Source organism: Lampris incognitus, chromosome 16, assembly GCF_029633865.1.
Source record: "Lampris incognitus isolate fLamInc1 chromosome 16, fLamInc1.hap2, whole genome shotgun sequence".
Taxonomy (NCBI): domain Eukaryota; kingdom Metazoa; phylum Chordata; class Actinopteri; order Lampriformes; family Lampridae; genus Lampris; species Lampris incognitus.
In genome coordinates, this window is record NC_079226.1 from 2,310,187 (window position 1) to 2,382,275 (window position 72,089).

Consider the following 72,089-nt stretch of genomic DNA (forward strand, 5'->3'; position numbering starts at 1 on the left):
CTCCATATTGTGTTTCCGGTCCCGTATCGTGTTTCAGCTGATAACGGCCTCCATATCATGTTTCAGGTCCCGTATCATGTTTCAGCTGATAACGACACCTGTACCGTGTTTCAGCTGATAACGGCCTCCGTATCGTGTTTCCGGTCCCGTATCGTGTTTCAGCTGATAACGACTCCCGTACCGTGTTTCAGCTGATAACGGCCTCCGTATCGTGTTTCCGGTCCCGTATCGTGTTTCAGCTGATAACGGCCTCCGTATCGTGTTTCAGCTGATAACGGCCTCTGTATCGTGTTTCCGGTCCCGTACCATGTTTCAGCTGATAACGACTCCCGTACCGTGTTTCAGCTCCCGTACCGTGTTTCAGCTGATAACGGCCTCCGTATCGTGTTTCCGGTCCCGTATCGTGTTTCAGCTGATAACGACACCTGTACCGTGTTTCAGCTGATAACGGCCTCCATATCGTGTTTCAGGTCCCGTATCATGTTTCAGCTGATAACGACACCTGTACCGTGTTTCAGCTGATAACGGCCTCCGTATCGTGTTTCCGGTCCCGTATCATGTTTCAGCTGATAACGGCCTCCATATCGTGTTTCCGGTCCCGTATCGTGTTTCAGCTGATAACGACACCTGTACCGTGTTTCAGCTGATAACGGCCTCCGTATCGTGTTTCAGGTCCCGTATCGTGTTTCAGCTGATAACGACACCTGTACCGTGTTTCAGCTGATAACGGCCTCCGTATCGTGTTTTCGGTCCCGTATCGTGATTCAGCTGATAACGGCCTCCGTATCGTGTTTCCGGTCCCGTACCGTGTTTCAGCTGATAACGGCCTCCGTATCATGTTTCCGGTCCCGTACCGTGTTTCAGCTGATAACGACACCTGTACCGTGTTTCAGCTGATAATGGCCTCCGTATCATGTTTCAGGTCCTGTACCGTGTTTCAGCTGATAACGACCCCCGTATCGTGTTTCAGCTGATAACGGCCTCCGTATTGTGTTTCCGGTCCCGTACCGTGTTTCAGCTGATAACGGCCTCCGTATTGTGTTTCCGGTCCCGTATCGTGTTTCAGCTGATAACGACACCTGTACCGTGTTTCAGCTGATAACGACTCTTGTACCGTGTTTCAGCTGATAACGGCCTCCGTATTGTGTTTCCGGTCCCGTACCGTGTTTCAGCTGATAACGGCCTCCGTATCGTGTTTCCGGTCCCGTACCGTGTTTCAGCTGATAACGGCCTCCGTATCGTGTTTCCGGTCCCGTACCGTGTTTCAGCTGATAACGGCCTCCGTATCATGTTTCCGGTCCCGTATCGTGATTCAGCTGATAACGACTCTTGTATCGTGTTTCAGCTGATAACGGCCTCCGTATTGTGTTTCCGGTCCCGTACCGTGTTTCAGCTGATAACGGCCTCCGTATCGTGTTTCAGCTGATAACGGCCTCCGTATCGTGTTTCCGGTCCCGTACCGTGTTTCAGCTGATAACGGCCTCCGTATCGTGTTTCCGGTCCCGTACCGTGTTTCAGCTGATAACGGCCTCCGTATCGTGTTTCCGGTCCCGTACCGTGTTTCAGCTGATAACGGCCTCCGTATCGTGTTTCCGGTCCCGTACCGTGTTTCAGCTGATAACGGCCTCCGTATCATGTTTCCGGTCCCGTATCGTGTTTCAGCTGATAACGACACCTGTACCGTGTTTCAGCTGATAACGGCCTCCGTATCGTGTTTCCGGTCCCGTATTGTGTTTCAGCTGATAACGACTCTTGTACTGTGTTTCAGCTGATAACGGCCTCCGTATCGTGTTTCCGGTCCCGTACCGTGTTTCAGCTGATAACGGCCTCCGTATCGTGTTTCAGCTGATAACGGCCTCCGTATCGTGTTTCCGGTCCCGTACCGTGTTTCAGCTGATAACGGCCTCCGTATCGTGTTTCCGGTCCCGTACCGTGTTTCAGCTGATAACGGCCTCCGTATCGTGTTTCCGGTCCCGTACCGTGTTTCAGCTGATAACGGCCTCCGTATCATGTTTCCGGTCCCGTATCGTGTTTCAGCTGATAACGACACCTGTACCGTGTTTCAGCTGATAACGGCCTCCGTATTGTGTTTCCGGTCCCGTACCGTGTTTCAGCTGATAACGGCCTCCGTATTGTGTTTCTGGTCCCTCACCGTGTTTCAGCTGATAACGACACCTGTACCGTGTTTCAGCTGATAACGGCCTCCGTATCATGTTTCAGGTCCTGTACCGTGTTTCAGCTGATAACGACTCCCGTATCGTGTTTCAGCTGATAACGGCCTCCGTATTGTGTTTCCGGTCCCGTACCGTGTTTCAGCTGATAACGGCCTCCGTATTGTGTTTCCGGTCCCGTATCGTGTTTCAGCTGATAACGACTCTTGTACCGTGTTTCAGCTGATAACGGCCTCCGTATTGTGTTTCCGGTCCCGTACCGTGTTTCAGCTGATAACGGCCTCCGTACCGTGTTTCAGCTGATAACGGCTCCTGTACCGTGTTTCAGCTTATAACTACTCCTGTACCGTGTTTCAGCTGATAACGGCCTCCGTATCGTGTTTCCGGTCCCGTACCGTGTTTCAGCTGATAACGACTCTTGTACCGTGTTTCAGCTTATAACGACTCCTGTACCGTGTTTCAGCTGATAACGGCCTCCGTACCGTGTTTCAGCTGATAACGGCCTCCGTACCGTGTTTCAGCTGATAACGGCCTCCGTACCATGTTTCAGCTGATAACGACTCCCGTACCGTGTTTCAGCTCCCGTACCGTGTTTCAGCTGATAACGGCCTCCGTATCGTGTTTCCGGTCCCGTATCGTGTTTCAGCTGATAACGGCCTCCATATCGTGTTTCAGGTCCCGTATCATGTTTCAGCTGATAACGACACCTGTACCGTGTTTGAGCTGATAACGGCCTCCGTATCGTGTTTCCGGTCCCGTATCATGTTTCAGCTGATAACGGCCTCCATATCGTGTTTCCGGTCCCGTATCGTGTTTCAGCTGATAACGACACCTGTACCGTGTTTCAGCTGATAACGGCCTCCGTATCGTGTTTCCGGTCCCGTATCGTGTTTCAGCTGATAACGACACCTGTACCGTGTTTCAGCTGATAACGGCCTCCGTATCGTGTTTTCGGTCCCGTATCGTGATTCAGCTGATAACGGCCTCCGTATCGTGTTTCCGGTCCCGTACCGTGTTTCAGCTGATAACGGCCTCCATATCATGTTTCCGGTCCCGTACCGTGTTTCAGCTGATAACGACACCTGTACCGTGTTTCAGCTGATAATGGCCTCCGTATCATGTTTCAGGTCCTGTACCGTGTTTCAGCTGATAACGACCCCCGTATCGTGTTTCAGCTGATAACGGCCTCCGTATTGTGTTTCCGGTCCCGTACCGTGTTTCAGCTGATAACGGCCTCCGTATTGTGTTTCCGGTCCCGTATCGTGTTTCAGCTGATAACGACACCTGTACCGTGTTTCAGCTGATAACGACTCTTGTACCGTGTTTCAGCTGATAACGGCCTCCGTATTGTGTTTCCGGTCCCGTACCGTGTTTCAGCTGATAACGGCCTCCGTATCGTGTTTCCGGTCCCGTACCGTGTTTCAGCTGATAACGGCCTCCGTATCGTGTTTCCGGTCCCGTACCGTGTTTCAGCTGATAACGGCCTCCGTATCGTGTTTCCGGTCCCGTACCGTGTTTCAGCTGATAACGGCCTCCGTATCTTGTTTCCGGTCCCGTATCGTGATTCAGCTGATAACGACTCTTGTATCGTGTTTCAGCTGATAACGGCCTCCGTATTGTGTTTCCGGTCCCGTACCGTGTTTCAGCTGATAACGGCCTCCGTATCGTGTTTCCGGTCCCGTACCGTGTTTCAGCTGATAACGGCCTCCGTATCGTGTTTCCGGTCCCGTACCGTGTTTCAGCTGATAACGGCCTCCGTATCGTGTTTCCGGTCCCGTACCGTGTTTCAGCTGATAACGGCCTCCGTATCGTGTTTCCGGTCCCGTACCGTGTTTCAGCTGATAACGGCCTCCGTATCATGTTTCCGGTCCCGTATCGTGTTTCAGCTGATAACGACACCTGTACCGTGTTTCAGCTGATAACGGCCTCCGTATCGTGTTTCCGGTCCCGTATTGTGTTTCAGCTGATAACGACTCTTGTACCGTGTTTCAGCTGATAACGGCCTCCGTATCGTGTTTCCGGTCCCGTACCGTGTTTCAGCTGATAACGGCCTCCGTATCGTGTTTCAGCTGATAACGGCCTCCGTATCGTGTTTCCGGTCCCGTACCGTGTTTCAGCTGATAACGGCCTCCGTATCGTGTTTCCGGTCCCGTACCGTGTTTCAGCTGATAACGGCCTCCGTATCGTGTTTCCGGTCCCGTACCGTGTTTCAGCTGATAACGGCCTCCGTATCATGTTTCCGGTCCCGTATCGTGTTTCAGCTGATAACGACACCTGTACCGTGTTTCAGCTGATAACGGCCTCCGTATTGTGTTTCCGGTCCCGTACCGTGTTTCAGCTGATAACGGCCTCCGTATTGTGTTTCTGGTCCCGTACCGTGTTTCAGCTGATAACGACACCTGTACCGTGTTTCAGCTGATAACGGCCTCCGTATCATGTTTCAGGTCCTGTACCGTGTTTCAGCTGATAACGACTCCCGTATCGTGTTTCAGCTGATAACGGCCTCCGTATTGTGTTTCCGGTCCCGTACCGTGTTTCAGCTGATAACGGCCTCCGTATTGTGTTTCCGGTCCCGTATCGTGTTTCAGCTGATAACGACTCTTGTACCGTGTTTCAGCTGATAACGGCCTCCGTATTGTGTTTCCGGTCCCGTACCGTGTTTCAGCTGATAACGGCCTCCGTACCGTGTTTCAGCTGATAACGGCTCCTGTACCGTGTTTCAGCTTATAACTACTCCTGTACCGTGTTTCAGCTGATAACGGCCTCCGTATCGTGTTTCCGGTCCCGTACCGTGTTTCAGCTGATAACGACTCTTGTACCGTGTTTCAGCTTATAACGACTCCTGTACCGTGTTTCAGCTGATAACGGCCTCCGTACCGTGTTTCAGCTGATAACGGCCTCCGTATCGTGTTTCCGGTCCCGTACCGTGTTTCAGCTGATAACGGCCTCCGTATCTTGTTTCCGGTCCCGTATCGTGATTCAGCTGATAACGACTCTTGTATCGTGTTTCAGCTGATAACGGCCTCCGTATTGTGTTTCCGGTCCCGTACCGTGTTTCAGCTGATAACGGCCTCCGTATCGTGTTTCCGGTCCCGTACCGTGTTTCAGCTGATAACGGCCTCCGTATCGTGTTTCCGGTCCCGTACCGTGTTTCAGCTGATAACGGCCTCCGTATCGTGTTTCCGGTCCCGTACCGTGTTTCAGCTGATAACGGCCTCCGTATCGTGTTTCCGGTCCCGTATCGTGATTCAGCTGATAACGGCCTCCGTATCGTGTTTCCGGTCCCGTACCGTGTTTCAGCTGATAACGGCCTCCGTATCGTGTTTCCGGTCCCGTACCGTGTTTCAGCTGATAACGGCCTCCGTATCGTGTTTCCGGTCCCGTACCGTGTTTCAGCTGATAACGGCCTCCGTATCGTGTTTCCGGTCCCGTACCGTGTTTCAGCTGATAACGGCCTCCGTATCATGTTTCCGGTCCCGTATCGTGTTTCAGCTGATAACGACACCTGTACCGTGTTTCAGCTGATAACGGCCTCCGTATCGTGTTTCCGGTCCCGTATTGTGTTTCAGCTGATAACGACTCTTGTACCGTGTTTCAGCTGATAACGGCCTCCGTATCGTGTTTCCGGTCCCGTACCGTGTTTCAGCTGATAACGGCCTCCGTATCGTGTTTCAGCTGATAACGGCCTCCGTATCGTGTTTCCGGTCCCGTACCGTGTTTCAGCTGATAACGGCCTCCGTATCGTGTTTCCGGTCCCGTACCGTGTTTCAGCTGATAACGGCCTCCGTATCGTGTTTCCGGTCCCGTACCGTGTTTCAGCTGATAACGGCCTCCGTATCATGTTTCCAGTCCCGTATCGTGTTTCAGCTGATAACGACACCTGTACCGTGTTTCAGCTGATAACGGCCTCCGTATTGTGTTTCCGGTCCCGTACCGTGTTTCAGCTGATAACGGCCTCCGTATTGTGTTTCTGGTCCCGTACCGTGTTTCAGCTGATAACGACACCTGTACCGTGTTTCAGCTGATAACGGCCTCCGTATCATGTTTCAGGTCCTGTACCGTGTTTCAGCTGATAACGACTCCCGTATCGTGTTTCAGCTGATAACGGCCTCCGTATTGTGTTTCCGGTCCCGTACCGTGTTTCAGCTGATAACGGCCTCCGTATTGTGTTTCCGGTCCCGTATCGTGTTTCAGCTGATAACGACTCTTGTACCGTGTTTCAGCTGATAACGGCCTCCGTATTGTGTTTCCGGTCCCGTACCGTGTTTCAGCTGATAACGGCCTCCGTACCGTGTTTCAGCTGATAACGGCTCCTGTACCGTGTTTCAGCTTATAACTACTCCTGTACCGTGTTTCAGCTGATAACGGCCTCCGTATCGTGTTTCCGGTCCCGTACCGTGTTTCAGCTGATAACGACTCTTGTACCGTGTTTCAGCTTATAACGACTCCTGTACCGTGTTTCAGCTGATAACGGCCTCCGTACCGTGTTTCAGCTGATAACGGCCTCCGTACCGTGTTTCCGGTCCCGTACCGTGTTTCAGCTGATAACGACACCTGTACCGTGTTTCAGCTGATAACGGCCTCCGTATTGTGTTTCCGGTCCCGTATCGTGTTTCAGCTTATAACGACTCCTGTACCGTGTTTCAGCTGATAACGGCCTCCGTATCGTGTTTCCGGTCCCGTATCGTGTTTCAGCTGATAACGACTCTTGTACCGTGTTTCAGCTGATAACGGCCTCCGTATTGTGTTTCCGGTCCCGTACCGTGTTTCAGCTGATAACGGCCTCCGTATTGTGTTTCCGGTCCCGTACCGTGTTTCAGCTGATAACGACTCTTGTACCGTGTTTCAGCTGATAACGGCCTCCGTATTGTGTTTCCGGTCCCGTACCGTGTTTCAGCTGATAACGGCCTCCGTATTGTGTTTCCGGTCCCGTACCGTGTTTCAGCTGATAACGGCCTCCGTACCGTGTTTCAGCTGATAACGGCCTCCGTACCGTGTTTCCGGTCCCGTATCGTGTTTCAGCTGATAACGACTCCCGGAGGAGACGAGAGAGGGAGGAGCGACCCAGCTGGACGGAGTGTCCCCTGGCTAGGAGAGGACAGGTGAGTGAAGCGAGATGAGCGGTGGCTTGCTGGGGCCTCGCTAAAAGAAGAACAAGGAGAACGGGGCTGAATTAAGGTAACAAAGATGGCGGTGGTTGGAACCAGTACAGCGTCTGACGGTGGCGTGGAAGACTGGGCAACATAGGTTGAAAGAGTGGGGTTGTTTTGTGATGCTAACGGCGTTAACGATGTGAAGAAGGCCGGGGTCCTCCTCAGTGGGATGGGAGCAAAACCGTACGGGCTGCTGCGGAGCTGGCTAAGCCCTGGAAAGACAACACGTTCAATCACATAGCAGACACCCTCCAGCAGCATTCGAACCCCAAAGCCCAAATGATGGAAGAGTAATATGGATCACTCCTCAAGTGGCAGGCGTGAGAGACTACATAAGAATGGATTAGGACACCGGCTCAGCTTTAACAGTGGTCTCTGTACAGGACTACCAACGGCTGTTTTCACACATACCTCTGAAACCCACTAAACTACTGCTACAGACTTACACAGGCCAGAGACTGCGTCCTAAAGCTAACATTAACGTGGCAGTGACCTGCAGGGACAAATCACAGCAGCTGAACCTTTATGTACTGAAAATGGGGGACCACCATTGCTGGGATGTGAATGGCTCAGGAAAATCCAGTTGGACTGGCACACCATCGAGGCACTATTTGTTTCAGTTAAGGAGGGCAGCAAGGCCACACCTGAGAGACTGTCACAAATACTCCCCGACTCCGAGGAAGTGTTCATGAAAGGAACAGGAACACTTCAGGGCAGCAAGGCAAAGACTGAGGTTGAGGAAACTGCATGTCCAAAATGTCACACAGCCAGACCAGTGCATATGCAATCTGTCCTTTAGTAGAAGCGGAGCTGGGAAATCTGGAGCAGACTGGGGTCCTGTCAAAAGGTGGCCACGCCTGTTGTCCCAGTGATGAAGACAACGTCCAGCACAAAACCAGGAAAGCCAAGCGAGGTGCGCCTATGTGGAGACTGTAAAGTGACTGTTAACCCAGTTCTCCACACAGAACACTATCCTCTACCTCGACTTGAGGACATCTTCGCTTCCCTGTCGGGGGGGGGAGGGGGGGGGTTTCACAAAAAATCGATTTGGCCCAAGCTTATCTCCAAATGGAAATCGATGACGTATCCAAGAGATACCTGAAAGTTAATACACACGGAGGACTTTACCAGTACAACAGGTTGGTGCTTGGGGTGGCATCAGCTCCTGCAACCTGGCAAAGGGCAGTGGACCAGGTCCTGCGGGGGAAACCAGGGACTCGGTGTTTCCTGGCTGACATCATCGTCACCAGCAAAGACGATGACGAACATGTTTCCAACCTGAACAAGTGCTCAGCAGGTTAGGAGAATACGGGCTCGGAGATAATCGACAGACAGGCGAGTTTTCCCGAAAGGAATTCTCCTCCCGTGGACATGTGATGATCAACAAGGATGGCGTACACGTGTCTCAAGACAAGGTAGCAGCTGTGCTGAAGGCACCTCCGCCTATACACGTGTGTCAGCTGAGAGCATATCTTGGACTGGTGAAGTAGTACCACAGGTTCTTGCCTAACCTCTCCCCGGTGCAGTGCTGCACCACCACCACACGCCCTCTTACAGACGGGGGGGGGGGGGACTCTGTGGAAGTGGACTGGGAGCTGTGAGGAGGCATCTCTAGAAACTAAAAGACTCATTACTTCGGAAGGGGTGCTTGCACACTTTGACCCATCCTTACCAATCCGACTGGCATGCAGGGGCGTGCGCTGATTGTGGCGGGGGGGGGGCAGTCGCCCCCCCCATGATTGGCAGCAATCATGGAAAAAGGGGAAAAAACTTTAAACGTATAAAACGAATAAAAGACATTTGTTATAAGCAATCTCATCTGATGCGTTATGGTAATACAGAACAGGCCTAAGTCACACAACGCTCCCAACAAATAGCCAGGTTATAGGCAGTTCTCCATCTACCCCACCCAGCAGATGGCGCTAGTATACACACTCTATTAATAATGCTATACAATATACCAATGTGCCTTTCGTTTAAAATGTGAGTACTTAACTAAGCACACGTGAAATACGCCGTGGTTTAATGTAGTTTGTTTGGCCCCGCCCCCCGTGAGAGGGTTTTCTCCCCGTTCCTGCCCACGCCCCTGCTGGCGTGTGATGGATGCCCCACCCCATGGGGTTGGAGCTGTGTTGTCGTACACGGTTCCAGATGGCTCAGAAAGACCAATAGCCTTTGCCTCCAGAATGCTGACTCCAGCTGAACACAACTACACACAGCTGAACAGAGAGGCCCTACGCCTTGTGCGGGGAGTCAAGAACCCCATCACCGCCTGCATGGTCACAAGTTTACCCTGTCGACTGACCGTCAGCCTCTCGTATCAATCCTCCACCCAAGGAAAGGCGTCCCAGTGACGTCAGCACAAAGGCTGCAGCGATGGTCTGTGTTCTTAGGAGGTCACATGTACGACACTGAACACAAGGGGAGCAAGCAACACGGCAGTGCAGAGGGTTTGTCACGTTTACCACCGCTGACTTCTTCAGAGGTATCTCCCACAACAATAGTTGGACAATTACCACTGACGAACAGCCTCGTCGAAAGAGAAACACGCAACGACCCCGTGTTGTCAAAGGTGCATGACATCACGGTGAAGGCATGGCCAGCGCGTGGTAACACACCCTTCCCAGCTTTCTCGGCGAGGAAGGAGCAGTTAGTCGTCAGTGTGTTGGGGAACACTAAGGTGTGGTTAATGAGTTGTGATTCCTCCCAAAACCGGAGTACTGGAGGACCCGCACAAGGGACACCCGGGTACCGTGAAGACGACGAGCCTTGCCCGTGCCTATGTTTGGTGACCAGGAATCGATACGCTCGACCTTTTTAATCGCTGTCGATGCACATCCCCAATGGCCAGAGGTCATCCAAATGAAGACAACCACGTCAGGAAAGACCATTACAGTTCTGAGGACCATGTTCGCCAGGAACGGCATACCAGAACACATCTGCACAGACAACAGACGACAATCTGTCTCTGAGGAATTCCGAAGTTTGGTGAAGAACAGTGGAGTTAAGCACTTTACCTCTGCCCCTTTTACCTCTGCCCCTTTTACCTCTGCCCCTTTTACCTCTGCCCCTTTTACCATCCCACCACAAACGGCTTGGCAGGAGGATTTGTGCAGACGTCCAAGAAAGCCACTAAAGAAGCTGTGGACCGTGAACATCAACCGCTGCAACACAAGACAGACAACTTCCTCCTTGCCTGTCGTAATGCAGTACACGCAACCACTCATCAGACTCCAGCGGTGATGTTCCTGAACAGGAACCTGAGGTCCCACATTGATCTTCTCAAACCAGGTGGGCGGTGCAATGTGGGGAACAGACGGACGGTCCAAACCCGTGAGCGCTAAGCCAACCCGGAGCTCCGGTGTGGGGCAGGCAGTCCAGGCACGTGATTACTGGACTGACAAGTGGCAGCCAGGTACAATCTCCACCATAGACGGGCCAACGATGTATGACGTGGAGGCGGGAGAGAACGTACGGAGACGTCATGCAGACCAAATCCTGGAGGCTGATGTGAGAACGCAACAAGCCCTTGCCTGGATTCACATGACACAGAGACACACACTCCTGATGTGACCACATCAGCCTCGTGTACAGATAAGGGTGCTGGTACCCCGGCTGATGTACTGTACGGAGGAGAGGCAGACGAGACCGCCCCAGAGACCGGACTTCTAAATGGGTCTTATTCTGGAGTTGGTAAGTGTATGTTAAGGGTGGAGCATTTTGTTTGGTGTTTCTGCCCCATGAAGAAGAGAAGACAAGCTGATGCACTAAAGGGGAGTGTAGTGTAGAGCCTCCGCTACGATAAGGGACTACTTTCTGTTGTAGTAACACATTGCATGCGCCGTTAGGCGCGGATGTGACGGCCCGGCGGCCTGTCCAAGGTGTCTCCCCGCCTGCCGCCCAGTGGCTGCTGGGACAGGCTGCAGCCTCCCCGCCCCCTTGAGAGCAGGACGAGCGGTCCGGGTCAGGGATGGACGGATGTTCTGTTGCAAGGCTGCCAGTATTTCATGTTTAAGGTCAGGGAACAGAGGAAGGCCAAAGAGCAGGTTTATGGAGGGGGTGAGGGAGGACATGCGGGTGGCTGCTGTGACAGAGGAAGATGCAGAGAACAGGAAGAGATGGAAACGGATGATCCGCTGTGGCGCCCCCTAACGGCAGCAGCCGAAAGTAGTAGCAGCATGGCTACGAGTAAAGAACCAGGAAACTTAGTTTCCCTCTTCACTGTTTTTAGTTATAACCTAGTTGTGTAACTAGGCCACATACACAACAATGTGAATTTCCTTTTTTTAATTTCACATACAGAAAAACGAAAAAGGGCATCGTTTGTTTGTTTGTTTGTTTGTTTGTTTGTCCTGTTATCAAAGAAGTCAAACACACATGTTTGGATGGAAGGGACATGGAAAAGTGCACAACAACGTAAGAGTTATGAACACAGCCATGCCCATGAAAATCCCTTTTTTATCTTTCCACATCTGCTGTGCCGTTTCTAGCACAACACAACACAACGCAACACAACACAAAACACGGACACATCTGCCGTCGATGCACAACTAAATTACGTTTCAACGCTTCTTCGTGCATGGTAATGACGAGGAGTTGCACCACACACTCTTCACAGTTTCCTGAATCCCTTCAGGATGGGATAAATGTTCTCGAAGCCTTCGTAGATCTCGCCCCGCTCCTTTGCTCCTGAAAGGGAAAACATGGCCGAGTCTGGAGGATTTTCCTAACTAGCTGCTGAAAGCATACTAGTTGTTTCAGTCTGACTTCTTCACTTCCACCCACAGCATTATCATCCAGTCAGATATTACGATACACAGGTCAGTGGCGGCTGGCCAGTAGAGGGCGCTGGGGCGCTGCCCCCTTCAAACATCAAGAGATGAAAAGCTACATAAACATGTTAAATATAATGTAGTTGTGTAGTGATATACTAATGATGAGATACAAGTGTTGTCAGTCTGTGAGCGCCTGTCAGCAGCATCAAATACTGCTTCAAATGGGGTTCGGTTCATTCCTGTCTGAATACATATACTTCCTGTCCGAATACATATACTTCCTGTCTGAATACATATACTTCCTGTCCGAATACATATACTTCCTGTCTGAATACATATACTTCCTGTTCGAATACATATACTTCCTGTCTGAATACATTCACCTCCTGTCTGAATACATATACTTCCTGTCCGAATACATATACTTCCTGTCTGAATACATATACTTCCTGGGTGAGGGGCGCCGGCCAAACCATACCTTATGTAAGCCCTCAGACTTGTGGCGAGCAGGTGACCTGAGGCTGCTGTCTGATTGGTTTGTTCAGGTTTTCCAGGGGGCGCTGTTCTGTGCTGCCCCAGACACGCCCACTTTTATTGGCAGTGAATTGGTATTGTTTTCATGTTTTTTGATCTCATGTGATTGGACAATTCTCGCGGCTGTCAATCATGTTCACACCCACCGCCACGCCTCGTCTCGACTGTCAATCATCCACCGTCTACCAACCCTGATAACATGTATAGGCCACATGGTCCTTCTGAATACCTGTGTGACTGGGGAGAGGTTAAAGCAGCAGTCAGGGGTGCTGCCCCAAGCTAAGTTGCCCCCCCCCAAACATTCGTAGGACCAGCCGCCACTGACAGATATTGTGATACAGACATTATGATACAGTCAGTCAGACAGTCTCTGTCGTCACCTGTCAGAACCACCTTCCCAGACACAAAGATCAGTAGGACGATTCGAGGTTTGACCATGCGGTAAATCAGACCTGGAAACAGCTCTGGCTCATAGCTGCAAGATGCACGCATGCACACACACACACACATACACACACACGCATGTACACACACACACACACACACACACACACGCACGTACACACACACACACACACACACACACACACGCACACATTTACACACTTGCCAGAGGACATGTTGGTTCTCACAAAGTAGAGACCCGGCTGAACAGTTTGTGTCTTTACCTGCAGAACTGCTGGTGAGTGAGGACCAAGCCCTCCAGTCTGATGGAGAAGCAGACGTCACAGCTGGCCACCATGTTCTGGATCTTAAACTCAAGGAAGCGAGCAGGAAATCCCAACTTCTGCACCACTCGCGCATACTTCCTGGCTGCCAGACGAGACTGTTCTTCACTGCAGACAGACGAAGACGGCATGTGAGACCTGACAGACTGGGGGACAAGGAAACCCAAAGGCAGTCAGGGTGTCACACAGAGAGAAAGACAGGTTTCTGGGGTTGACCTCTTGGCTCCGGTGCAGACCATTTTCCCTGAGCTGAAGATGAGGGCAGTGGTCCTTGGCTCTCTGATCCTCATGATCACCGCAGCGAATCGCTGAAAACACAACCTCACACCTCAGAAAGAGAACCCGGTAACCTGGTGGATGAAGATCTTGAAACATCCCAGGATGTTGTACTTTGATGTGAATTGACATTACTTCTCATGCAGTGTGGATTGTGATACTTTACCAAACCTTGGGATTGTATTCTGCGTTCCTGGCTTGGAGAGCGATGAACTTCAGTTTGAGAGCGCAGCCGAGGTTCACCGTGGAGACGATATTCCTGAACACAAACCACCACCAAACAGCTTCAGGTTGTGGGTTCGTGGATAGTCACACTTAAATCCCCGCGTAGATAAATGAACACAGAGTAGCCTAATGTTCAGCTTGAACTGGAGGTTTTTTTAACCCCCCTTTTTCCCCCCAATTGTATCGGGCCAATTACCCCACTCTTCTGAGCCGTCCCGGTCTCTGCTCCACCTCCTCTGCTGATCCAGGGAGGGCTGCAGACCACCACATGCCTCCTCCCATACATGAGGAGTCACCAGCCGCTTCTTCTCACCTGACAGCGAGGAGTTTCACCAGGGGGACGTACCGCGTGGGAGGATCACACTATTCCCCCCAGTTCCCCCTCCCCCCTGAACAGGCACCCCGACCGACCAGAGGAGGCGCTAGTGCAGCGACCAGGACACACACCCACATCCGGCTTCCCACCCACAGACACGGCCAATTGTGTCTGTAGGGACGCCCGACCAAGCCGGAGGTAACACGGGGATTCGAACCGGCGATTCCCATGTTGGTAGCAACGGAATAGACCGCCACGCCACCCGGACGCCGGAACTGGAGTTTTTGAATGGACATAGTCAATCCAGTCTTCAGGAGGCATTATTGTTGTACACAAATCTCAGAGACACCCAGAATGAATGACATGACCCCAGATTAAAAGGACTTTGGTCAAAGCACAGAGACATTGTCCTCAGGAACATCTACTCACATCATGTCTGTTACAGTCATGAGACTGAAATAATGTCACTTGGTAAATAAAGTCAACTTTATATTTGGTGAGACTCAAAGGTCTCTCTTGGATTTCTTTAAGCTCTCAATTTGTAACCCCTAAACAACCAAGTTGTGATATTTTAAACAAAGTTTGTGAAACTTCTTGACAACTTAAAAACGACCTCACTGTAACTGTGGGATGATTCCTGAAGGCTCTGTCACAGGAGTCATGGGGGTCATAGGGGTCATGGGAAAGAAGGGGGTGGCCACGGTTCCTGACACAGATGGCCCCAACAAGTGTTCAGTGGCCATGGAGCCCTGGGTAGTGCAGCCAGGAAAGACCCCGCTGTCCTGGCCAGTGTTGCCGGCGTCGCATTTGCGGTTTTCATCCCCTGAAGAAGAAACACAGCCAAAAGTTTACGGCGTTCACCATGGAACAAAATCCAACGGACAAGCCACAGAAGGTTGAATCAGTTCATCTGAACACGTTTGACAGAAACGTTTCATCATCATCTAACTGACCTCTTCAGTCTCACCTGACTGCAGGTACCCCCACCCTTATAAACAATACAGTGACTGCAGGTGTCCCACCCTTATAAACAATACAGTGACTGCAGGTACCCCCACCCTTATAAACAATACAGTGACTACAGGTACCCCCACCCTTATAAACAATACAGTGACTGCAGGTGTCCCACCCTTATAAACAATACAGTGACTGCAGGTACCCCCACCCTTATAGACAATACAGTGACTGCAGGTACCCCCACCCTTATAAACAATACAGTGACTGCAGGCACCCCCACCCTTATAGACAATACAGTGACTGCAGGTACCCCACCCTTATAAACAATACAGTGGCTGCAGGTATCTCCACCCTTATAAACAATACAGTGACTGCAGGCACCCCCACCCTTATAAACAATACAGTGTCTCATGACCAAAACCAACAACCAGGTTCATATGCACATATGGGCGTGACCATTAACTAGAGTTACAATGACCACGTTTACTATTTAGAGGATTGGGGAATAGTTGCAATCACAGCATTGGTGATGGTGACAGATGTACTCTTAACCCCCCCCCCCCCCCGGTTCAGGGATGGTTGTTCCCTCTTGACACAGGTGGCCTCTTTGACTCCCCATTCAAACCAGCGTTCCTCCCTATCAAGGATGTGCACATCCTCATCCCTGAAAGCGTGGCCACTGGTCTGTAAATGGTGCAGACTGTGGAGTCCTGGTCTGACATGTTAGCTCTCCTGTGTTGTGCCAGTGTCTGTTTAGTTTCCCTGATGTACAAGTCACTGCAGTCCTCATGACACTTAACAGCTACACTATCTTGCGGTTTGTGCCGGGGGACCTGATCCTTGGGGTAGACCAACTTCTGGTGCAGTGTGTTTTGGGGTTTGAAAGCAACTGAGATGTGGTGTTTTGAAAATACATGTCTCAGCTTTTCCGACACTCCCACCACATACAGAATCACCACTGGTTTACTCTTAGCCAGCTGTGGTCCTCCTCCTCTCTTTGATCGGCTGGTGCACTGTTTGGGCGTCTTCCTGGCTTTGACAAACGCCCAGTTAGGATAACCACACTTAACCAGGGTCTGTTTAATATGGGACTTCTCCTCGTCCCTGGCCGCTGTGTCGGTGGGGACGCCGTCAGCTCGGTGGTTCAGCGTCCTGATGACTCCTATTTTGTGCTCCAGTGGATGATGAGAGTCAAACCTTAAGTACTGATCAGTATGTGTTGGTTTACGGTAAACATCAGCAATCAAATGTCCCCTAGCACCAGTCACTGAGCAGCCGCTGCTCAGTAGGCACAGAGCCCTGATGCGGCATTAGAGTGCTGCTACTGCCAGCAGCAAGAGGAACGGGGCCAGATGATGCCAACAATGGTGACCGTCCAGACCGCCAGCAATGAGGAGAGGTGGTTTCTGTTGACCACACAGCAACTAAGGCAGCAGCAGGAGGCAGACGTGGCCATTGTGCTGTTGAGGGGCTGGCTGGAGATGGGGTGGCCCAAGTGGACAGAGGTGTCAGCGCTGGAGCCTGAGGTAAACACCTACCATTCTCAATGGGGCAACTTCAAGCTCCACGACGAGTTGGCGTACTGGAGGTGGCAAGCTTTCGGATGAGGCCTCCTGCAGCTATTGGTGCCACGTGCACTGCATCCCCAGGTTCTCCAGATGGTCCATGGCTCAGTGGGGACGGGGCACTATGGAAACGCCAAGACCCTCCACTGCCTCAGGGGGCAGTTCTACTGGCCTGGCTGTTAACGAGACATGGAGCTGCATGTTCACTGCTGCGACTCCTGCCACTGCCGGGCCCGGGCCAGCTCCAAAGTGCAGCCCAAGAAGGCTTATGACACACGGTTCTTTTCTTCAGGGGACTGACCCCTCAGGTGAGGGCTATGTAGCGACCGGGGAAGGTGACTGCTCCGACTGTCAGTGGTCTGTGCTGGGGGAGCACAGGGGCTCATGGGACTGTTGGTGTTAGAGTTGAAATTGTTGCGATTTATATTGTAGCGAATTCGGGGGCAACCACAGGAACTGCCGCAGCCGGGATGCGAACCCATATCTCCCGCGCCGTGAGAGACATCGCTAACCGCTCGACTAAAGAGTCCAACCCGATAGCCAAGGGCCAACGTGTCTACTTATCCATGCACGTTACACTACCCCCCTCCTTCGGGAAAGCGTGTCCGCACATATCCCACTGCTGACACCAATGCAGCGAATTCAGGGGGGCAGCCCGGGTACCGCCACAGCCGGGATGCGAACCCGTATCTCCCGCACCGCGGGCGACAACGTTAACCAGTTGACACACCTGATATTGTTGTAGAGGGGCATGGGAGCGTCTGGTTGGTCCTTTCTTGGCGGTGCAGGCATCACAACAGTGCACAAAAAGTTCAGTGTCATGCCTGCATCCGGCCCAGTAGAACTGTTGACGCAGTTTGTTCAGCGTCTTGGCCACCCCATAGTGACCTGCCCCCACCGAGCCGTGGGCCGCCCATAGCACTCGTTGGCACCAGTCCTTGGGCACCAGTAACTGCCACACACTTCCTGCCCGGCGCTTGCCAGACCTGGTACAACAGTCTATCACGCCGGGCCAAGGTGGACCACTGGGAAAAGTAGGCCTTGGTCTCCACAGACATGGCAGAGACAGCTTGCAGCTTGCCAGTGGAAGTGGTGCCTTGGCATTGACCCACTGTCCCACCCTGGCCAGGTTGGGATCACTATCCTGCGCTGTTTGCCACTCCTGCTTGTCCATTGCCATCAGCCACGCCTCCTCTGGCTCAACCTGCCGCGTGGTGGACACTTGGAGGATTGCTCTGTCTCGCTCCTCTTGGCGCTCACAATGTCTGCAGTCCTTGCAGGGATGACGGGAGAGGGCACCTGCATTGCTGTGCAGGCGCCCAGCTCGTGCCGGGTCTCGAAATCGTCACGAATCTCGAACTCGTCACGAGCTGCTGGATCAAAGGTGGGGTAGCCACGATGTGCAAAGAAGCTTACATCCGCTGCATAGATTCCCAGGGTCTCCCCCTCTTGGCGGCGCCGGCGGGCCAGTCGGTCCCGCACAGTCAGTAGAAACCCGTTGGCTGCTGTTCAGACGGCATAAGGTCGAGCAATACCTGCAGCGCGTTCCCTTCGAGCGCCAGGGCGACATGAGCAGCAGTGTCTTGGGTGCTCCACTGGTCGTGCCTTGCTGCCAGGTATGGCTCCAGGGCCGTGATGCCCGCATACCGTGGGAGCTTGAAGATCCCTGGTGGTGGCAGTATCGCATTAGCAGGGGTTGTAGTGACGTTGGTCAGCGAAGTGGTGACGGTGACCGGTGACGGAATGGCGGCTGTTGGTAGTGGATGGCGGCGGCCGGCAGTGAGACGGCGGCGCACCGCCGGCGGACATGTGGTCGGGGATGAAATCAGAGTGGGCCGCGAGGGGGGGCACTGTTGTGTGTTGTTGTCGCCAGTTCGGGCTGGTGTCTAGATAAAGAGCCCTCCCAGACGAGATCTCTGGTTCTGGACTCGTTCTTCCACGCCGGCTCACCACGGTATTCACGTCGCTAAGTACCGTCATAACGTCCTCATGCTGGTCTGTCTGCTTCAACACAGCAGTGCTGTGTGTGCTGGGAGGCTGATGAGGCTGCTGTCCTTGCCGAGGGTCGTGAGAGCTTTCCTCTCGTCTCCACTGGGGTTGGACGGTGGCGCCTTCGCGTCGCTGAGGCGGGCTGACACGTTCTTCCGCACTTGCTCCGCTTCCGGGTCCGCCATCTTGTCTTAGATCGCCGATTCAGTCCCACTAGCGGCATTTCCCTCGGCGTGACAGCAGAATTCAGCCCCTTAGCAAGGACGTCTTTCTCCGCCTGGGTGAGTCGTGTGTCGGACAGATTCTTCACCCACTTGTCCGCATCGTGTGTCTGGCGTCCGTCTCTCTGTCTGCTATTGAGGGCGCCGTCTCTCTGTCTGCCAATGTTTGACAGTCAGTCGGTTTCTTGTCTCTGACTGGGAATAGTAGGCTGCACGTGGCCCCTGACTCGGGTGAATGGCCACGCCCATGTGCGCATATGAAACTGATGGTTGGTTTGGGTGGCTATGCCACTGTGCTGTTTATAAGGGTGGGGACACCTGCAGTCAGTTGAGACTGAACAGGTCACTTACATGAGTGATGTAACGTTTCTGCCAGTAAACGTGGCCACGTGAACTGATTCAACCTTCGTCGATTTTCTTACCTGGATTGTTGAGCATGCATATGCCCAGTATGCCCAGTATGCCCAGCATCTCTCCTCCACACATGTTGAGATGGTGTGGACATGTGTGGAGGAGAGATGCTGGGCATACTGGGAGAAGGATGCTGAATATGGAGCTGCCAGGGAAGAGGAGAAGAGGAAGGCCAAAGAGGAGGTTTATGGATGTGGTGAGGGAGGACATGCAGGTGGCTGGTGTGACAGAGGAAGATGCAGAGGACAGGAAGAGATAGAAACAGATGATCCGCTGTGGCGCCCCCTAACGGGAGCAGCCGAAAGTAGTGGTAGTAGTAGCAGCAGTAGATTATTGAACATGCACCAAGACAACTGACAAACGTTTCTACATCAGAATGATGAACCAAGTATCAATAGTTATCCTTGTAGGTCTGACATTAATACATTCTCTGTATCTGTCTGTCGGTCAAACCATCAGAACCATGTTTGACCTGTTTTCCCCTGCTTGGCTCCATCTTGTGTGCTGATGTCATCTGACAGGAAGCTGAGGTCCAGTTCCTCCAGCGGTTTGCTCTGCTCTTCCTCCTCCTCTGAGGAAGAGGGGGGGAAGGAGGTCTGCTGTGGCTGTGGAGAACCTTGGAGTCCCATGCCCTCTTCAAACACAAAGCCGGTGGAATCCTGCAGAGACAAACACACATGATCTGAACCCGTTCCTGCTGTTCAAGGAGTGTGTTCAAAGCAGTGGTGTCCCAGAGGTGGCAGCTGCCACCCCTTGCCACCCTGTAGATCCGCCCCTGTGAGGGGGAGGGGGATTCTAAATCGGCGATTTCTGTTTGAGATGAGTTTGGTGCGGGTCTCATTGACCTTCACCATGCATGTACATAAAATATACTTAAAAACACATTATCTGATTTATAAATGGGGTGGCAACAGGGGTGGCAAGACTGTGTCCCAGAGGTGGCAGCTGCCACCCCTTGCCACCCTGTAGATCCGCCCCTGGTTCAAAGTGACATCAGTTTGCATTTGATTGGTTTTTATTGTAAGAGGCCATCCCAGAAAGTTTAATCAGTCCATCTGGACACAACGTTGATTGAGAGACATGTTTCATCACTTGTTTCTGTCAATAAACGTTGTGTCCAGGTGAACAGATTCAACTTTCTGGGACTTCCTTACCTGGATTACTGAGCATGCATCAAGACCATATAAGAGGCTAAGTTGACTTTCAGTTTAAAAGTCTTTCAGTTGGTTTCCCCACTAAACTTGGTGAAGTGATTCAACGTTTCTGAGAGTGTAAAAGCATAAAGCCAGGGAAGCCACCGTGAGAAACAGAACATTGCCTGGTGGTTCCTGTGGTTGAGGGCCTTTCCAGTGGCAGTGGTCTTTAACTGGACACACAGTTAGATGAGAAGAAGTCTGTTCACCTTACTTACATTTGCAATAGAATGATCAAAGTACCGTTCCAACGCCGACTCCTCCATGCTCCCAGCAAGCCAGGAGCTCCTCTCCGGACACCCAGCCTAAACGTCCATCACCACATGACGTCAATCAGCCTAGATTGGCTGCAGGTGTGAGGAAGGGCAGCCGCCAAACTAGCAAGTTCTTATGATCGTGTGTGCTGTTATGGAACAAGGCAGCGTCCCGCTAATGTGTGCTGTCTGTGGGGTTTCTGCCAACTCTACAGTGAGTGGACTTGTCATGCTGTCGGTTAAGACTGGATTCAAACTACGTTGTAGTTCAGGGTTCCGCCTTTGGAGGGAGACATCGTGCCCCCGGCAACTCCCTGGGAGCGTAGTAGAAGAAGTTGCTGCGCATGCGCAGACGATATACATAAAGCAGCGTGGCCGCAGACGCGATGGTTCGCGATCATGTCGGCTGCGGCTGCGGGACGTTGACCGTAATACTTGTTGGTTGTTTGTGACGGGTTTCCGCTGGCGGAGGAAGCTGCCGCGGCGAGAGTTCAGTCATGGCGGGAGGACTGGACGCTGTGAGGAAACGCCTGACACACTTCTCTCTGGAGGCTCACGGTAAAACTGACTCCCAACACTTGTCCCACGCTGACAGACGCTCGAAGTCTGACGAGTAGACTGCAGTCCAGCTGTCCGCCCACGGGCACACATATCCACATGCGCATGTATTACGCTTATTACGTTATCAAACCACACGGTAATTATGACGTTATGATCTGACATGCAGTTTCCAACCTCCTTACGGTTTACTTACTTACTTCTTTGGGTAAGATTAAGAAATCTACCACTACTCTCGGCTGCTCCCGTTAGGGGGCGCCACTGAGAATAATCCGTTTCCATCTCGTCCAGTCCTCTGCATCCTCCTCTGTCACACCAGCCACCTGCATGTCCTCCCTCACCACCTCCATAAACCTCCTCTGTGGCCTTCCTCTTCTCCTCTTCCCTGGCAGCTCCATATTCAGCATCCTTCTCCCAGTATACCCAGCATCTCTCCTCCACACATGTCCAAACCATCTCAATCTTGTCTCTCTTGCTTTGTCTCCAAACCGTCCAACCTGAGCGGTCCCTCTAATATACTCCTTCCTAATCCTGTCCTTCTTCATCACTCCCAGTGAAAATCTTATCATCTTCATCTCTGCCACCTCCAGCTCCTCCTCCTGTCTTTTCATCAGTGCTACTGTCTCCAAACCATATAACATAGCTGGTCTCACCGCCATCTTGTAAACCTTCCCTTGAGAATATTTAACTTGATAGAAATCACAGAGAGTTGAATCAGCTCATCTGGACACAACGTTTACTGAGAGAAACGTTTCATCGCTCATCACTCCAAAAAAACCACGAAACACACACACACGTCTCTGCACGCTGTGCGTTGTCTTTGTGCACCGCCTGGTGATACCGATGTCCTGTCGCACTTCAACCCAGTTTTTGTGTTGTATTAACTCTCAGGTGTACGTCACTTTGGATACTAGCCTCTGCTAAATGAAATCGGTGTCTCACCTGACTGCAGGTGTCCCCACCCTCATAAACAGTACAGTGTCCTCACCTGACTGCAGGTGTCCCCACCCTTATAAACAATACAGTGTCTCACCTGACTGCAGGTGTCCCCACCCTCATAAACAGTACAGTGTCCTCACCTGACTGCAGGTGTCCCCACCCTTATAAACAGTACAGTGTCCTCACCTGACTGCAGGTGTCCCCACCCTTATAAACAGTACAGTGTCCTCACCTGACTGCAGGTGTCCCCACCCTTATAAACAATACAGTGTCCTCGCCTGACTGCAGGTGTCCCACCCTTATAAACAATACAGTGTCTCACCTGACTGCAGGTGTCCCCACCCTTATAAACAATACAGTGTCTCACCTGACTGCAGGTGTCCCCACCCTTATAAACAATACAGTGTCCTCACCTGACTGCAGGTGTCCCCACCCTTATAAACAGTACAGTGTCCTCACCTGACTGCAGGTGTCCCCACCCTTATAAACAATACAGTGTCCTCACCTGACTGCAGGTGTCCCCACCCTTATAAACAATACAGTGTCTCACCTGACTGCAGGTGTCCCCACCCTTATAAACAATACAGTGTCCTCACCTGACTGCAGGTGTCCCCACCCTTATAAACAGTACAGTGTCCTCACCTGACTGCAGGTGTCCCCACCCTTATAAACAGTACAGTGTCCTCACCTGACTGCAGGTGTCCCCACCCTTATAAACAATACAGTGTCTCACCTGACTGCAGGTGTCCCCACCCTTATAAACAGTACAGTGTCCTCACCTGACTGCCGGTGTCCCCACCCTTATAAACAGTACAGTGTCCTCACCTGACTGCAGGTGTCCCCACCCTTATAAACAATACAGTGTCCTCACCTGACTGCAGGTGTCCCCACCCTTATAAACAATACAGTGTCCTCACCTGACTGCAGGTGTCCCCACCCTTATAAACAGTACAGTGTCCTCACCTGACTGCAGGTGTCCCCACCCTTATAAACAGTACAGTGTCCTCACCTGACTGCAGGTGTCCCCACCCTTATAAACAATACAGTGTCCTCGCCTGACTGCAGGTGTTCCACCCTTATAAACAATACAGTGTGTCACCTGACTGCAGATGTCCCCACCCTTATAAACAATACAGTGTCCTCACCTGACTGCAGGTGTCCCCACCCTTATAAACAATACAGTGTCCTCACCTGACTGCAGGTGTCCCCACCCTTATAAACAATACAGTGTCCTCACCTGACTGCAGGTGTCCCCACCCTTATAAACAATACAGTGTCTCACCTGACTGCAGGTGTCCCCACCCTTATAAACAATACAGTGTCTCACCTGACTGCAGGTGTCCCACCCTTATAAACAATACAGTGTCTCACCTGACTGCAGGTGTCCCCACCCTTATAAACAATAGTGTCCTCACCTGACTGCAGGTGTCCCCACCCTTATAAACAGTACAGTGTCCTCACCTGACTGCAGGTGTCCCCACCCTTATAAACAATACAGTGTCCTCGCCTGACTGCAGGTGTCCCACCCTTATAAACAATACAGTGTCTCACCTGACTGCAGGTGTCCCCACCCTTATAAACAATACAGTGTCCTCACCTGACTGCAGGTGTCCCCACCCTTATAAACAATACAGTGTCCTCACCTGACTGCAGGTGTCCCCACCCTTATAAACAATACAGTGTCTCACCTGACTGCAGCTGTCCCCACCCTTATAAACAATACAGTGTCCTCACCTGACTGCAGGTGTCCCCACCCTTATAAACAGTACAGTGTCTCACCTGACTGCAGGTGTCCCCACCCTTATAAACAATACAGTGTCCTCACCTGACTGCAGGTGTCCCCACCCTTATAAACAGTACAGTGTCTCACCTGACTGCAGGTGTCCCCACCCTTATAAACAATACAGTGTCCCACCTGACTGCAGGTGTCCCCACCCTTATAAACAATACAGTGTCTCACCTGACTGCAGGTGTCCCACCCTTATAAACAATACAGTGTCCCACCTGACTGCAGGTGTCCCCACCCTTATAAACAATACAGTGTCCTCGCCTGACTGCAGGTGTCCCACCCTTATAAACAATACAGTGTCTCACCTGACTGCAGGTGTCCCCACCCTTATAAACAATACAGTGTCCTCACCTGACTGCAGGTGTCCCCACCCTTATAAACAATACAGTGTCTCACCTGACTGCAGGTGTCCCCACCCTTATAAACAGTACAGTGTCCTCACCTGACTGCAGGTGTCCCCACCCTTATAAACAGTACAGTGTCTCACCTGACTGCAGGTGTCCCCACCCTTATAAACAGTACAGTGTCCTCACCTGACTGCAGGTGTCCCCACCCTTATAAACAGTACAGTGTCCTCACCTGACTGCAGGTGTCCCCACCCTTATAAACAATACAGTGTCCTCACCTGACTGCAGGTGTCCCCACCCTTATAAACAGTACAGTGTCCTCACCTGACTGCAGGTGTCCCCACCCTTATAAACAGTACAGTGTCCTCACCTGACTGCAGGTGTCCCCACCCTTATAAACAGTACAGTGTCCTCACCTGACTGCAGGTGTCCCCACCCTTATAAACAATACAGTGTCTCACCTGACTGCAGGTGTCCCCACCCTTATAAACAGTACAGTGTCTCACCTGACTGCAGGTGTCCCCACCCTTATAAACAGTACAGTGTCTCACCTGACTGCAGGTGTCCCCACCCTTATAAACAGTACAGTGTCTCACCTGACTGCTGGTGTCCCCACCCTTATAAACAGTACAGTGTCTCACCTGACTGCAGGTGTCCCCACCCTTATAAACAGTACAGTGTCCTCACCTGACTGCAGGTGTCCCCACCCTTATAAACAGTACAGTGTCTCACCTGACTGCAGGTGTCCCCACCCTTATAAACAATACAGTGTCTCACCTGACTGCAGGTGTCCCCACCCTTATAAACAATACAGTGTCTCACCTGACTGCAGGTGTCCCCACCCTTATAAACAGTACAGTGTCTCACCTGACTGCAGGTGTCCCCACCCTTATAAACAGTACAGTGTCTCACCTGACTGCAGGTGTCCCCACCCTTATAAACAGTACAGTGTCCTCACCTGACTGCAGGTGTCCCCACCCTTATAAACAGTACAGTGTCTCACCTGACTGCAGGTGTCCCCACCCTTATAAACAGTACAGTGGCATAACCACATCTACTAGAAATCCATTTGTTGTTTTTGCTCTTTTTGATCCGTCCCGGACGTTGCTCCACCCCCTCTGCTGATCTGGGGAGGCCTGCAGACGCCCCGACCGAGGAGAGGAGGCGCTAGTGCAGCGACCAGGACAAATATCCACATCCGACTTCCTACCCGCAGACACGGCCAGTTGTGTCTGTGGGGACGCCTGACCAAGCCGGAGGTAACACGGGGACTCGACCCAAAGATCCCGTGTTGTTAGGCAATAGACTAGATCGCTACACTACCCGGACGCCCTCCTAGAAATCAATTCAGTCCTGTGGGTTCGTCTCCCATGACGTCGCATGTCACGTGACGGCAACCCGTCCGCCATGTTGGAGGACGGCGGCTCCAGTCCGCAGGATCCCGTGCTGACGTCACTGCGACGCTGCAGGCCTCCTGGCCAGTGGGCGTGGCAGAATGTGGTTCGGGTGTGATCTCACACAGCAGCTCTGCTGCGCCACATTGTACAACGGTTCCTTCTGGGCCCGTGGTTCCACTCTGACCCTTTGTGCCGTCAGGCCGGAACTTTGTAAAATGTGTTTTGCAGACTGTTTTTTGAAGAGTGAATCACAACTGCCGTGTTTTAGTTGCGGACGTTTGTCCGACTTTTGCTTAAAACGTGGTTCTTGTAAACCCAGACCGACCGTGAGAGGCCAGGTGTAGGCAGTGGCTGCTGAGGTCCAGCTGGCCTCCAACATGGCGGAGCTGTTCGTTGGCAGTGAGACTGTCACGTGACTGAGACAGATGCATGCTTTTCTAATTGGCTTTACATTTTTCGTATATTATGCAACTTAGAAAAGCTGAACTATAATCAGTCGAAATGTCCAATACATTTGGATTCAGAAGCACAAATTGTAAAACTACCAACAGTGGGCGGTATGTTTTACTGGGGGAAACTCCCCTGAGTAAATTATATAGCATTTTTTATGTGCAGCATTACACACCTTACAAAACCAGAAATCACCTTAGTTAGTTGAAACACCTCATTAATTCAGATTTTGGATCAGTCAGCCTCCCACCATAAGAAATATTAAGTCTCCTAGCTGTGGCAACTGCTTGAAAACAGCTTGAAAACTCTTGAGACAAGCAATGGAAATCACATTTTTGGTAACGTTATCCCTTATTATTATTATTATTATTATTAATGATAAAGGACTTATTACCAAGAGATGTCACATTCAAGAGGGCAAATTTGTTTGGTGTCACAGCAGAGTGAAAAGCAACGGGAGTTCAACAAATAGGACATAATTGCAGATATTTGCTCCAGATATTAGGTTGTTGTTGTTGTTGCTGTTGTGGTTGTTACTGTTTCTGCCATCAGATATGTCATGTGGATGAGAGGCCCGGTGGTGCCTAATAATAGTCTGTACGGGGAAAACTCCTGGGGAGAGGGGTAATGACAGATGAGGCCAGTGGGGGAGGGACAGCAGTAACCTGGCAAACTCAATGAGCTCAGCAAATGAATTTGCTTTTTTGCCATATCGCCTAGGCAACAACCAGACATCACTATAATGAGTCTAATTTTCTCTAATGATTTGATTTTGGATAAGATTATGGATCAGTCAACCACCATAAGCTATATTAAGTCTTATTACTGTGGCATTTTGGAGAAATCAGCTTGCAAACTCTCATAGACGAGCAATAGAAATTATATTTTTCTGAATATTATGCAGTCTTAAAAAGGCTAATTCACCATAAGTAGTCAAAATATCATAGCATTGGCTTCAGGGCCACTCTAGGTACAACTGCTAGTGATTGGAAGTAAGTTTTACGGTATCAGTTTAGAATGAAGGTTTCATTAATTCACTGTGATGCAGAGTTTGGTTGAGGGTCAGATTAAAATGTGGTTTTTAATGTTTTGTTGAATAGAACTCTATCTGAACCAATCGGTGCCTTACTTGGATCAGCTGCCCACCCCTCTGGAGTTTTACCGGGACTGGATCTGTCCAAATAAGCCCTGCATCATCCGGAACGCCATCAATCACTGGCCGGCTCTTTCTCGATGGACTCCCTCATACCTCAGGTCAGGAGGATGCAGACATTCTGATTTAGCTGAGCTTGACCTCTGACCTCACAGAGACCAGAGGAATGAGAGGCACATCTAGTACAATGAGGATTTGGCCAAAACACTTTAGTGCTCCTTGTTTTGAGCAGAATATAAGACATGGATGCTCAGACTGACATGTTTTATCTGAGAAACACTGACGCTGTTTTCTACATTGGTGGTTCTTTAGAAACAGAACTATTTGAACTGAGTTAAACCAGATGGAGCCGCGCTCAGCTCACGCCTTCATTTATTTACCTTGTTAAAAGGGACGTTTTTGGTTTCTGGTATGGTGGCGTGCTAGACAGATGCAACACCTGGGTAAAATCCTATTTCAAACCAAACCAGTCATGGTTGGAAAGTGAGCAGTAACACTGCTAAACATACTCTGATGTCGTCTACATTAGGAAGACCGAGCAGAAGTCATGAAAAAACTGTGCAATTTAAAATAGAATTCAGCTCGACCAAGCAAAGTCTAAAGCTAACATTAGCGTAATGGCGGACGTGAATGTTGAAAACGCCGAAGATGAAGGAACAAAAAACGTGTCAATTCTCAAAGTTATCAAACACCTGAAGGCCAACTTCTGCAAAGATATGACGGAATGCTGGCTGCAGTAGGAGCGAGGAAGGAGGTTGGGGAGTGTATGGAACATGGTAAAAGAGATAGTTTTGCCTTGCTAGGACCTCCGTCTCCTGTTTTCGATGAGGAACGTTGAGTTACAAGTGAGCTGAGTGAAGGTTCTGGATCATGTTTAACCCAGTACTACATAACATATGACTGGAACTTCACTAATTATTTGTTGTACTCTTTCAAGTTGTTATACTCGTAAAGAGCTTGGTGCATAAGTCAGACTGTCATTCAGTATAGAAGTTCCAGTTGTATTTTGCTGTAGTTTTCTGTAACATGACACATTATTACTTTACAGGAAGGTCTTAAAGTACAAAACTCCAGGAAGAGTTTTTGGGTAACATATGGGAATTCTGACTGCATGTTGTTATTCAGATAACATGTTCTTTATTTTCCATCTGACACCAAGGTGTACTAAACACACTATGCTAAACATCCCCCTCCCAGAGAGAAGGTGGGGTCAAAGGTCATCAGTGTGGCGGTGACACCTAATGGCTACGCTGACGCTGTTAATGGGGATCGGTTTGTGATGCCAGAGGAACGGGAGATGACCTTCTCCTCTCTGCTGGATGTGCTGGAAGGAAAGGTGTGTTGCTTCTCACATTGTGGCTTCATCTTTAATTAAACTTGTGATGGTAGTCATCCCGATTAATCCTATAGAATTAAACTTGTGATGGTACTCATCCATGATGAATCCTACAGAATTAAACTTGTGATGGTAGTCATCCCTGATTAATCCTATAGAATTAAACTTGTGATGGTACTCATCCATGATGAATCCTACAGAATTAAACTTGTGATGGTAGTCATCCACGATGAATCCTGCAGAATTAAACTTGTGATGGTACTCATCCACGATGAATCCTGCAGAATTAAACTTGTGATGGTACTCATCCACGATGAATCCTGCAGAATGAAACTTGTGATGGTACTCATCCACGATGAATCCTGCAGAATGAAACTTGTGATGGTACTCATCCATGATGAATCCTATAGAATTAAACTTGTGATGGTAGTCATCCATGATGAATCCTGCAGAATGAAACTTGTGATGGTACTCATCCACGATGAATCCTACAGAATTAAACTTGTGATGGTAGTCATCCACGATGAATCCTGCAGAATTAAACTTGTGATGGTAGTCATCCCTGATTAATCCTATAGAATTAAACTTGTGATGGTACTCATCCATGATGAATCCTACAGAATTAAACTTGTGATGGTACTCATCCCTGATTAATCTTGCAGAATGAAACTTGTGATGGTACTCATCCACGATGAATCCTGCAGAATTAAACTTGTGATGGTACTCATCCCCGATTAATCCTATAGAATTAAACTTGTGATGGTACTCATCCCCAGTTAATCCTATAGAATTAAACTTGTGATGGTACTCATCCATGATGAATCCTACAGAATTAAACTTGTGATGGTAGTCATCCATGATGAATCCTACAGAATGAAACTTGTGATGGTACTCATCCCCGATTAATCCTATAGAATTAAACTTGTGATGGTACTCATCCATGATGAATCCTGCAGAATTAAACTTGTGATGGTACTCATCCATGATGGATCCTGCAGAATTAAACTTGTGATGGTACTCATCCATGATGAATCCTGCAGAATTAAACTTGTGATGGTACTCATCCATCATGAATCCTGCAGAATTAAACTTGTGATGGTACTCATCCATGATGGATCCTGCAGAATTAAACTTGTGATGGTACTCATCCCCGATGAATCCTGCGGAATTAAACTTGTGATGGTATTCATCCACGATGAATCCTGCAGAATTAAACTTGTGATGGTACTCATCCATGATGGATCCTGCAGAATTAAACTTGTGATGGTACTCATTCATGATGAATCCTGCAGAATTAAACTTGTGATGGTATTCATCCACGATGAATCCTGCAGAATTAAACTTGTGATGGTACTCATCCACGATGAATCCTGCAGAATTAAACTTGTGATGGTACTCATCCATGATGAATCCTGCAGAATTAAACTTGTGATGGTACTCATCCATGATGAATCCTGCAGAATTAAACTTGTGATGGTAGTCATCCATGATGAATCCTGCAGAATTAAACTTGTGATGGTACTCATCCATGATGGATCCTGCAGAATTAAACTTGTGATGGTACTCATCCATGATTAATCCTACAGAATTAAACTTGTGATGGTACTCATCCATGATGGATCCTGCAGAATTAAACTTGTGATGGTACTCATTCACGATGGATCCTGCAGAATTAAACTTGTGATGGTATTCATCCACGATGAATCCTGCAGAATTAAACTTGTGATGGTACTCATCCACGATGAATCCTGCAGAATTAAACTTGTGATGGTACTCATCCATGATGAATCCTGCAGAATTAAACTTGTGATGGTACTCATCCATGATGAATCCTGCAGAATTAAACTTGTGATGGTACTCATCCACGATGGATCCTGCAGAATTAAACTTGTGATGGTACTCATTCACGATGGATCCTGCAGAATTAAACTTGTGATGGTACTCATCCATGATGAATCCTGCAGAATTAAACTTGTGATGGTACTCATCCATGATGAATCCTGCAGAATTAAACTTGTGATGGTACTCATCCACGATGAATCCTGCAGAATTAAACTTGTGATGGTATTCATCCACGATGAATCCTGCAGAATTAAACTTGTGATGGTACTCATCCACGATGGATCCTGCAGAATTAAACTTGTGATGGTACTCATTCATGATGAATCCTGCAGAATTAAACTTGTGATGGTACTCATCCATGATGAATCCTGCAGAATTAAACTTGTGATGGTACTCATCCACGATGAATCCTGCAGAATTAAACTTGTGATGGTATTCATCCACGATGAATCCTGCAGAATTAAACTTGTGATGGTACTCATCCACGATGGATCCTGCAGAATTAAACTTGTGATGGTACTCATTCATGATGAATCTTACAGGCATACTAGATGAGGCTGACGCAAACACAAAGAGAAATCAGTGTTGCTCCGTGTTTACCTCCGTTACCTGTCACCGTCCAGCTGGTGCAGCGGCAGACGTAAGGAGGTACAGCCCAGTGTAGAACTGAGCTTTACATTTCCCATTATGGAGTTGTATTTATTATCTATTTTATTTATTTATTTAATTGTTTACGTTTCCCATTATTCAGATTTATTTATTATCTATTTTATTTATTTGTTTGTTTACATTTCCCATTTGACAGTTTTATTTATTATTTTATTAATTAATTTATTTACATTTCCCATTATGCAGTTTTATTTATCCCTGCCTTGTCAGACTTGAGGTTCTCACATGCTCTGGAGGTAGAGGACACATACACAGATGGACAGTCCACAGTGCTTTACAGCTCACGTTTATGACAACTTTGTTAAATTCTTTTGCCCTGTGATGGCCTGGCAGCCTGTCCAGGGTGTCCCCCCGCCTGCTGCCCAGTGACTGCTGGGATAGACTCCAGCATCCCCGCCACCCTGAGAGCAGGATCAGCGGTTTGGATGATGGATGGATGGACTGAGTTTTAATGTTTTGGCTGATCGGTGTATATGTGTGTGTGTGTGTGTGTGTGTTAATGGTGTTAAGCTGTGGAAACTAGCTGAAGTGTGTGACGATGGTCTGTTGGTCCCTGCTGTGGTCTGATGTGTTTGTGTGCTGGTCTTTCTGGTGAAGGTGAAGAAGAACGGAGTGTTTTATGTGCAGAAGCAATGCTCCAACCTGACGGAGGAACTTCCTGACCTGACGGAGGACGTGGAGCCTCACATATCTTGGATGAGCCAGGCTCTGGGTAAAGTCTGTCACTCAAATCTGTCAGTCACGCAGAGAGAGAAACACCTGATAATCTGACTTGTAATCTGTTTTGTTGCAATGAAACATCAGCTTCCATCAAACACGCTTCATGTTTCCTCAGGAAAACTTCCAGACGCCGTCAACTTCTGGCTTGGGGAGTCTGCTGCTGTCACCTCTAGTAAGGCTTGCTGTCTTTACTTTCTTCATCATATCCACTTTCACTGTTCCAAACATGAACACCAACACGTCAGGCTGTAGTCTGAATCCAGGTCATCGCTGTAACATCTTACTTGATGCTCAATAGTCCAGGTAAGAAAACCACAGTGGCGGCAGGTGTCCCCACCCTTATAACCAATACAGTGACTGCAGGTGTCCCCACCCTTATAAACAAGACAGTGACTGCAGGTGTCCCCACCCTTATAAACAAGACAGTGACTGCAGGTGTCCCCACCCTTATAAACAATACAGTGACTGCAGTTGTCCCACCCTTATAAACAAGACAGTGACTGCAGGTGTCCCCACCCTTATAAACAAGACAGTGACTGCAGGTGTCCCCACCCTTATAAACGATACAGTGGCTGCAGGTACCCCCACCCTTATAAACAAGACAGTGACTGCAGGTGTCCCCACCCTTATAAACAAGACAGTGACTGCAGGTACCCCCACCCTTATAAACAATACATTGACTGCAGGTGTCCCCACCCTTATAAACAAGACAGTGACTGCAGGTGTCCCCACCCTTATAAACAAGACAGTGACTGCAGGTGTCCCCACCCTTATAAACAAGACAGTGACTGCAGGTGTCCCCACCCTTATAAACAAGACAGTGACTGCAGGTGTCCCCACCCTTATAAACAAGACAGTGACTGCAGGTGTCCCCACCCTTATAAACAAGACAGTGACTGCAGGTGTCCCCACCCTTATAAACAATACAGTGACTGCAGGTGTCCCCACCCTTATAAACAAGACAGTGACTGCAGGTGTCCCCACCCTTATAAACAAGACAGTGACTGCAGGTACCCCCACCCTTATAAACAAGACAGTTACTGCAGGTGTCCCCACCCTTATAAACAATACATTGACTGCAGGTGTCCCCACCCTTATAAACAAGACAGTGACTGCAGGTGTCCCCACCCTTATAAACAAGACAGTGACTGCAGTTGTCCCACCCTTATAAACAAGACAGTGACTGCAGGTGTCCCCACCCTTATAAACAATACAGTGACTGCAGGTGTCCCCACCCTTATAAACAATACAGTGACTGCAGGTGTCCCCACCCTTATAAACAAGACAGTGACTGCAGGTGTCCCCACCCTTATAAACAACACAGTGACTGCAGGTGTCCCCACCCTTATAAACAAGACAGTGACTGCAGGTGTCCCCACCCTTATAAACAAGACAGTGACTGCAGGTGTCCCCACCCTTATAAACGAGACAGTGACTGCAGGTGTCCCCACCCTTATAAACAATACAGTGACTGCAGGTGTCCCACCCTTATAAACAATACAGTGACTGCAGGTGTCCCCACCCTTATAAACAAGACAGTGACTGCAGGTGTCCCCACCCTTATAAACAAGACAGTGACTGCAGGTGTCCCCACCCTTATAAACAAGACAGTGACTGCAGGTGTCCCCACCCTTATAAACGATACAGTGGCATAACGGCTGAAACCAACGACCAGTTTCATATGCACCTATGGGTGTGACCATTAACTGGAGTTACAGTGACCACGCCCCCGTGTGGCTCTCACTCATTGCTCTTGTTAGGAGCATGTGAGACACCAGTTGCCAGTCATGGGTAATAAAGTGCCGTTATGGTGACATAAGATTCTGTAGCAGTGGATGTCCCCCACATCACAAGTTCCTGCTGTCCTACCCGCTTTCCTCAGTGGTTCCATGACTCTGGTGTTGGTTTGGTTGTACGGTGTGGGTCTTGCTGTGTCGGTGAAGAAACATCCAGAGGGGGTGTTGGATCTCGGCTCCAAAGTGAGCAGCATAGCGCCAAAGTCCTGGTTCTCCATGACTGAGTAGGGGAACAAATCGTTGGCAATAAAGGTTGTGATCGACTTTGTGACTCGCTTCGCCCTTCCTGAGTTGGGTGGAAGCTTTGACGTCACTTGTTCAACTGTTCTCTGGTTGGCAGTTGCAATCACAAATCACAGCATTATACTCATTGTACACTTAGCCCCCCCCCCCCCGGTTCAAGGATGGTTGTTCCCTCTTAACGTAGACAGCAAGTACGGTGCATATGGGTAGGTCGTAGGTCGTCTGTTCAGCAGCCTGACCGCCTGTGGAAAGGAAGTCATACCGAGACAACTGGTGTGTGATGTGGTGCTCCAGTAGTGTTTCTTAGAGGGAAGGAGTGAGAACAGAACATGAGCAGGGGGCTGGTGTCCTTCATGATGTTTTGGGCTTTCCTTTTGCAGTGAGGGGTGTAACTATCAGGAAGTTGTGGTAGGTTCATGCCAGTGATTTTTGCTGCTGTCTTTACAGTCCTCTGCAGCAGTCTGCAGTCCTGATAAGTCAGGTCGCCAAACCACACCGTGATACAGCCTGTCCACACACTCTCCATGGTACTGCCATAAAAGTTGGTAAGAGTTTTGGTGCTCATACCAAAACTCTTGAGATGCTTCAGAAAATACTGTGACTTCCTCAGGATGTGAGTGATGTTGAGAGACCAGGTGAGGCAGTTGAGGATGTGTAAACCAAGAAATCTAAATAAAGCATCATGTTTTGTAATGACCCATCATGGGAAGACACTGCAGTGAAGCCAGACTTTTGAGCTCATCCTCTTCCAGGACAGGTGCATGTGCAGTGTGGCGGAGTAGACAGGAAACACATTTAGAAGCTGAGCGACACGTGGTGATGCTGAAGCGATGTCAAACCGAAGTTCCACGCTGAGGCAGTGCTGCTTGCAGACATGTGTGAGGCGTCTCTTCACGTCACCCAGCACTTCACCTTTTCATCTTCCTGTCTTTCTTCTGTTCTGTTTTCTGTTGATTTGGGAGACTTCCTTCTTCCCTTATGAGGGGGGTGATGGTGTGACTTTATGCTTCGGTTGGACCATGAGCACTCTCTTCACTTCTGAGAGACTGCTTTTCATTTACAAACATTAGGGCTGACCCGAATGCTTCGAAGCCTTCAGTTGTTACCATAGTAATTGACAGCAAAACCAGTATTTAAAAAAATGTGTTTTCCCGCCACAGAAGGCTGTGTAGCCCGCTAGCTCGACTGCCGAGTCGCCATGTTGCTGTTGAGCCAAGTCTCCGTAAACATCAGCAGACAGCAGTTCTGCAGCCTTTTCTGAGAGGACAGCCTGAGTCTTATCTCCTCCATTTTGTTAGCTAACGACCGGACATTAGCCATGAAGATGCTGGGGGGGGGGACTTTGAAGGGAGTGCTACTTAGCTTAGCATGTAGCCCGCCTCGTTTCCCCCTCTTCTGTTGACGTTATTGACGGGGGGCAGCGTTTCCACTGCAAGGCCGGTGAGCGGATAATATGGAGGGGGAAGTTGTCCATGATGGTGGAGGGAAGTGAGTAATCCGTTCTGAGGTTAAAGGTTCCTGATGGCTGTAGGAGACCACAGGACCTACACTTGTAAATACACTTAAAACTAACGTATAAATAACAAAGAAAACACAACGCTGAACAGGGAGCCGCAGCAGCCGCTGTGTCCAGCGTGCCGCCATCTTGGATCAAAACATACATACCGTTTATACTACCAGATAAATGAGGTCCATTGTGTGTACAGTATGTTGTGTGTGTTACAGTGCATAAGGATCACTATGAGAACCTGTACTGTGTTGTCTCTGGAGAGAAGCAGTTCATCCTTCTACCGCCTACAGACCGCCCCTTCATCCCCTACGGTAACTATAGTAACCTCATTTGTCCCCTACAGTAACCATAGTAATCTCCTTCATCGCCTATAGTAACCATAGTAACCTCCTTCATCCTCTACAGTAACCATAGTAACCTCCTTCATCCCCTACATTCTTTCCCTACAGTAAGTATATTAACCTCCTTCATCCCCTACAGTAACCATAGTAACCTCCTTCATCCCCTACAGTAACCATAGTATCTTCATTCTTCCCTACAGTAACTTCCTTAATCCCCTATAGTAACCATAGTAACCTCCTACAGACTTTCCCCAGTCGCCATAAGAAGTTCTTTGTCCATAGAGCATCTCTTGGTTCTTGTCCATTGACCTTTAAAAAGTCTTGTAAGTCAACAGTGATGTTATTTTTGTGTGTCACATATGTGAAAGTTGTTTGTTTTGATCTAACAACGCATATTTGTAATGTAGATGTATTTGTGTTTTCTGCCAGGGTTGTACCAGACAGCTGTGTACAGACAGACAGACAGAGGAGACTTTGAGGTTTTGGATCAGATCGATTCTGAGAAGGTTCCCTCTCTTTGATCCCTCACTCATTCATTGAACCAACCCTCCTCTATCCATCTATTTCCTCACCTCTTTTCTTTCTAATAAACAGATAATATAACGACATCACAGACATTCTTTCTCTCTCACCAGGTGCCCTGGATCCCGCTGGACCCTCTGAACCCGGACTTGGATCGGTATCCGGATTACAGCCGGGCTCGACCGCTCCACTGCACAGTGAGGGCAGGAGAGATGCTGTACCTCCCGTCTCTCTGGTTCCACCATGTTCGCCAGTCCCACGGCTGCATCGCAGGTACGACAATATGCAGTGGATATAGGAAGTCTGCTCACCCTGTTGAAACGGCAGCTTTTTGTGATGTAACAAAGTGAAATCAAGATGAGTCATATCAGAACTTTTCCCACCTTTAATATCAAGTTATACCTATAAAAGTCAAGTGAAAAACAATCCGAAATGTTTAAGGGAAAAAAAGCTCCAGTAGCGGCTGAAGAACATAAGCCTGATGCTGCCACCACCACCACGCTTCACCCTGGCTCTGGTGTTCTTCTGCTGGTGTGCTGCCACCACCACCACGCTTCACCCTGGCTCTGGTTTTCCTCTGCTGGTGTACTGCCACCACCATGCTTCACCCTGGCTCTGGTGTTCTTCTGCTGGTGTGCTGCCACCACCACGCTTCACCCTGGCTCTGGTGTTCTTCTGCTGGTGTGCTGCCACCACCACGCTTCACCCTGGCTCTGGTGTTCTTCTGCTGGTGTGCTGCCACCACCACCACGCTTCACCCTGGCTCTGGTGTTCTTCTGCTGGTGTGCTGCCACCACCATGCTTCACCCTGGCTCTGGTTTTCCTCTGCTGGTGTGCTGCCACCACCACCACGCTTCACCCTGGCTCTGGTGTTCTTCTGCTGGTGTGCTGCCACCACCACCACCATGCTTCACCCTGGCTCTGGTGTTCCTCTGCTGGTGTGCTGCCACCACCACGCTTCACCCTGGCTCTGGTGTTCTTCTGCTGGTGTGCTGCCACCACCACCACGCTTCACCCTGGCTCTGGTGTTCCTCTGCTGGTGTGCTGCCACCACCACGCTTCACCCTGGCTCTGGTGTTCTTCTGCTGGTGTGCTGCCACCACCACACTTCACCCTGGCTCTGGTGTTCTTCTGCTGGTGTGCTGCCACCACCACGCTTCACCCTGGCTCTGGTGTTCTTCTGCTGGTGTGCTGCCACCACCACGCTTCACCCTGGCTCTGGTGTTCCTCTGCTGGTGTGCTGCCACCACCACGCTTCACCCTGGCTCTGGTGTTCTTCTGCTGGTGTGCTGCCACCACCACGCTTCACCCTGGCTCTGGTGTTCCTCTGCTGGTGTGCTGCCACCACCAACATGCTTCACCCTGGCTCTGGTGTTCTTCTGCTAGTGTACTACCACCACCAATGCTTCACCCTGGCTCTGGTGTTCTTCTGCTGGTGTGCTGCCACCACCACCACCACGCTTCACCCTGGCTCTGGTGTTCTTCTGCTGGTGTGCTGCCACCACCAACATGCTTCACCCTGGCTCTGGTTTTCCTCTGCTGGTGTACTGCCACCACCACGCTTCACCCTGGCTCTGGTTTTCCTCTGCTGGTGTACTGCCACCACCACGCTTCACCCTGGCTCTGGTGTTCTTCTGCTGGTGTGCTGCCACCACCACCACCACGCTTCACCCTGGCTCTGGTGTTCTTCTGCTGGTGTGCTGCCACCACCACGCTTCACCCTGGCTCTGGTGTTCTTCTGCTGGTGTGCTGCCACCACCACCACTCTTCACCCTGGCTCTGGTGTTCCTCTGCTGGTGTGCTGCCACCACCACCACGCTTCACCCTGGCTCTGGTGTTCTTCTGCTGGTGTGCTGCCACCACCACGCTTCACCCTGGCTCTGGTTTTCCTCTGCTGGTGTGCTGCCACCACCACCACGCTTCACCCTGGCTCTGGTGTTCTTCTGCTGGTGTGCTGCCACCACCACCACGCTTCACCCTGGCTCTGGTGTTCCTCTGCTGGTGTGCTACCACCACCATGCTTCACCCTGGCTCTGGTGTTCTTCTGCTGGTGTGCTGCCACCACCACCACCACGCTTCACCCTGGCTCTGGTGTTCTTCTGCTGGTGTGCTGCCACCACCACCACCACGCTTCACCCTGGCTCTGGTGTTCTTCTGCTGGTGTGCTGCCACCACCAACATGCTTCACCCTGGCTCTGGTGTTCTTCTGCTGGTGTGCTACCACCACCATGCTTCACCCTGGCTCTGGTGTTCTTCTGCTGGTGTGCTGCCACCACCACCACCATGCTTCACCCTGGCTCTGGTGTTCTTCTGCTGGTGTGCTGCCACCACCAACATGCTTCACCCTGGCTCTGGTTTTCCTCTGCTGGTGTACTGCCACCACCACGCTTCACCCTGGCTCTGGTTTTCCTCTGCTGGTGTACTGCCACCACCACGCTTCACCCTGGCTCTGGTGTTCTTCTGCTGGTGTGCTGCCACCACCACCACCACGCTTCACCCTGGCTCTGGTGTTCTTCTGCTGGTGTGCTGCCACCACCACGCTTCACCCTGGCTCTGGTGTTCTTCTGCTGGTGTGCTGCCACCACCACGCTTCACCCTGGCTCTGGTGTTCTTCTGCTGGTGTGCTGCCACCACCATGCTTCACCCTGGCTCTGGTGTTCTTCTGCTGGTGTGCTGCCACCACCACCACCACCACGCTTCACCCTGGCTCTGGTTTTCCTCTGCTGGTGTGCTGCCACCACCACGCTTCACCCTGGCTCTGGTGTTCTTCTGCTGGTGTGCTGCCACCACCACCACCACCACGCTTCACCCTGGCTCTGGTGTTCCTCTGCTGGTGTGCTGCCACCACCACCACGCTTCACCCTGGCTCTGGTGTTCTTCTGCTGGTGTGCTGCCACCACCATGCTTCACCCTGGCTCTGGTTTTCCTCTGCTGGTGTGCTGCCACCACCACCACGCTTCACCCTGGCTCTGGTGTTCCTCTGCTGGTGTGCTACCACCACCATGCTTCACCCTGGCTCTGGTGTTCTTCTGCTGGTGTGCTGCCACCACCACCACGCTTCACCCTGGCTCTGGTGTTCTTCTGCTGGTGTGCTGCCACCACCACCACCACGCTTCACCCTGGCTCTGGTGTTCTTCTGCTGGTGTGCTACCACCACCATGCTTCACCCTGGCTCTGGTGTTCTTCTGCTGGTGTGCTGCCACCACCACCACCATGCTTCACCCTGGCTCTGGTGTTCTTCTGCTGGTGTGCTGCCACCACCAACATGCTTCACCCTGGCTCTGGTTTTCCTCTGCTGGTGTACTGCCACCACCACGCTTCACCCTGGCTCTGGTTTTCCTCTGCTGGTGTACTGCCACCACCACGCTTCACCCTGGCTCTGGTGTTCTTCTGCTGGTGTGCTGCCACCACCACCACCACGCTTCACCCTGGCTCTGGTGTTCTTCTGCTGGTGTGCTGCCACCACCACGCTTCACCCTGGCTCTGGTGTTCTTCTGCTGGTGTGCTGCCACCACCACGCTTCACCCTGGCTCTGGTGTTCTTCTGCTGGTGTGCTGCCACCACCATGCTTCACCCTGGCTCTGGTGTTCTTCTGCTGGTGTGCTGCCACCACCACCACCACCACGCTTCACCCTGGCTCTGGTTTTCCTCTGCTGGTGTGCTGCCACCACCACGCTTCACCCTGGCTCTGGTGTTCTTCTGCTGGTGTGCTGCCACCACCACCACCACCACGCTTCACCCTGGCTCTGGTGTTCTTCTGCTGGTGTGCTGCCACCACCACGCTTCACCCTGGCTCTGGTGTTCTTCTGCTGGTGTGCTGCCACCACCACCACCACGCTTCACCCTGGCTCTGGTGTTCTTCTGCTGGTGTGCTGCCACCACCACCACCACGCTTCACCCTGGCTCTGGTGTTCTTCTGCTGGTGTGCTACCACCACCATGCTTCACCCTGGCTCTGGTGTTCTTCTGCTGGTGTGCTGCCACCACCAACATGCTTCACCCTGGCTCTGGTGTTCCTCTGCTGGTGTGCTGCCACCACCAAGCTTCACCCTGGCTCTGGTGTTCTTCTGCTGGTGTGCTGCCACCACCATGCTTCACCCTGGCTCTGGTGTTCCTCTGCAGGTGTGCTGCCACCACCACGCTTCACCCTGGCTCTGGTGTTCTTCTGCTGGTGTGCTGCCACCACCAACATGCTTCACCCTGGCTCTGGTGTTCCTCTGCTGGTGTGCTGCCACCACCACGCTTCACCCTGGCTCTGGTGTTCTTCTGCTGGTGTGCTGCCACCACCACGCTTCACCCTGGCTCTGGTGTTCCTCTGCTGGTGTGCTGCCACCACCAACATGCTTCACCCTGGCTCTGGTTTTCCTCTGCTGGTGTACTGCCACCACCACGCTTCACCCTGGCTCTGGTGTTCTTCTGCTGGTGTGCTGCCACCACCACGCTTCACCCTGGCTCTGGTGTTCTTCTGCTGGTGTGCTGCCACCACCACGCTTCACCCTGGCTCTGGTGTTCTTCTGCTGGTGTGCTACCACCACCATGCTTCACCCTGGCTCCGGTGTTCTTCTGCTGGTGTGCTGCCACCACCATGCTTCACCCTGGCTCTGGTGTTTTTCTGCTGGTGTGCTACCACCACCATGCTTCACCCTGGCTCTGGTGTTCTTCTGCTGGTGTGCTGCCACCACCATGCTTCACCTTGGCTCTGGTGTTCTTCTGCTGGTGTGCTGCCACCACCACGCTTCACCCTGGCTCTGGTGTTCTTCTGCTGGTGTGCTGCCACCACCACGCTTCACCCTGGCTCTGGTTTTCCTCTGCTGGTGTGCTGCCACCACCACCACCACGCTTCACCCTGGCTCTGGTGTTCTTCTGCTGGTGTGCTGCCACCACCACCACCACGCTTCACCCTGGCTCTGGTGTTCTTCTGCTGGTGTGCTGCCACCAACATGCTTCACCCTGGCTCTGGTGTTCTTCTGCTGGTGTGCTGCCACCACCACCACCACGCTTCACCCTGGCTCTGGTTTTCCTCTGCTGGTGTGCTGCCACCACCACGCTTCACCCTGGCTCTGGTGTTCTTCTGCTGGTGTACTGTTTTTGTACCAAACATCCATCCCTTACCTAAGCCGCTTATCCTGCTCTCAGGGCTGCAGGGATGCTGGAGCCTATCCCAGCAGTCATTGGGCGGCAGGTGGAGAGACACCCTGGACAGGCTGCCAGGCCATCACACAGGGCCCACACACACATCCACACACACCCACACACACAAACACACATTCATACCTAGGGACAATGTAGTACAGCCAATTCACCTGACCTACAGGTCTTTGGACTGTGGGAGGAAACCGAAGCACCCGGAGGAAACCTGCGCAGACACGGAGAGAACATGCAAACTCCACACAGAGACACATAGGACGACCTGGGATGACCCACCAAGGTTGGACTACCCCGGGGCTCGAACCCAGGACCTTCTTGCTGTGAGGCGACCGTGCTAACCACTGCGCCACCGTGCCGCCCTGTACCAGGCACACCTTTTGGAATTATGGCAGAAAGTTCAACCGTGGTCTCGTCAGACCAGAACACGTGTTTCCGCATGGTTTTGGGAGACTGGAAGTTTCTTTTTTAGCAAATTTAGCCGGGCTTGGATGTTTTTTTTTTCTTCATGTGAAATGTCTTCCATCTGGCCATCCTACCCATAGCCCAGACATATAAAGAGTACAGGAGATGGTTGTCACATGTAGGAGCAACCAGGACTTGTCAGAAGTCCCTGCAGCTCCTTTAATGTTACCGTAGGCCTCTTGGCAGCCTCCCTGGCCAGTTTCCTCCTCGTCTTCTCGTCAGTCTTGGACGTCCTGTTCTTGGTAACATCACTGTTGTGCCACTTGTTGATGATGGTCTTCGCAGTGTAGCATCTTGGAAGTTCTTCTGCACCCCTCCCCGGATCCATACCTCTCAACAATGACCTCTGTTCATGCTCGGTAAGCTCTTTGTGGACCAGCAGTTCTGCAGCTGGATGCAGCCCAGAAGAGGCCAGAGAGTGGTCCTACAGGACCAGCTGAACTTTACTGGGTTTATTTTTAGTTATTTGGGGTTAATCACAGTCACTTGTGTTGATGGTAGGTGTACACTAACGCCTAGTTAACATGTGATTGAATGTGATTGGTTAAATCGGGACACAGCCACACCCCCAGCTATAAAAAGTCGTGCACACTCCTGCAACCAGGTTATTGTAGGTTTTGTATTTTTCTATTTTCCCTGAAATGTTTCTGAACGTTTTTCACTTTATTTTATAGGTTGCAACTTCACATTAAAGACTTTTGATATCCACTGTGTTTACATCACAGCTGGAACAGCCCTGACATGACACATCTGTTTCCTCCGTACTTCACTAAACCTGCCATTTCATCAAAGTACCACAGTACTACTGATACACATGGTACACAGACAGCAGTACCTCTAACAGACCAACATAGTACCACAGCTCATACTGATACACATGGTACACAGACAGCAGTACCTCTAACAGACCAACATAGTACCACAGCTCATACTGGTACGCATGGTACACAGACAGCAGTACCTCTAACAGACCAACATAGTACCACAGTACACACTGATACACATGGTACACAGATAGCAGTACCTCTAACAGACCAACATAGTACCACAGTACATACTGGTACACATGGTACACAGACAACAGTATCTCTTACATACCAACATAGTACCACAGTACACACTGATACACATGGTACACAGACAGCAGTACCTATAACAGTACTAACATAGTGCCACAGTACACACTGATACACATGGTACACAGACAATAGTACCTCTAACAGTACTGACATAGTACCACAGTACATACTGGTACACATGGTTCACAGACAACAGTACCTCTAACAGGCTAAAACAGTACCACAGTACATCCTGATACACATGGTACACAGACGACAGTACCTCTAACTGTACTAACATAGTACCACAGTACATACTGGTACACATGGTACACAGACAACAGTACCTCTAACAGGCTAAAATAGTACCACAGTACATCCTGATACACGTGGTACACAGACGACAGTACCTCTAACTGTACTAACATAGTACCACAGAACATACTGGTACACATGGTACACAGACAGCAGTACCTCTAACAGTACTAACATAGTAGCACAGTACACACTGGTACACAGACCCAAGCCTCTTACTAGAATAAATACAAACATGTATATTTCTCTTTGTTCCAGTGGTTTTCACAGTAGTTCTCTGTTGTTTCCTTATTCAGTGAACTTCTGGTACGACATGGAGTATGACATCAAATACAACTACTTCCAGTTGCTGGAGTCCTTGGCTGGGGTCACGGGGTCACTGTGAGGTCATAGCGTCAATGTCAACTGAAGGGATGTTTAATCCACACCTTAAGATCTTCGCTGAGACAAGAGCCAATAAGATGAACACTGTAGCCAGCGGAGATGCCCTCCTGGAGATGCCCTCTTGGAGAACACTGTAGCCAGCTGAATGCCCTCCTGGAGATGCCCTCCTGGAGATGCCCTCATGGAGATGCCCTCCTGGAGATGCCCTCCTGGAGATGCCCTCCTGGAGATGCCCTCCTGGAGATGCCCTCCTGGAGATGCCCTCCTGGAGATGCCCTCCTGGAGATGCCCTCCTGGAGAACACTGTAGCCAGCGGAGATGCCCTCCTGGAGATGCCCTCCTGGAGATGCCCTCCTGGAGATGCCCTCCTGGAGATGCCCTCCTGGAGAACACTGTAACCAGCTGAATGCCCTCCTGGAGATGCCCTCCTGGAGATGCCCTCATGGAGATGCCCTCCTGGAGATGCCCTCCTGGAGAACACTGTAGCCAGCTGAATGCCCTCCTGGAGATGATGATGAAACCTGTCATGTTTGGAAGGCTGTTACCAATGGTTACGAGGTACATGGTGTCATCTTGGAGGAGAGAAAACAAAAAGAGAGACTATAAAGATTTGACGTTTTCACAGAAGGGTTAATCTGGACACAACGTTTATTGAGAGAAACGTTTCATCGTCATGTGATCTCGATAATCCTTCTCTACCTGCTTCACTTTGTTTGTGATATGTTGCGGTGTTCTACTGAAGTCAGCCATCTCGAGCTCTGCTCTTATGTCCTCATATACCTTGTTCTTCCTCACAGCTCCTGCCAGTTCCTCTTGCATTTCTGTGGCTGCCCAGAGTCCTTCCACAGACCACTGGCTCAACTTTTCACTGCTACTGCTTTCACTCGTGTTTTCTCAAAATGGTGGCGAATTTAGTTTTACTGAGAAACTAAACATCAGTAGACATGCGCCAAGGGTTAAGGGGCGGCGAATTTCTTGCGGTAGCCCCTCCCATAGCCACTGACGTCAGGCGTTCCAACTTCTGGTCCAGCAATTTTGCGGTGCCGTGCCAGAGCCAGTTTTTTGGCACCGGCACCAGTCTTTTTTCGGTGGAAAAGCGTGGAACCGGTTCTAGATTAGACACCGGCACCAGGGCAGTGGAAAAGGGCCTTAAGTGAACGTTTCTCTCAATAAACGTTGTGTCCAGATGAACTGACTCAACTTTCTGTGATTTTTCTTACCTGGATTATTGAGCAGCATCAAGACATCTGACATTTTCCTTCCCGACAGAAATATCTGCCCATTTGTACTGTCTGTTAGATAGATGGATGGATAGATAGATAGATAGATAGATAGATAGATAGATAGATAGATAGATAGATAGATAGATAGATAGATAGATAGATAGATAGATAGATAGATAGATAGATAGATAGATCGATTGTCCCCATGGGGAAGTTTGACTTGGACTCGACAAAGCTAGACCGGTCAACACATATGGGCACACAACACCAGCAAACAGAAGACGTACAGAGTACAAATATAGGGGGGAAAAAATACAGAACTTGAGGCATCAATTGGTTTGTGTTTGTGTCCTCTGTACAGCGTCTGTACCCTCCACTTTTTTTAGGCTACTGTTTAAAATTCTAACTGATAAAGGCACAAAGGACTTCTTAAATCGACCCAGCTTGCACCGCTGAGCTGTGTGTCATCTGGCTGACGGTAACAGACCATACCGAGAGTACAGGACATGGGATGGATCACAGAGGATTCGCTTTACCTGTTTGAGTACACACTGTTAAAAGAGAGACCGAAGGGTGTCCGGGTAGCATAGCGGTCTATTCTGTTGCCTACCAATATGTAGATCGTAGGTTTGAATCCCCGTGTTACCTCCAGTTTGGTCGGGCATCCCTACAGACACAATTGGCTGTGTCTGCGGGTGGGAAGCCGGATGTTGGTATGTGTCCTGGTCACCGCACTAGCGCCTCCACTGGTCAGTCGGGGTGCCTGTTCAGGGGGGAGGGGGAACTGGAGGGGAATAGCGTGATCCTCCCACACGCTACGTCCCCCTGGGGAAACTCCTCACTGTCAGGTGAAAAGCGGCTGGCGACTGCACATGTATGGGAGGAGGCATGTGGTAGTCTGCAGCCCTCCCCGGATCGGCAGAGGGGGTGGCGCAGAGACCGGGACGGCTCAGAAGAGTGGGGTAATTGGCCAGATGCAATTGGGGAGAAAAGGGGGGGGGAATAAAGAGAGAGACCGAAGATTATAATGATCTTTCTGATTGATGATTTTCATCACAGTCTAAAGTAAATGGTATGACTTTGATTTTGATGACACAGGAAGGTTGCCAAACCATGCAGTCATTCATACATGATTACACTTTCTAAAACAGCCTGACAAAACAAAAACATGATTTTTTTTTTGTCCGACTCCATACAGACGCAGTATAAAAAGAATACATTCTCTGGAAGAGTCGAACATACAGGTACATCTCAAAAAATTAGAATATTGTGGAAAAGTTCATTATTTTCAATAATTTAATTCAAAAAGTGAAACTTTCATATATTCTAGATTCATTACACGTAAAGTGAAATATGTCAAGCCTTTTTTGTTTTAGTCTTGATGATTACGCCTTACAGCTCATGAAAATAAAAAATCCAGTATCTCAAAATATTAGAATATTACATAAGACCAATATAAAAACGGATTTATAATACAGAAATGTCGACCTTCTGAAAAGTGTGTTCTTTTATGCACTCAATACTTGGTCGGGGCTCCTTTTGCATGAATTACTGCATCAATGCGGTGTGGCATGGAGGCAATCAGCCTGTGGCCCTGCTGAGGTGTTATGGAAGCCCAGGTTTCATTGATAGCAGCCTGCATTGTTGGGTCTGGTGTCTCTCACCTTCCTCTTGACAATACCCTATAAGCCACAGAAGGCCGTTGCTGAAAGGGCTGGCTGTTCGCAGAGTGCTGTATCAAAGCATATCCATGGAAAATTGACTGGAAGAGAAAAGTGTGGTAGGAAAAGGTGCACAAGCAATAGGGATGACCGCAGTCTTGAGAGGATTGTCAAGCGAGGCCGATTCAAGAATTTGGGGGAGCTTCACAAGGAGTGGACTGAGGCTGGAGTCAGTGCATCAAGAGCCACCACACTCAGACGTGCCCAGGAACTGGGCTACAAGTGTCGCATTCCTAGTGTCAAGTCACTCCTGAACCAGAGACATCATCAGAAGCGTCTTGCCTGGGCTAAAGAGAAAAAGAACTGGACTGTTGGTCAGCTGTCCAAAGTCCTCTTTTCAGATGAAAGTAAATGTTGCATTTCATTTGGAAATCAAGGTTCCAGAGTCTGAAGGAAGAGTGGCGAGGCACAGAATCCAAGTTGCTTGAAGTCCAGTGTGAATTTTCTACAGTGTGAAGTTTCCAGTGTGATGATTTGGGGTGCCATGTCATCTGCTGGTGTTGGTCCACTGTGTTTCATCAAGCCCAGAGTCAACGCAGCCATCTACCAGGAGATTTTAGAGCACTTCCTGCTTCCGTCTGCTGACAAGCTGTATGGAGATGCTGATTTCATTTTCCAGCAGGACTTGGCACCTGCCCACAGTGCCAAAATTACCATGGTATTACTGTGCTTGATTGGCCAGCCAACTCGCCTGAGTATGGGGTGTTGTCAAGAGGAAGATGAGAGACACCAGACCCAAGAATGCAGACGAGCCGAAGGCCACTATCAAAGCAACCTGGGCTTCCATAACACCTCAGCAGCGCCACAGGATGACTGCCTCCATGCCACACTGCATTAATGCAGTAATCCGTGCAAAAGGAGCCTCAACCAAGTATTGAGAGCATAAATGAACACACTTTTCAGAAGGTCGAAATTTCTGTATTATAAATCCTTTCTTTGACTGGTCTTACGTAATATTCCAATATTTTGAGAAAATTGATTTTTTATTTTCATGAGCTGTAAGCCGTAATCATCAAGATTAAAACAAAAAAGGCTTGACATATTTCACTTCATGTGTAATGAATCTTGAATATATGAAGTTTCACTTTTTGAAATAAATTACAGAAAATAATGAACTTTTCCACAATATTCTAATTTTTTGAGATTCACTTGTACACAGTAAACATGAATATTCCAGGTTAAAGCACTATCGGTGTGGACACCAAGATACTTTTAAGCCTGAACTTGCTTTAATTGGGTGGTTCTGTATAACCACCGGACTGTTGTCACCAACTTCTTTGGAATCAGAAATAATCTCGGTTTGATTTATATTTAAATTTAGGTGATTTGTGTCGCACCAATCAACAAACTGCCCTACTTCTGAATGATAGATGTTTGTATCATCATGCCTATAAAGTAAACTGAACATGGCAGAATCATCTGAGTATTTGAAAATGTAGTTCTGTGTGTGCCTGGATGAGCACTTATTTGTGTACAGCGGAAAAAAGAAAAGGTAAGGTGACAGAGCCCTGTGGAACTCCAGTACTGATTTAGCTGAGACAGACTATTATGCTTCACCTTAACCTGCTGAGTTGTTTGTTAAAAATGAGTGATGCCATTTGATAACCGAGGAGCTGACATCCAGCTGTCTTAAGTTTCTGAATAAAAAGATATGGCTGAAGTGTTAAAAGCAGAGCTAAAATCAATAAAAAACAGCCAAGCATAAGCTCTACTGCCCTCAAGATGTTTTAAAACCAAGTGCAAGTGGTGTCCTGTAAAACCTTTTCCCATCTCTTAATGTTCTATGTGTCTTCTGCTTCCCTGAAGCCTAATATGACGAATAAATGTCATAATCTACTACTACTACTGCTGCTGCTGCTGCTGCTGCTGCTGCTACTGCTGCTGCTGCTGCTGCTACTACTACTATTACTACTGCTACTACTACTACTACTTTCGGCTGCTCCCGTGAGGGGTCGCCACAGCAGATCCTCCATTTCCATCTCTTCCTGTCCTCTGCATCTTCCTCTGTCACACCAGCCACCTGCATGTCTTCCCTCACCACATCCATAAACCTCCTCTTTGGCCTTCCTCTTCTCCTCTTCCCTGGCAGCTCCATATTCAGCATCCTTCTCCCAGTATACCCAGCATCTCTCCTCCACACATGTCCACACCATCTCAATCTTGCCTCTCTTGCTTTGTCTCCAAACCGTCCAACCTGAGCGGTCCCTCTAATATACTCCTTCCTAATCCTGTCCTTCTTCATCACTCCCAATGAAAATCTTATCATCTTCATCTCTGCCACCTCCAGCTCCACCTCCTGTCTTTTCATCAGTGTCACTGTCTCCAAACCATACAACATAGCTGGTCTCACAACCATCTTGTAAATCTTCCCTTTAACTCTTGCTGGTACCCTTCTGTCACACATCACTCCTGACACTCTTCTCCACCCACTCCACCCTGCCTGCACTCTCTTCTTCACCTCTCTTCTGCACTCCCCGTTACTTTGGACAGTTGACCCCAAGTATTTAAACTCATACACCGTCGTCACCTCCACTCCTTGCATCCTCACCATTCCACTGTCCTCCCTCTTATTCATGCATAGGTATTCCGTCTTGCTCCTGCTGACTTTCATTCCTCTTCTCTCCAGTGCATACCTCCACCTCTCCAGACTCTCCTCAACCTGCACCCTACTCTCACTACAGATCACAATGTCATCCGCAAACATCATAGGCCATGGAGACTCATGCCTGATCTCGTCCGTCAACCTGTCCATCACCATTGCAAACAAGAAAGGGCTCAGAGCCGATCCTTGATGTAATCCCACCTCCACCTTGAACCCATCTGTCATTCCAACCACACACCTCACCACTGTCACACCTCCCTCATACATATCCTGCACCACTCCTACATACTTCTCTGCAACTCATGACTTCCTCATACAATACCACACCTCCTCTCTCGGCACTCTGTCGTATGCTTTCTCTAAATCTACAAAGACACAATGTAACTCCTCCTGGCCTTCTCTATACTTCTCCATCAACATTCTCAAAGCAAACATCAAATGTCATAATATAACTAGTAAATATCCTATGACTAGCAAGCAGTGGCGCCGGCAGCCGTAATACTGTACGCACTGGTTCGGGGGTTGTTTTTTGTTGTTGTTTTTTTTGCCACTAACGCCAAATACATTTGAAGGCCGATGATTAGTGTTAACGTCACTGGCTAATAGCGCACGGTTCGTACAGATCACTGTGCGTACAGGATTACAGCTGCCGGCGCCACTGCTAGCAAGTGTCATATGACTAGTAGGGTACATAATGTGACCAGTAAATATCATGTGACTAGTAGGTATCACATGATTAGTAGGGTACATAATGTGACCAGTAAATATCATGTGACTAGTAGGTATCACATGATTAGTAGGGTACATAATGTGACCAGTAAATATCATGTGACTAGTAGGTATCACATGATTAGTAGGGTACATAATGTGACCAGTAAATATCATGTGACTAGTAGGTATCACATGATTAGTAGGGTACATAATGTGACCAGTAAATATCATGTGACTAGTAGGTATCACATGATTAGTAGGGTACATAATGTGACCAGTAAATATCATGTGACTAGTAGGTATCACATGATTAGTAGGGTACATAATGTGACCAGTAAATATCAGTCGGTGTTACTGAGTGGTACTGATTAAAACAAAGTACAAACCCCAGTTCCAATGAAGTTGGGACGTTGTGTAAAAGGTGAATAAAAACAGAACACAGTGATTTGCAAATCCTTTCCCACCTATATTCAGTTGAATACACTACAAAGACAAGATACTTAATGTTCAAACTGATCAACTTTATTGTTTTTTGCAAATATTCCCTCATTGTGAATGTGATGCCTGCAACACGCTCCAAAGAAGCTGGGACAGGGGCAACAACAGACTGGGGAAGTTGAGGAATGCTCAAAACCACCTGTCTGGAACATTCCACAGGTGACCAGGTTAACTGGGAACAGGGGAGTGTCTTGATTGGCTATAAAAGGAGCATCCCCGAAGAAAGGCTCAGCCGTTCACAAGCAAGGATGGGGCGAGGTTCACCACTTTGTGAACAACTGTGTGAGCAAATAGTCCAACAGTTTAAGAACAACGTACAACTGCAAGGAATTTAGGGATTTCCTCATCTCCAGTCCATAATATCATCACAAGATTCAGAGAATCCAGAGAAATCTCTGCACGTAAGCTGCAAGGCCCAAAACCAACACTGAATGCCCGTGACCTTCGACCCCTCAGGCAGCACTGCATTAAAACCCGACATCATTGTGTAAAGGATATGACCACGTGGGCTCAGGAGCACTTGGGAAAACCATCGTCAGTTAACACAGTTGGTCGCTACATCTACAAGTGAAAGTTAAAACTCTACCATGCAAAGCCACAGCCAGATATCAACACCACCCAGAAACACCACCCGCCGGCTTCTCTGGGCCCAGCTCATCTGAGATGGACTGACCCAAAGTGGACAAGTGTGCTGTGGTCTGACGAGTCCACATTTCACATTGTTTTTGGAAATCATGGACGTGGTGTCCTCCGGGCTAAAGAGGAAAAGGACCATCCAGATTGTTATCAGCCCAGAGTCCAAAAGCCAGCATCTGTGATGGTATGGGGGGGGGTGTGTTAGTGCCCATGGCATCATGGGTAACTTGCACATCTGTGATGGTATGGGGGGGGTGTTAGTGCCCATGGCATCATGGGTAACTTGCACATCTGTGAAGGCACCATTAATGCTGAAAGGTACATACAGGTTTTGGAGCAACATATGCTGCCATCCAAGCGACGTCTTTTTCAGGGACGTCCCTGCTTATTTCAGCAAGACAATGCCAAGCCACATTCTGCAGGTGTTCCACCAGCGGGGCTTCGTAGTGAAAGAGTGCGGGTACTGGACTGGCCTGCCTGCAGTCCAGACCTGTCCCCCATTGAACATGTGTGCCGCATTATGAAGCACACAATACGACAACAGAGACCCCGGACTGCTGAGAAGCTGAAGTCGTACATCAGCAAGAATGGGGAAGAATTCCTCCTACAAAGCTTCAACAAGTAGTGTCCTCAGTTCCCAAACGCTTATGGAGGGTTGTTAAAAGGAAAGGTGGTGTAACACAGTGGTGAACCACCGTTCTGCCGACGAGATTATCGAGTATAGATTACAGAGTATAGATTATGACGAATTGATGACTTAATTGATGATGGCTAATGACTATAGCAAACTGTTCTCTTCTCTAACATGTCTCTTGTCTCTCTCTGAATGATGTCTTCTCCTTTCTCCTTTTTCTCTGTGTGTGAATGGTGTCATGGGAGTCTCTCCTGCACGCATGTGCAGTCGGTTCTCCTCCCAGGTCTCCGTGGTGATGGTGGTCTCCATTTGGATGCTGCCTGCCCTTCCTCTCCTCACCTAAGTTTTTCTCTTATTACATGATGATGCTGGTCGCGTGGCTTGGGTCCTGGACTGCTCCGTTGGCACGTGGACACTGCTTGGCATCCTGTGCATCATGTTCTTCTTAAATGTGATGTCCATTATAATTCTGTTATCCTCTTTCAGTGTTGTGTTGTGTAAACGGCGTGAACACAACATCCATTGCACGCTGTCCGTTTTGGGAGAGAGATCCTCCTCTGGTGCTCTCCCAGAGGTTTCTCCCTGTTAAAGGGTTTTAGGGAGGTGTTCCTCATCCGATGAGAGGGTCTAAGGACAGGATGTTGTGTTGCTGTTAAGCCCACTGAGGCACATCTGTAATTTGTGATATTGGGCTACACAAATAAATTTGATTTGATCTGATTTGATTTGATTTAAACATGCCCCTGTCCCAGCTTCTTTGGAGCGTGTTGCAGGCATCACATTCACAATGAGGGAATATTTGCAAAAAAACAACAAAGTTTATCAGCTTGAACATTAAATATCTGGTCTTTGTAGTGGATTCAACTGAATGTATAGGTGGGAAAGGATTTGCAAATCATTGTGTTCTGTTTTTATTCACGTTTTACACAACGTGCCCACTTCACTGGAAGTGGGGTTTGTAGATGGGTCAGATTCGTCCAGTTATCCCCACAGGAGCCGGGGCGGCTCCCTGGTTCTGCTGGTGGTTGTGTCAGTAAGCTAACAGCCATCACAATGAAGTGACTTCTCTCTGAGCGTCTGTCCCTACCTCTCTGTCTCTGGTGTTTTGCTGTTGTTCACAGAAGGGCCTGGCGGACGTCAGGGTTCAGACAGTCCACCTCTGATCGCTTGACTGGACGTGTCTCCTACACAGGAACTAAGGGAATGGATATGAGACCGAGCTGATGGCGGCGTTCCTGCTCGCCACGCTTAACCTGCACAGACCTTCTGTCTGGTTATTGGTCCTCATGGCTGATTACTGGTCCCATGCTGGTTACCTTCCAGCTCCAGCTCATCTGGGTACCCACTTGATTCTGCAGGAATGCCACAGAATCCTTTTTGAGATGAGCTTTGAACAGGTGGCTCAGGTTAAATTAGGATAACCGGTTGAATTATTGTTCGTTCAGAAATAGACCGGCTGAATTCTTATTAATGCAGCCGGTGTTCTGCTGAAAGCCAGCAGAACACCGGCTGAATTATCTTCCTTTCATCACAGTGACAGCATCACATGCACCCACGCCCAGACCAGCATCAGCATCCTGCTCCTGTCATGTGCGTCACATGCACTAGGAGCTCAGCCTGGCGTTGCTGCTACACAGAATAAAATACAAGTTAACATAACTGAAAACAGTAAACACACACACACACAATCTAGAAAACAATAAATAGCAAAATGTAAATCTGTCGGTGGGGGCTGTGGGGGGGGGGGGCTGTTGATTAGTCCAACTGCACCGCAAGAAACGGTTCTTGCAGTGGGAGGTTTTGCTGCTGATGGATTCTCCCAAATTACCTGCGGACAATTACCCCACTCTCTGGGCCGTCCCGGTCTCTGCTCCACCCCCTCTGCTGACCTGCTCCACCCCCTCTGCTGACCTGCTGCACCCCCTCTGCTGACCTGCGCCACCCCCTCTGCTGATCTGCTGCACCCCCTCTGCTGATCTGCTCCACCCCCTCTGCTGATCTGCTCCACCCCCTCTGCTGATCCGGGGAGGCTGCAGACTACCACCTGCCTCCTCCCATACATGTGGAGTCACCAGACACTTCTTTTCACCTGGCAGTGAGGAGTTTCACCAGGGGCAGGTAGCGCGTGGGAGGATCACGCTATTCCCCGCAGTTACCCCTCCCCCCTGAACAGGCGCCCCGAACGACCAGAGGAGGCGCTAGAGCAACGGCCAGGACACATACCCACGTCCGGCTTCCCACCCGCAGACACAGCCAATTGGGTCTGTAGGGACGCTCGACCAAGGTGGAGGTAAAGCGGGGATTCGAACCGACGATCCCCGTGCTGGCAGGCAACGAAATGGACCCCTACGCCACCCGGACGCCCCCCAGTTCTTCTACTTTTACCGGTCCTTTTTACACAAGTATCTGTACTCCTACTCCAGTAAAGAAGGTGTGTGCTTTTGCCAGCGCTGCGTGTTATGTAGTATTAGCGTGTTTTCTTGCAGTACTTGTCCAGGTGGACAGACAGACGTCTGCGTGTTATGTAGTATTAGCGTGTTTTCTCGCAGTACTTGTCCAGGTGGACAGACAGACGTCTGCGTGTTATGTAGTATTAGCGTGTTTTCTCGCAGTACTTGTCCAGGTGGACAGACAGACGTCTGCGTGTTATGTAGTATTAGCGTGTTTTCTCGCAGTACTTGTCCAGGTGGACAGACAGACGTCTGCGTGTTATGTAGTATTAGCGTGTTTTCTCCCAGTACTTGTCCAGGTGGACAGACAGACCGTAGTATACTGATACTACATGCTTAGGCGAATGATAATCATTAGTAGACCAACAGCGCTACCTAGTGGTGGTTAAGCTAGGCTCTCATATAACCCGGATGTTGACTGCTGCGGCAGTCGGAGAGTTACGATAAAGAGGAGCAGACGTTGGGAATTGGTCTCCGGCTCAAATCACTGTTATGGATATATTAGTAGTATAAGATACCTCCAGATAATATAGAGAATATATTACAGTGGCAGGTAATCCCGGTAGTTAATAAAAGCGGACGAAGCAACGTGACGCTACAAGCTAGCTTCCAGCCAGCTAGCAAGAAAAGACTATCTAGCCAAGCCAAGCACAAGCATGGCGCATTTCATCGGCAATATTGCTGAATACAAGGAAGGTAAAGAGGACTTCGAGTCGTACCTTGAAAGATTGGAGCAATGGATGATCGTTAATGAAGTGGAGGACGGTAAGAAGGCCAATGTTTCCCTGTCTGTGATAGGCGCAGAAGCCTATGGCCTACTAAAGAACCTCTGCATACCAGACAAACCGAGTAGCCTCACGTATGCAGTACTGAGCGGGAAACTAGCATCCCATTATAAGCCCAAGCCACTAATCTTAGCCTAACGGTTTAGGTTTCAGAAAGGGAACCAACTAGAAAATGAGTCAGTGTCTGATTATGTGGTTGCTTTAAAGCACCTGTCCACACATTGTGAATTCGGTCAGCATTTAAATGAAGCACTGAGAGACCGATTTGTTAGTGGTTTAAAGGTGGAGGCTATTCAGAGAAAGTTGCTCGCAGAACACAATCTGACTTTTGCAAAAGCATGTGAGCTGGCCTTATCTATGGAAATGGCGTCAAAGAATACGCTGGAGTTTGCCAGCAAACCAAGCGGAGCTGCAACTGTGAATAAGATAGACAAGAAGAGAACAAGCAAGGGTGTGTGGAGAAGCAAGTCGTCCACCAGCGAGTGGAAAAGCAAGCAACCTACCAGTGATAACTCTAGACCACAGAGAACAGAAACGCACCAACCCTGTTACCAATGTGGAGGTAACAACCATGCAGCTCAAGTATGTAAGTATAAAACCGAGACATGCCACAAGTGTTCCAAGGTAGGGCACATAGCAAGAATGTGTAAAACTAAAAATAGACAGGGACATACACAGTATGTGGCTGAAGACCACAGTCCAAGTGAGAGAGGAGATGGAAATGAGGATGAACTGTTTGGTGCGTATCCGATGAATACAGTGTACTCCACGAATACAGTTGGTAATGAAAAAAAGGACATTAAAGTCAATATTAAGTTAGAAGGAAACCCTGTAGACATGCAGCTTGACACAGGAGCTGCCGTAACCCTGTTATCTGAGATAGTGTACAAGGAACATCTCTCACACCTGCCACTGAAAGAAAGTACAGTGCGTCTGTCAACCTTTTCCGGTGAAAACATTCCCTTGATGGGCCAAGTGACTGTCAATGCGAAATATGACAACCAGAGTGGAGATTTACCTCTTGTGATTGTGAAAGGTGACAGACCAGCCCTCCTTGGCCGTAACTGGCTGGCCAATTTTAAACTAGACTGGGCAAGCATATTCTCAGTTACACCAGCAGGGGGCAGTGATAACACAGATGTAGGGGCAGTGTTACAGAGACACAAAGCAGTATTTGCTGAGGAGCCTGGCACTATTCGTGAATTTAAGGCAAATATCAAAGTGAAGCCAGATACAAAACCTGTCTGCAGAAAGGCAAGACCAGTGCCGTACGCACTAAAAGACGCAGTTGAAAAAGAGCTAGATAGGCTGGAAAAAGCTGGTATTATCTCAAAGATAGACCATAGTCAGTGGGCTGCCCCGATAGTAGTTGTACCCAAATCAGACAAGTCAATTCGTATCTGTGGAGACTATAAAGTCACGGTTAATCAGAGTGTGGAAGAGGAGACCTATCCACTACCGAACGCCGAGGATCTCTTCGCCACACTGGCCAGGGGTACTCTCTTTAGCAAATTAGATCTCTCACATGCCTACCAACAGCTTGAGTTAGAGAAGGACTCAGAGAAGTATTTAACAATAAATACCCACAAAGGACTGTATGTTTATCACAGACTTTCATATGGAGTGTCGAGTGCACCTTCTATGTTCCAGAATGTGATGGACCAGATACTACAAGGCTTAGAGCATGTGACCTGCTTCCTCGATGACATACTAGTCACAGGCAGAACAAGAGAGGAGCACCTGAGGAACCTAGATGAGGTTTTGAGCCGACTGGAGAGCTACGGGGTAAGAGTGAAAAGAGCAAAATGTGACTTCATGCAGGAGAAAGTAGAATACCTGGGGCATCTGATAGATAAAGAGGGACTTCACACCACTGAGACAAAGGTTGCCGCCATCGTAAATGCACCCCAGCCCACAAACGTCACAGAGCTACGGTCATTCCTAGGACTGTTAAACTATTATGGCCGTTTCATGAAAGATCTGTCAACCGTATTGCAGCCACTACACCAACTCCTGAAGAAGGAAGTCGAATGGAAATGGACACCAGAGTGTGCAGCAGCATTCAAGGCTGCCAAAGAACAGTTAGTGAAAAGCTCAGTAGTAGTACACTACAACACACAGAAACCACTGAGATTAGCTTGTGACGCATCCCCTTATGGGATAGGTGCGGTAATGTCGCACATAATGGAAAATGGGGGCGAGAAACCAATCGCCTTTGCGTCACGTACGTTGACAGAGGCAGAGAGTAAATATAGTCAGATAGAGAAGGAGGCGTTGGCCATAATATTTGGCGTGACCAAATTACATAGATATTTCTATGGCCGCAAATTCAGTTTAATAACTGACCACAAACCCCTCCTTGCCATCTTAGGACCCAAGTCAGAAATCCCTACACTAGCCGCTTTGCGTATGCAGAGATGGGCACTGAGACTTATGGCTTATGACTACAGTATAGAGTACAGAACGTCAGCGGACAATGCAAATGCGGATGCGTTATCTAGACTGCCGGGGAAAGAAAAGGACAACACAGCGGAGGAGAACAGCATCTTTAATTTCTCATTAGTAGATGAGCTACCCGTGCAGGCTACAGAGATTGCACAGAGCACTCTCAAGGACCCAGTCCTATGCAAGGTACTGGAACTGACCCGGTCTGGATGGCCGAGTTACATCAACGATGACACACTGAAACCGTACTTCAACCGAAGGAATGAAGTGTCTGTGGAACAAGGATGCATTCTGTGGGGAATTCGAATTATCATCCCACCAGCACACAGAGAACGACTACTGTGCGACCTACACCAAGGGCGCCCCGGAGGGTGCAGGATGAAAAGTTTGGCGAGGGGCTATTTATGGTGGCCTCAGTTGGACAGCGATATCGAACGTGCAGTGCAGCAATGTGATGCTTGTCAGAGTGTGAGGAAACTACCAGCAGTAGCACCACTACACTGCTGGCAGTGGCCTACGAGAGTGTGGCAGAGGCTACATATTGACTTTGCAGAGAAGGATCAGCAACACTTCCTAGTGTTAGTAGACAGTCATTCAAAATGGCTTGAGGTGATCCCCATGGCAACAACTACCGTCGCCAAAACGATCGAAGTGCTGCGGAGCATCTTTTCGTCCTACGGTCTTCCTGAGGAGATCGTCTCGGACAACGGTCCACAATTCACCTCGCTGGAGTACAAAACATTCCTGAAAAGCAACGGCATTAAGCAGACCTTGGTACCAGCTTACCATCCTGCTTCTTATGGTGCCGCAGAGAGAGCAGTCCAGACGGTGAAAGCTTCACTTCTGAAACAGCTGCTCAATGAGAAGAAACAAAACGTCACTATTACAGTGAAACACAGGCTCGCCAACTTCCTGTTGTCATACAGCACCACACCACACAGCGTTACAGGTTGCACACCAGCAGAAATGTTCCTCAAACGTCAGCCTAGGACCAGGTTCGGCCTGCTGAAGCCAGACCTCGCTCGAGTGGTGGGGGCCAAACAACAAAAGCAGAAGGACTATCATGACCAACCCGCCTCGAAGCTGATACATCTGTCAGAGGGGGACTCAGTACTGATCCGAAACTTCCGTGGAGGAAAGGAGAGGTGGACGAAAGGGACAGTGGAAAAGAGACTCGGACCAGTCACCTACATGGTGTGGAATGGAGTGAACCGACGTTCAGTCCACATTGACCATCTGCTGTTCGACCGACCCTCCAGTCCTCCTGAGGCATTTCAGTTTCAGGATGACCAGATGGGCATCAGCAACACCTACCCTGCAGTTGCGGATTTGGGGGGGGGAGGCACACCTGGAGCCATAGGTGCTAGCCCGTACTCACCTGAAGATACACCCGTTCCAAGGATGCTGGCTCCGGAGAAGCTTGCAACACCCTTACGAGGTTCGGTGGGCAAGGCCGTGTCGCCTCCTCACCGAGCATCCACTTCCCCTGAGGTGGTTGAGCGCCGATACCCTCAGAGAGAGAGGGCACCTCCAAAACGACTGTCTCTGTAAGATCAGCCGAGTTCCTGAATAAAAGAGTTCCTGGGAGACTAAATTGTTCAACTCCTGTTCAGAAAAAAATGTGAAAAAGAGTTCCTGAGACTGATATGTAAATAGGCAAATGTGGGTCGAAGTGGGTTGTGTAACCAGTAATGACCAAGTAAAAGATGTTGAAAGTAATTTGCCATATCAGCATGTTTTAGAGTGATAAAATGTTATTAGGGGAACTTCGTAGTTTAAGGGGGAGGAGTGTAGTATACTGATACTAAATGCTTAGCTGAATGGTAATCATTAGTAGACCAACAGCGCTACCTAGTGGTGGTCAAGCTAGGCTCTCATATACCCCAGATGTTGACTGCTGCGCCAGTTGGAGAGTTACAATAAAGAGGACCAGACGTTGGGAATTGGTCTCCAGCTCAAATCACTGTTATGGATATATTAGCAGTATAAGATACCTCCAGATAATATAGAGAATATATTACACAGACGTCTGCGTGTTATGTAGTATTAGCGTGTTTTCTTCCAGTACTTGTCCAGGTGGACAGACAGACGTCTGTGTGTTATGTAGTATTAGCGTGTTTTCTCCCAGTACTTGTCCAGGTGGACAGGCAGACATCTGCGTGTTATGTAGTATTAACGTGTTTTCTTGCAGTACTTGTCCAGGTGGACAGACAGACGTCTGCGTGTTATGTAGTATTAACGTGTTTTCTTGCAGTACTTGTCCAGGTGGACAGGCAGACCTTCTGGTCTTCTTGCTGTAAGCTTGGTCTGGCTGGAATCCAACATCTCGTGTCCTTTTGGAAACAGCTTGACATCAGGTTGGTCTTTCAGCACTCCTTCTTTGATGTCCCTTAGTAAGAGAGCGGATAGAAGCAGAACAAACCACCCACGAAGAAGAATTCAAACCCGCGACGTCCACGTGACCTTGGGTATCAAAGCACTTTAGCGGTCACGCTCGGAGATTAGCGGGCTTGCTTATGTTTGGTATGTGGCTTATGATGCAGCATAACCGCTCATTACAACAGGCCGTGCACGCAGTGGCTTTGGAATATGAAGGTAATGTGTTCCCACAGGAAGGGACAGACAGACAGACAGACAGACAGACAGACAGACAGACAGACAGACAGACAGACAGAAAGACAGACAGACAGACTGATGAAGACTGCTTCACTAACGTGCTGAGTTTGGGCGGTACTGACTGATGAAGATCAAGTCACAAAACATTTGGTGTTAATGAACAGGCCAGTGTTTTCTCCGGGATTAGCCCTGAACCAAGGGCTGTGTGTGTGTGTGTCTGTGTCTGTGTGTGTGTGTGCGTGTGTGTCTGTGTGTGTGCGTGCGTGTGTGTGTGTGTGTGTGTGTGAGGAGCAGGGTAAGTCAGTGAGAGGTTTGGTTTCCAGCATGAAGGCCGCCGTGGTTCTCCTGCTGTCGCTTGTCTATGTGTCTCCAACGTGTGCCCAGACAGAGACCGAGGATCTGTCTCGACAGGAGGACTTCCTGCTGGGTGCGGAGGTGGCTGACCTGCCCCTTCTGCCAGTTGTGTGGGACGAGCTGCGGGGGCTGAAGGAACTGGTTCTGAACCTGAGGGGCTGGGCGGTGGACCAGCGGCTGGTTCTGAGGAACATGGAGACCAGAGTCCGGGACCAGGAGATGGGCGTCCAGGAGCAGAGAGACCGGATCCAGAGCCTGGAGACAGCGCTTGGCGAGCGACAAGAGCAGCTGAGGACAGTGGCGGCCCCATTGGACTCCTACCAGAGCCGACTGGCCGACATGCAGAAGGAGAACTCAGGTAGAAGATGAGAGATTCTTTAAAGATTCGGTCCAATGACTTAAATTCTTCCAGACAGATGTTGCTGTGTAATATGAATGTTTGGAGAGTCATGTGTCAGCTTCAGCAGTATCATCTGATCTGTTATACCTATTTTAGCGCCCCCTGTCTGAACACAGACACTTCTCAGCAGGTTGGGACTCATTTTGACAGCTAGCTAACTGGCTAACTACCATGCTGTTGCTAGGCAACTAATCACACATAGACCCGCTGACACACTGATGAACGTTCAGTGAATTCAAGAGGCTTTAGTCAGATTTCACTTCAACAGCGGCTATAATATTATAATTAACTTCGCATTAATAAACCTGTTAAAAAATACAACAAAACCGGAAAACTGGACTCTCGTTGGGCTTAATCGTTAACACTATTATACATGAGAGACTGAGACCTATTCCTCTTTCACCATCACACTAACTGAATCTCCTGGTTTTACTGGACCAGTGTGCATCCTACAGATGGAGAGGCATAGGAGCTCCATTCCAGATGACTGAGAGTCAGCAGGCCTGTTGTGTCAGAAACAACGCTGAGTTGTACTTACTGATGTAGTACTATGTGTTGGTGAAGGTCTTCTACCAGCTTGTTCTGTCATATCTGCTGTAAAACCTGGTGGAACCTGAGTTGTACTTATCGATGTAGTACTATGTGTTGGTGAAGGTCTTCTACCAGCTTGTTCTGTCATATCTGCTGTAAAACCTGGTGGAACCTGAGTTGTACTTATTGGTGTAGTACTATGTGTTGGTGAAGGTCTTCTACCAGCTTGTTCTGTCATATCTGCTGTAAAACCTGGTGGAACCTGAGTTGTACTTACTGATGTAGTACTATGTGTTGGTGAAGGTCTTCTACCAGCTTGTTCTGTCATATCTGCTGTAAAACCTGGTGGAACCTGAGTTGTACTTATTGGTGTAGTACTATGTGTTGGTGAAGGTCTTCTACCAGCTTGTTCTGTCATATCTGCTGTAAAACCTGGTGGAACCTGAGTTGTACTTATTGATGTAGTGCTATGTGTTGGGGAAGGTCTTCTACCAGCTTGTTCTGTCATATCTGCTGTAAAACCTGGTGGAACCTGAGTTGTACTTATTGGTGTAGTACTATGTGTTGGTGAAGGTCTTCTACCAGCTTGTTCTGTCATAGCTGCTGTAAAACCTGGTGTAACTTGAGTTGTACTTACTGATGTAGCACTATGTGTTGGTGAAGGTCTTCTACCAGCCTGTTCTGTCATATCTGCTGTAAAACCTGGTGGAACCTGAGTTGTACTTATTGATGTAGTACTATGTGTTGGTGAAGGTCTTCTACCAGCTTGTTCTGTCATATCCGCTGTGAAACCTGGTGGAACCTGAGTTGTACTTATTGGTGTAGTACTATGTGTTGGTGAAGGTCTTCTACCAGCTTGTTCTGTCATATCTGCTGTAAAACCTGGTGGAACCTGAGTTGTACTTACTGATGTAGTACTATGTGTTGGTGAAGGTCTTCTACCAGCTTGTTCTGTCATATCTGCTGTAAAACCTGGTGGAACCTGAGTTGTACTTATTGATGTAGTGCTATGTGTTGGGGAAGGTCTTCTACCAGCTTGTTCTGTCATATCTGCTGTAAAACCTGGTGGAACCTGAGTTGTACTTATTGGTGTAGTACTATGTGTTGGTGAAGGTCTTCTACCAGCTTGTTCTGTCATATCTGCTGTAAAACCTGGTGGAACCTGAGTTGTACTTACTGATGTAGTACTATGTGTTGGTGAAGGTCTTCTACCAGCTTGTTCTGTCATAGCTGCTGTAAAACCTGGTGGAACCTGAGTTGTACTTATTGATGTAGTACTATGTGTTGGTGAAGGTCTTCTACCAGCTTGTTCTGTCATATCTGCTGTAAAACCTGGTGGAACCTGAGTTGTACTTACTGATGTAGTACTATGTGTTGGTGAAGGTCTTCTACCAGCTTGTTCTGTCATATCTGCTGTAAAACCTGGTGGAACCTGAGTTGTACTTATTGATGTAGTACTATGTGTTGGTGAAGGTCTTCTACCAGCTTGTTCTGTCATATCTGCTGTAAAACCTGGTGGAACCTGAGTTGTACTTACTGATGTAGTACTATGTGTTGGTGAAGGTCTTCTACCAGCTTGTTCTGTCATATCTGCTGTAAAACCTGGTGGAACTTGAGTTGTACTTACTGATGTAGTACTATGTGTTGGTAAAGATCTTCTACCAGCTTGTTCTGTCATATCTGCTGTAAAACCTGGTGGAACCTGAGTTGTACTTATTGATGTAGTACTATGTGTTGGTGAAGGTCTTCTACCAGCTTGTTCTGTCATATCTGCTGTAAAACCTGGTGGAACCTGAGTTGTACTTACTGATGTAGTACTATGTGTTGGTGAAGGTCTTCTACCAGCTTGTTCTGTCATATCTGCTGTAAAACCTGGTGGAACCTGAGTTGTACCTACTGATGTAGTACTATGTGTTGGTGAAGGTCTTCTACCAGCTTGTTCTGTCATATCTGCTGTAAAACCTGATGGAACCTGAGTTGTACTTACTGATGTAGTACTATGTGTTGGTGAAGGTCTTCTACCAGCTTGTTCTGTCATATCTGCTGTAAAACCTGGTGGAACCTGAGTTGTACTTATTGATGTAGTACTATGTGTTGGTGAAGGTCTTCTACCAGCTTGTTCTGTCATATCTGCTGTAAAACCTGGTGGAACCTGAGTTGTACTTACTGATGTAGTACTATGTGTTGGTGAAGGTCTTCTACCAGCTTGTTCTGTCATATCTGCTGTAAAACCTGGTGGAACCTGAGTTGTACCTACTGATGTAGTACTATGTGTTGGTGAAGGTCTTCTACCAGCTTGTTCTGTCATATCTGCTGTAAAACCTGGTGGAACCTGAGTTGTACCTACTGATGTAGTACTATGTGTTGGTGAAGGTCTTCTACCAGCTTGTTCTGTCATATCTGCTGTAAAACCTGGTGGAACCTGAGTTGTACTTATTGATGTAGTACTATGTGTTGGTGAAGGTCTTCTACCAGCTTGTTCTGTCATATCTGCTGTAAAACCTGGTGGAACCTGAGTTGTACTTATTGATGTAGTACTATGTGTTGGTGAAGGTCTTCTACCAGCTTGTTCTGTCATATCTGCTGTAAAACCTGGTGGAACCTGAGTTGTACCTACTGATGTAGTACTATGTGTTGGTGAAGGTCTTCTACCAGCTTGTTCTGTCATATCTGCTGTAAAACCTGATGGAACCTGAGTTGTACTTATTGATGTAGTACTATGTGTTGGTAAAGATCTTCTACCAGCTTGTTCTGTCATATCTGCTGGTTAGACACAACACCTTCACTTCTTCTTCACACTCAACACTACCTGGCTTCTTCTTCCTCATCTAGCTGCTATGATGAAGATGAAAATGCTGCATCCTGTCATTTATACTGGTGAAGTCCTACCACACACCAACCATCCACATCACATCCTGCTACAGTCTGCAGGATCTGATATTTGTGGATTAACTAGTTTCTTAAATATGTCAGAGGAAGCATGAAGAATATAGATTTTAGCTTTCAGAGACAGTTCATCTCATGAGAAAATATGCCAACTGGAATTGTTTGTTGAAAAGTAAAGTTGAAGCTCATCTGATATTCAGAATCAGACCTGCCAATGTTTAAGTGGCTCAAATTGAACAGTAGTCTGAGTACTGAATTTTCATTTGATTCATGTTATCTTTCCCTGCTTTAACTCGTTGTTTTACACTTTATGTTATTCTCTGTGTTGATTCTATTGCCTCCTTAATCCTATCTCACTCCGGTTTCACATATGGTACAATATATTACTCCATATGTGCACTTTTATCCCTTCACTAATTTGTTTTTCTTTTTTAAAAATTTCTCCCACTTTTTCTCCCCAATTGTATCCAGCCAATCACCCCACTCCCCTGAGCCGTCTCGGTCTCTGCTCCAGCCCTTCTGCCGATCCGGGGAGGGCTGCAGACTACCACACGCCTCCTCCCATACATGTGGAGGTCACTTCACTGATGTGCAAGGAAAATAATGTATTATTACTCTCGTTGCTTTTATTTTGTGGCAGCAGGTCACCAGCAACAGCAGAAGACAAACGAGTGGAGATTGACTAGTGATGATTGGTTTATCTCAGGCTGATTAACATAAAGATTTAAATGTTTTCATCTTTCAGCATTGGCAGCAGCACAGTCAGCCTTCGACATCCGACTGAGAGCCAATGAGAAGAAAGTAGAGGATCTGAACAAGAAGAACGCAGGTGACTGATCCTGTTCTGGTTCTGATCTGATTCTTTTGTGTCCTGATGTATGCTATCACGTTTAAATGGTTATATCAGTTACTCATTATTCTAATATTACTTGATTCGGCTATTCAGTTATCAATTTAGAGCTCATTTAACTCAGTTTCTACTACTTTGTGTCAATGTCTTTTGGTAGAATGTAGAAAGTTGTGACAGACAGCAGTTTGGCGATAATAACATTAAGGTTTCCGGCAAAGCTCCACCTCGTTGGTACTTTAACTTATTATGGACTTAACTCATAACTCATGACAGTTATGAATATTAACTTACCTCATTACTTTTTGGCAAATTCCGCAACTGCGTCCTCGCGCACCTGAAGTTCAGAGAAACACTGCATGGCAGCAGAGCCGGCCAGTAGACACGAGGAGGAGGAAGTGGAACTTGTACAGTGGGGTGCAGAGTTTTGGCGCCCCTGGTTTAAGTGTCCGTTACATTTCATCTCTAAGTGATTGAAAGCCAACCTGAATTCTAAATGGTACAAAGTTAAACATGAGACCTTCCTGCAAGTTTTAAAGTGATATATATATATATATATATATATATATATATATATATATATATATATATATTTTTTTGGCCCTGTGGTGGCCTGGCGGCCTGTCCAGGGTGTCTCCCCACCTGCCGCCCAGTGGCTGCTGGGATAGGCTCCAGCATCCTGTGACCCTGAGAGCAGGATAAGCAGTTTGGATAATGGATGGATGGATGGATTGCTTTTTTTTTCTCACTGTTTTTAAATCATAAAGGAAACTGGACCTGTGCAAGTTTGGGAACACTTTGGATTATTCTTTGTTATTTTTTAAAAAGATGAATACTAAGGCCCAAACCCAGATGATTTATTCCTTAGGGCTATGAGACAGGTGAATGTAATTCCAGGGCCGAACTATTTATCCCGAAGTAAGTCCATGACATAAAGTATCTGACTTCGGTGGCTCTTCTGTCTGGTGTTAACAACCACAGGATCCTCTGAACAATTGTCCAAGGATGTCAGAATCGAGATAATTAAATGGTAAATGGGTTCCATTATAGCACACAGACTGCTGTCTGTCTTGAAGGTAACTGGTAAACCAGAGCAGTGCGTTGTTTCTAACTCCAAGACGTGAAAGCTTCTGAAGAAGATTATGGCGATTAGCTGTGTCAAATGCCTCAGACAAGTCTAAGAAAATACCTATAGTGTTTTCCTTTCTATCTCTAGCTTTGTATATGTCATTAATTAGATATGTGAGTGCCATATATGTTGAATATTTCTTTCTAAACATGACATGACATTACATTACAGTCATTTAGCCGATGCTTTTATCCAAAGCGACTTACAATAAGTGCATTTAACGTAGGAACTCAGGAGAACTACTAGTCATCAGACCCATAAACCCATACTGATGTGTATATATAGTATTGTACTTATTAAATGTTCAGTTAATCTTTGATGGATGAGCTTTTCAAGTACTTCTCATATAGCAGACAAACTGGAGATGGGTCTACAATGATTAAAAACGGCTGGGTCGGGGTCCGCGGTGGTGTAGCGGTCTAAGCATCGGCTTTGTGTCGATGCAGTTGCCCACTGGGGACCGGGGTTCGCGGGCCAGTCTCGTCAGATCCGACTATGGCCGGACTCGATGAAGCAGCAATCATTGGCAACGCTGTCTTGAGGAGGGGGTGGAGTCGGCTTGTGTTCGTCACATGAATGCGTCTCTGGGTGGGGCGGGGGGGAGCAGTGGTTCGGCCTGGATTCACCTTGTCACGGGAGTGGCGAGGCGAATCCTTCCAGACTGCCGGCCAGAGAGATGCAGTTGGCGGATGCATACAGTATGAGGGTGGGTGTTTGAACTAGAATAGGTAGCGATTGGCCACTAAATTTGGAGGAAAAAGGGAAAAATCAGAAATAAATTAAAAACAAACGAACAAAAAACGGCTGGGTCATCATCTTTACAAATAGGAATAATCTTGGCTATTTTTAGTTCTAGAGGAACAATTCCCTTTTCCGATGAGAGATTGAAAATGTGAGATAGAGGTTTCACAATGAACTCATGAATGGAAATCAGTAGTTTTCTGTCAATGCTATCATAACCTGGAGAACAAACTTTCATATTGATTAAGGTCTCCCAAACCTCATCTTCTGTAACCGGTAAGAAATGAAACTTATCATTGATTGGAAAATTCATAAACTGAAGAGGACTATGGTTGGTAGGAGTGGAGGCCAAAGTTTGATCAACTTCTGAGAAAAAGCCATTAAAATTGCTGGAAATTAATTGAGGATCAATGATAATCAACCCCATCAACCTTAAATTTATTAGATAACTGCTTGTATTTATTTTTTATTTTTTTGATGAGGATACAATTGTTCTTCAAAGAAAGGTCATATATTTTTTATGTTTAGATAATTCTACATTGTAGTAGTGTTTTTTAGCTCCTCTGATAATGTGGTTTAATTTATTTCTATAATTTTTAAATTGGCCAGGATTAATGGAGTGGGACTGAAAAGATAGTTTTTGTATAGTCTGTGGCGGCTGCACATAAGAACTTGAGACATTCACCTGTTCTGCAGGCCCTTTAAGAGTTGAGGTTAGACAGGCCTCGTGAGATGAGAGTTCCCAGGGGTGTGGGTTTTTCAGGGAAAATCGGTTAGCCAGTAAACATGCTACATGCTGGGGTGTCCTATGTTTAAGTGGGAAGAATAAAACGATCCAGCAAGGGTCTTAAAAGAGAAACTGTCTTGTTGTCTCTTCATTCCTGTACTCCCACAATTGGTGACCCCGCACGTTGATTTACGACATGTCAGTAGACGCAGCTACCAGTGCTGTCGTTTCCAATGAGGCTAACACAACTGGCCGCGGCGCTAGCATATACGCCATGGTGCTACATTCTGGTAGAACAGCCCGAGATTGTGGTTCTGGCACATCAAGGCCCAGTTCCAACTCCAGGGAATCACAAGGCGATGTGAAGACAGAATGACCATCATTGAACCGGGGGGCTAAGAGTACATCTGTTGCCATCTTACAGTGCTGTGATTGCACCCAAATCCTATGTGCATAGTACACATTGCCATTGAAAAGTCACGGCAATTTGCATATGAAACCGATCGTTTTTTCGGTCGTTATGCCACTGTATTGTTTATAAGGGTAGGGATACCTGCAGTCAGTTGAGACTGAAGAGGTTAGGGCTAGATGAGTGATAAAATGTTTCTCTCAATAAACGTGTCCAGGTGAACTAATTCAACTTTCTGTGACTCACTCTTAATGTAGAAACTCGAGAATTGATGTAACTACTCAAAACTTGAATGCTCAAGTACTCTGTGCAACTCCTATTACTCATACCATTGTACAAGCTAGTTGTTCAGCAACAACCAGTAACAGTGAGGACAGTGAGGAAATGGTCTCATGAGGCCATGGTGACACTCTGTGGTGCCCTTGAAGTTACTGACTGGAATGCCCTGTATGAACCACATGGTGAGGACATTGATGGCATAACAGAGTGTGTCTCTGCATACATTGGCCTCTGCACTGAAAACTCTTCTCCTGGATCGCCACCTTGCCATGGTGGAGAAGCTTGCATGTAACAATGATCCCAAGAGCTATGCTGTCTGGAGCTTGGCTCCTGGTAGGGTCGCCCAAGGCGGTCAGGTGAAGTGGGAGGTTCCAGACGAAGCAGGATCCAACAAAGATCCAACAAAGACCTCAACGGCGGAACTTGCGGAAGATGTCTCCAGGTCACAACAACAGTGAATGCGGATGAAGGCCGCAACAGAGGGCGGTCCCCAATCATCTTGGTTCTCCATGCCATTGGACTCTGGCCACCCCTTCCAAGGACTGTGTGGTGGCTGCAGGCGCATCAGCCACTCCATGTAAAAAACTCACGCGCAGGCATCCTCCCATTATGTGGCTCAAGGATCGGCCTCAATGCCCACCTGAGGACCCAGAGGGACCCAGAGCTATATCTATCTATCTATCTATCTATCTATCTATCTATCTATCTATCTATCTATCTATCTATCTATCTATCTATCTATCTATCTATCTATCTATCTATCTCTATTACTAGCTACAGTAGTAACTTGTGAGTACTAACTACGGTAGTAACATGCTTACTTGCTACAGGAGTAACTTGTTAGTACTAGCCACAGTAGTAACATGTAACATGATTACTATCTACAGTAGTAACATGTTTACCAGCTGCTGTAGTAACACGTTCATGCTAACTACAGTAGTAACATGTTTACCAGCTATAGTAGTGATCATCAGCAGTCACTCGGGGACAAGTATGACTGTCGTCCCTCTGGGTCCTCAGGTGGGTTAGCGGCTGGTCCTGAGCCACATAATGGGAGGAGGCCTGCATGTGACAGCTTTTTACGTGGAGAGGCTGATGCGCCTGCAGCCACCACACGGTCCTTGGCAGGGGGTGTCCAGAGTCCAATGGCATGGAGAACCAAGATGATTGGGGACCACCCTGTGTTGCAGCCTTCATCCGCCTTCACTGCTGTTGTGACCTGGAGAGACATCTTCTGTCAGTTCTGCTGTTGAGTTCTTCGTTGGATCGCAGTTTGTCCGGAACCCCTCCCCCTTGACCAATCCACCTTGGGTGATCCGACCAGGAGCCAAGCTCCAGACGGCATAGCTCTTGAGATCATTGGTCCACACAAGCTTCTCCACCATGGCAAGGTAGCAATTCAGGAGAAGGGCTACAGTAGTAATATGTTTGGACTAACTACAGTAGTAACATTTTTACCAGCTATAGTCATGTAGTCATCTGATTATTGCATTGAACAGTGTCAGTTGATGGGACTTTTAAATATTCCGAGGTTTTAAAAAGGACATGAGATATAGATATATGATATGTATGTGCTAACTTGAGCTAGTTAAGCAGGTCGTTTTGCTGTTTAGGAGCCATAATGCCAAGTCCCTTCACCACCTTATTTTTATCTATTGACAAACAAGCAGAAGGATTTTACAGGATCAGAGTTTAAAACAAAAAAAAATGTAGATTTATAATTTACAGTACAATAGAATTGTATATAACATCCTTTGTATCCTTTAAACAAAAAGTACAATCGCAGGTCAAGTTTCCACCTCTGGTGCCATACAGAGGATTCCTCTCCATATATATAACATCTAGAATCCAAATATTTTGTCATGTTTTATCTGATACCAGTTTGATATCAGGTCTGGTACCAGACTGGCACCAGGTCTGGTTGCTGTGGTAACAGTGATGGTGATGTTGTGTCTCCAGCTCTGGCAGCAGAGGTTCCCTTCCTGGAGATGCGGTTGCGTGCCAGCGAGATCACCATAGAAACGCTGAGGAGGAGAAACGCAGGTCAGCTTCTCCTTAGAACCTCAGAGACCTGTCACATGATGTGTCAGGATCATTACTGATGGTTACCAGAGACAGGTCACCATATTGGAGGAAATTTGCATACTAATATTGTGTATACTAAGATTTATATACTATTAGTATGTAGCATGAACACTTTGGACACAGAGTATGAGTTGATGGCTGGGATACCTGGTACAACAGTTTATTTATTAGATATCACTAATACCTCCAATTTTCTTTGTTAGGTACCAGTATAGTTCTAGCTCTTGGGTACCTGTTTAGGTACAGTTTGTAGATGGTAGTGGGTATAATGGTGTAAACTGTTCAGTCTAAAGTTGTTTAATCATTTGACTGAAATGAAGAGCTACTACTACTACTACTACTACTGAGGGGGCGCCACAGCAGATCATCTGTTTCCATTTCTTCCTGTCTTCTGTGTCTTCCTCTGTCACACCAGCCACCTGCATGTCCTCCCTCATCACATCCATAAACCTCCTCTTTGGCCTTCCTCTTCTCCTCTTCCCTGGCAGCTCCATATTCAGCATCCTTCTCCCAGTATACCCAGCATCTCTCCTCCACACATGTCCAAGCCATCTCCATCTTGCCTCTCTTGCTTTGTCTCCAAACCATCCAACCTGAGCTGTCCCTCTAATATACTCCTTCCTAATCCTGTCCTTCTTCATCACTCCTAATGAAAATCTTAGCATCCTCACCTCTGCCACCTCCAGCTCCTCCTCCTGTCTTTTCATCAGTGCCACTGTCTCCAAACCATACAACATAACTGGTCTCACTACCATCTTGTAAACCTTCCCTTTAACTCTTGCTGGTACCTTTCTGTCACACATCACTCCTGACACTCTTCTCCACCCACTCCACCCTGCCTGCACTCTCTTCTTCACCTCTCTTCTGCACTCCCCGTTACTTTGAACAGTTGACCCCCAAGTATTCTCATCCACCTTCGTCACCTCTACTCCTTGCATTCCACTGTCCTCCCTCTCATTCACGCATATGTATTCTGTCTTGCTCCTACTGACTTTCATTCCTCTTCTCTCCAGTGCATACCTCCACCTCTCCAGGCTCTCCTCAACCTGCTCCCTACTCTCGCTACACATCACAATGTCATCTGCAGACATCATAGTCCACCAGAGACTCCTGCCTGATCTTGTCCGTCAACCTGTCCGTCACCATTGCAAACAAGAAAGGGCTCAGAGCCGATCCTTGATGTAATCCCACCTCCACCTTGAACCCATCTGTCATTCCAACCACACACCTCACCACTGTCACACTTCCCTCATACATATCCTGCACCACTCCTACATACTTCTCTACAACTCCCGACTTCCTCATACAATACCACACCTCCTCTCTCGGCACTCTGTCATAAGCTTTCTCTAAATCTACAAAGACACAATGTAACTCCTTCTGACCTTCTCTATACTTCTCCATCAACATTCTCAAAGCAAACATCATATCTGTGGTGCTCTTTCGTGGCATGAAACCATACTGCTGCTCGCTGATCATCACCCCTCCTCTTAACCTAGCTTCTATTACTCTTTCCCATATCTTCATGCTGTGGCTGATCAACTTTATACCTCTGTAGTTGTTACAGTTCTGCACATCACCCTTGTTCTTGAAAATCGGTACCAGTATACTTCTTCTCCACTCCTCAGGCATCC

General features: G+C 48.6%; 2 protein-coding genes across 3 annotated transcripts; one reads left to right on the top strand and one right to left on the bottom strand.

Moving 5' to 3' along the window:
* Positions 1-11,936: 11,936 nt before the first annotated feature.
* tbpl2 (TATA box binding protein like 2) lies at positions 11,937-20,780 on the bottom strand. Its single transcript, XM_056296275.1, has 8 exons — positions 20,733-20,780; positions 19,794-19,980; positions 14,797-15,001; positions 13,809-13,896; positions 13,578-13,669; positions 13,302-13,469; positions 13,014-13,108; positions 11,937-12,013 (listed from the first exon to the last, which is right to left on the bottom strand). Exons 1-8 carry the CDS (start codon positions 20,778-20,780, stop codon positions 11,937-11,939), a joined length of 960 nt encoding a protein of 319 aa, XP_056152250.1.
* Positions 20,781-21,140: 360 nt separating this feature from the next.
* jmjd7 (jumonji domain containing 7) lies at positions 21,141-43,834 on the top strand. Of its 2 annotated transcripts, none has more exons than XM_056296362.1 (9): positions 21,141-21,326; positions 27,349-27,502; positions 28,599-28,737; positions 31,846-31,960; positions 32,084-32,140; positions 35,733-35,828; positions 36,288-36,364; positions 36,494-36,653; positions 43,659-43,834. In XM_056296362.1, the coding sequence occupies exons 1-9, from the start codon at positions 21,266-21,268 to the stop codon at positions 43,745-43,747; spliced, it is 948 nt and encodes a 315-aa protein (XP_056152337.1). In that variant the 5' UTR covers positions 21,141-21,265; the 3' UTR covers positions 43,748-43,834. The 2 variants fall into 2 exon arrangements, with proteins under 2 accessions (XP_056152337.1, XP_056152336.1); XM_056296361.1 differs by lacking the exon at positions 43,659-43,834 and adding an exon at positions 41,694-42,077.
* Positions 43,835-72,089: the final 28,255 nt, after the last annotated feature.

Excerpts from the sequence above, each read along its gene's own strand:
- tbpl2 (XM_056296275.1), bottom strand. The coding sequence starts at position 20,780 with ATGGAGGAGTCGGCGTTGGAACGGTACTTTGATCATTCTATTGCAAAT. Across the intron at positions 19,981-20,732 it reads TTGATCATTCTATTGCAAAT|GATTCCACCGGCTTTGTGTT; the intron begins GTAAGTAAGGTG and ends TTGTCTCTGCAG. Across the intron at positions 13,897-14,796 it reads GGAATCATCCCACAGTTACA|GAATATCGTCTCCACGGTGA; the intron begins GTGAGGTCGTTT and ends GTTTGTGTTCAG.
- jmjd7 (XM_056296361.1), top strand. The coding sequence starts at position 21,266 with ATGGCGGGAGGACTGGACGCTGTGAGGAAACGCCTGACACACTTCTCT. Across the intron at positions 27,503-28,598 it reads TGGACTCCCTCATACCTCAG|AGAGAAGGTGGGGTCAAAGG; the intron begins GTCAGGAGGATG and ends TCCCCCTCCCAG. Across the intron at positions 36,654-41,693 it reads GTCCCACGGCTGCATCGCAG|GTCTTTGGACTGTGGGAGGA; the intron begins GTACGACAATAT and ends CCTGACCTACAG.